The sequence below is a fragment of the Akebia trifoliata genome, chromosome 3 (assembly GCF_017979445.1).
Source record: "Akebia trifoliata isolate Shusen 1 chromosome 3, ASM1797944v1, whole genome shotgun sequence".
NCBI lineage: Eukaryota > Viridiplantae > Streptophyta > Magnoliopsida > Ranunculales > Lardizabalaceae > Akebia > Akebia trifoliata.
In genome coordinates, this window is record NC_141377.1 from 56093613 (window position 1) to 56165054 (window position 71442).

Here is a 71442-nt window from a genome sequence, read left to right on the forward strand (position 1 = left end):
CCTTACCAAGATCTTTGAAAGAATAATGAGAAGATATGATTTGTAAAATTATTTCAATTTCAAAATTAAGGATTTGAGTTATGCATTATATTGCAAAAAATAGGTTCAAATATTAGGTAAGAGTAACAGTCAAACCAAATCTAACTCAATGAAAGCGTAGCTGCTTAGTTAGATCAAATCCATTCATTGCTATAAAACTATGCATTCATTTTAAATGGATTCTATATCTGTCAATGGGTTTAATAAATGGATTTGAAGATAATTCCAGCTTAAAATCCATTATGGACCTAGATTTAGGTCAAACTCATTTTACATGATAGACGATGAGGTGTGAACTAACTAGCTACTTGAGCCCTATTTTTTTTATACGTTTAGATGTCCAACTTGCTTCAACCATTTGTGTCACAGACGAATTTGTCATAACCCATCTCAACCCTTTATGATCTGAATCAATCAAGCCATAGACATATCTAGACTTCATACACCTCCTATTCGATGCGAAACGTGTTGGCTCAATTAAAAAAGAGAGATACTATTGGCACCCCAAGTCTTGTTTATTATACCCCAATTTAAAAAAAAAAGTTTTTTTTTCAAAACGTGCACAACCTATGTTCAAATTACAGTTTTGGTATACTGTTCATTTTAATTTCCAAAACACGTCTCTCCGGTGAATTCATAGACTATAAAAGAGAAGAATTCACTATATAAACATGTATTGGGAATTAAAATGAACAGTTGAAATCAAAATTTCTTCATATTTAATGAATGAAATACAAATCCACCCTAAAAACTGTACAACTTTGAATAAGTAAATGGTGGGGTTTCCATAATGGGAGGCGTTCGGATGCATGTGTTTTATCAGTTGTTTTAACAAAAGAAACCCGTCCGTTAGATATTATTGAATCGGACGGTCGAGATTGTTGATTTCGTTTAAGTTAAAAGTTATGGGCTTTTTACAGTGCCATCCCTCATCTTTGGCGTTATTAGTGCCACCTCCCTGAATGAAAAACAGCAATCAACTCGTCTTTTCTCTCCAAACGCTCGAACTATTCTCTCCAAACCCTCGAACACAGAGAGCTCTCGTCTGTCTCTCTAAACCTTCGAACCCCTCTCTCTCGCTCTCACTCTCGCTCCGCTGAAACCTCGAAACCATCCTCTCTCTCGCTGCAACTCCATCGACGATAACCTCTCTCTCTCTCTCTCTCTCTCTCTCTCGCTCTGCTGAAACCCTCGAACCTCCTCACTCTCGCTCCGACGAAGCACAAACACGAACGGCTTCTACTAAGTTGCACTCTCTCGCTCTCACTGCAACTTCATCTCACGAACACGAACGATCTCGATAGAACTGTAAGTTTGTTTTTATTTTATTTTATTTTTTATTTTGAAATCTCAAACACTGTGGTAAAATTATTTGTATAATTTGATTTCCGATTTTATGAAGACAAAAAAATCTGAAATTATTTAGATTTTTTTTTCGAATTTTTTTTTTTTGGGTTATTTATCACGAACTGCTCCTGCTAAGGTTTGATTTTGATATTCACTTTGATGCATCTATGATCCATGTCTTTTGTTAATGCATTTGATATATATTGATTTCTTTATCAATTTGGGGATCTATATTTTCTTGATTCATTTTATTGATTTACATGTATTATGGTGTTTATTTTACGATTTTAATGATTTTTTTGCCCTTAATGGAGCAAAATTATTTTTTTTCCTTTACAAAATTATGGTGTTTAATTTTATTTTTTTTAATATATACTTGATTTTGAAAAGTTGGATTACTTTTCCTATTTCAAGCTTTGTTAGAAATGGCTGAAGCAAAGCCATTTTTGGGATTCGTGTATCTTTATTGACCAAAAACTATTTTGTGACCTTGCCAATGCCCCCTACCTCTATGTTACAGTTCCAAATTTTACACCCTCGTTTTAAAATATATTGAACATCGATGTGGTCTTACTCAAAAGAAACCATTCCATTGTATTCTTTACGAACGTGAGGGAGGGCATGTTTTGGAACATCGATATGATAAAGTATCTGATCAAACCCTTTTTGGGTTGGCTCTCTATCGGATATCAAGTATCTGAATCCATTTATTTTTCTTTGATGGTGGTGGTAAGCCATCAACTCAAAGTTGCTTTGCAATGTGTTTAACAAACTAAGCCTCAGATCAAATAAATTTGATATACATAATAAAAATAAAGGGAATTTGCTTCCAAATTCAAAAAGAATTATTATGCTTGCAAAGCATAAATGATTTCATTGAATTTGCAAGAACATGGAATTCCTCCCAATTGTTCACTCTATAAACCAATCCACTGTAATACAATCACTAAGGCCCACTTAACTTAACTTTATAGGTTAAAAAAATAAAGTAAATTCTATTGATGGATCAAAAGCCACTGGGGATAACGAACTCTCGATAGAACTGTAAGTTTGTTTTTATTTATTTATTTTGAAATCTCAAACACTGTGGTAAAAGTATTCTGCGAAATAATTGTATAATTTGATTTTCGATTTTATGAAGACAAAAAAATCCTGAATTATTTAGGTTTTTTTTTCGATTTTTTTTTTTTGGTTATTTATTTTTTGATTCTGGTCATGTTATTTTAATTAATATACATGCATTTGTTTCAAATCTAGATACCTATTTCAGAAAATTCTGATTTTTGATTTTTTGATAGTTAAAAAATCCTATTTTTCTGACAAATTGAATCGAAATCGAAACCCCCATTTTAGGAATAACTGAATTTTGTTTGTTGGGTAGTTAAGAAATTTCCATTTTTGAGGAATTTCAATTAGAAATCGAGATACCCACTTCGAAAATAGTGAATCGAAATCGAGACAACTTCAGGTATAACTGAATTTTTTTGTTTGTTGGGTAGTTCAGAAATTATCTCTCTTCTGTACGTATGGGGTGTATTACGCATCGTTATGTATAGTGATTGGCACTGTCAAGGCTGTTGAATATATCCTGAACTAAAAATTTTGCAACTTTGAACTCTCTTTATGTACTATGATTTTCTTTTCTCTATTTGAATTTACTTTATTCCCAAGATTTTGCCCTCAGCTGGAAAAAAAATGCTAGCAAATATGCTCTGAATAAACCATATTTTGTAAGCATCGGACCAACGACATTCTGTGAATTTTCCTAGTTAGATCAAGCATATCCAATTCAGTCTATCGTGAAAATCTAACTCATTTTCTTTTCATTTTTTTTTCTGATATGTGTGTTGCCTTGTGCAGGTTGAGGATATTGTCCGTGCAGCCAAGAGGGCATGCTACAGATCGGTTCCAATGGCAGCTGCTGCTTTAGCTTAAAGCATCAGAATCATCATGCCCTATTTTATCTTATTTTTTTGTATGTGATCACGTTCACAACCCAACGGAGAATGTGTAGTTTGGCACATTGTTGAGGTTGGAAAACATTTAAACCAAAGTGTACATCATTTGATTGCTCGGAGATTTTGTCAAGCTGTTAAATAATTCTACAATCACCTGTATAGCTTTCACATATTTTGCACTTTAAAAATGCTAGACAGTGTGTGGAAGAAGCCATGTAACTACAAAAAGTTGGGAAGGAATGAATGGGCCAAGCCTTTAAGGCAAAATAGTTGCCAAATCCTAGTCTTTATTGAGAATTTGAGTTAAACTAGTTTATTTTTGTGGACAGGTAGAGGTTTTACATTTGGTCCAAGACTAAGTTCATGTTTAGAGTTGGTCTAAACTTGTGATTGCAATTTATTTATTTATTTTTTATTTTTGGGATGGGTAGGCTGGAGTTGAACCAACGACTTCGAAGTTGCTTTGCAATGTGTGTATTTCTTCTATAAGGTCCATGAATCTCATGTGGGAGACAATCCAACCATAAAATGGGTCATCCTCACTAAGACATCTTCATTGTCCAAAAATTGTTTGTCAAATCATTAATCTCATGTTGCACAAGGCTTGACAGGCAATTTAACCAATAATTTTGACTAACCATGTGGAAATCACTAACCATGGAATATTTCGTTTAACAATAATTTTGACTGAATAATCAAATTTTAAGTACACAAATAACATTCTTTGTAGCCATGCCAATATCATGATGCATGAACTTACCATGTATGTCTCTTCCAGAAGTTTCACTTATGTATCTTTCAAACCCATTTCTTAATGTCTCGTGAATACCTTCAACCACATCATAACCTGTTCTTCCAAACATTTTTAGTGCGTTTCCGAAATACCCATTAAATATCCTACAACATTCATCTGTAATCCTGATATTTGGTAATGAAACCACATGACTCAACGTGTTGGAATGCATATTAGTAATGAAATCTGCTAGAGGATAGCTGGTCTCAAACAAACAAGGGGTGGTGATGAGGTTGGGCTAAAGGCAATAAATAATTACATGCAAGATAGACTAAAGGCAATAAATAATTAAAGCCAATATACAATATACATTCACTCATTAAGATCCAAAATCAATTATTCTTTTGAAATCTATTAAGTTTAAAGAAAATACATACCCATGACTAAAGACAATATGAAAATAATTATACAAATTACATGTAATCTCTTAAATACATATGATTTTTTCTTGAATTCCACATGCTCCACTTCATAGAATTCTTGCTTCAAATCATGGAATTGATCATCTACTTCATGGAATTTCTCTTCAACTATATCACGATTACGCATATCTTCGATAAAGTGTCTTGTGGCTTCCTCATACGATGAAAATGATTTGTAACAAGCTGACGGATATCTATCCACGTACTGGTGACATTCTTCCCAGGTGGAAAATATCCCGGTCTTTCTCCCTACAAAGACAACATAAAACTTGCCCATCTTGATAACAAACCTGACAAAACCAATTGTGAGTGATTTCACAAAATGTGCATCAGAGATATATATCAATGCGAGAATTATAATTTTCTGTGAAGTAATAATAAATTCAAATCAGATCAAGTAAACCAATAACAAGAAAATTATCAAAATCACAAGTATATTCGTCCAAAACAGCTGGAACTATAAAACAACCTTGTGCTTGAAGAATCCCATAACATTTGTAAAAAAGTTGATCTTATAAGTATTTTGATATGCCATTTTGGAATACTAGGATAGGGTACTTATAAAAAAAAAAAGGATAGGGAAGTCATCGAAATTTCCACACTAAACAAACCTCCTTTTCAAACCAAACCATCATCTGGGTAATTCTTGACCGTGATCGGACATGTGGTTGCATACTTGCATTTGATAGACTAAGCATAGGATCTCGAGCTACTCAAATCTAATCTCTAGGATTTACTTCAAACCACTGTGGACTGAGTTTTGGTAACATATCTGATCTGATGGTAGTAAAATTGGGCAATAAGGAATCACGTATAATATATAATAATGGCCTATACTAGATTTGGTATATTAGAATGGGGGATTCCCTAGGTGCTATGTGTGTATGCTTAGTGAATTGATCCAAGTCTTGAAAGTTACATTCCAAAATCCACTTATAATACCTTGATGTATGTAACAATACAGAGAAATACACAAGTCAGCTAACATTACAAGGAGTTGCAATAGTTCAATGGAATCAGAGGCAAGGGCTTACTGTTTCTAGAGGGAAGACATTTCAACCCTAAGAATGCGTTCAATTTTAGGAGGCAAAGACTTCTCCACATCCTTTATAACTCTTCGGAGATTGTGAGGCCTCAATTCCATATGAAGATTAGCAAGCTAAAAAATCCACTCCAGATTTTAGTGTAAGTAGAAGAATAAAAAATTAACAGATGGATCCAACTTCTCTCACAAAAGGCCATGCCATGGAAGTTTGAACGCAAGATAAGTGAGGATTGTACTTCATTTTCATTGAAAGAACTTAGATTCTTGTATTTGTTGACAAAATCATCTTTATTCTTAAACTTATCAGGATCAAGGAAATGAAGCAAAGCCCTGCCAATAACAGAAAACAAAAAATAAAAACCAATATCTAGTGCATTTATGATGGAAACAGGATATCTGTCGTATCATCAATTGCATCAGAACAAAGCAATAACTAAATGATTTCAAATCAAGGGGGAGTTGTTAACTTATCTGCCAAATAATCAAACAAAACAAAACCACTTACAATCTGCTCCCATTATTCGATAGTGAAATAGATGAAGACCATATCTCATTTTTTGTGAACCAGGCCCAGGATGAAATCTGTAAATATGTGCTCATATTTCACAAAAGATCTTTTCTATTTCACAAAAGCTGAGTTATAAGTGTTTGATTATTAATATTTTATTTTTTTAGGCATTCAGCTGTGCGGTTGGTTTGAATTCACTACTCTCCCCTTAGTAGGAGCCGTTCGTGATAAATAACCCAAAAAAAAAAAAAAATCGAAAAAAAAACCTAAATAATTTCGGATTTTTTTGTCTTCATAAAATCGGAAATCAAATTATACAAATAATTTTACCACAGTGTTTGAGATTTCAAAATAAAAAATAAAACAAAATAAAAACAAACTTACAGTTCTATCGAGATCGTTCGTGTTCGTGAGACAAAGTTGCAGTGAGAGCGAGAGAGTGCAACTTAGTAGAAGCCGTTCGTGTTCGTGCTTCGTCGGAGCGAGAGTGAGGAGGTTCGAGGGTTTCAGCGGAGCGAGAGAGAGAGAGAGAGAGAGAGGGAGAGAGAGAGGTTATCGTCGATGGAGTTGCAGCGAGAGAGATGATGGTTTCGAGGTTTCAGCGGAGCGAGAGCGAGAGTGAGAGAGAGAGAGAGGGGTTCGAAGGTTTAGAGAGACAGACGAGAGAGAACATACGAGAGCTCTCTGTGTTCGAGGGTTGGGAGAGAAAAGACGAGTTGATTGCTGTTTTTCATTCAGGGAGGTGGCACTAATAACGCCAAAGATGAGGGATGGCGCTGTAAAAAGCCCATAACTTTTAACTTAAACGAAATCAACAATCTCGACCGTCCGATTCAATAATATCTAACGGACGGGTTTCTTTTGTTAAAACAACTGATAAAACACATGCATCCGAACGCCTCCCTTCCATAATATCTCTCACTATTTTTGGTAAAATTTATACTTTTAGGTTTAGGATTTTATATGAGTCCAATATTTTTTTATTATTTTACACATGATATACCCGTTGGTAGAGGGTTAGGACCTGGTCCATCAGGTAGTCCATAAGACAAGTCCAACCTGGGCCGACGCACACAACACATGTGGCATTTTAATCAATAAATAGTCAAGTTATTGGTCTTACCATTGAGGCACACCACCTTAATGTGAACAACCACTTAAATTGTTTGAATTAGTGCCATAATGTTCATTGAATGGTGTGTTGTGTAATCTTCAATTTGTGTGACAAATAATTTAAGAATCTAGGATGTAATAAGTAAAAGTTTGGGAGCCAACACCAACTTTCTTAAAAAAGTCGATACCCCTTAACAGATAACAACCGATCTACTTTTGTCCTCCTTCGTCTTAAAGAGTTCAAGAACTAAAACCCTAGCGCGGGTTCCTGAATTTTGATGCTCGGACCAGCCCAGCAACCATCAGGTATGAATTTTTCGACTCTCTCTCTCTCCTAGATAAAAAAATAAGATTTTTATATTTCTAGGGTTAGGGTTTAAGTTTAGTGTGGTACCCGTTTTTTATTATATTCTGCGATCGATCGATAGAAGTAGGGGATGAGCTCTGATTCGATCCATTCGAGCTCACTTTGCTGCATAGATATAGCTAAATCGCATACGATGCAGTGGAATCCCACAAGTAATGCAAGGCTTGAACTTGGTTTCGTTTAACACTTAAAAAATTTATCTCTCTCCCTCTCTCTCTATGTTAACTTTTTTTGTTTGTAAGTCTCCATGTTCGTTTGTTGTTCATCTGAGTATATAATTTGACATATTTTAGACATACCCTATATGATCAAGTATATAGATATACCCTATATGATCAAGTATATAGACATATCATATGGGAGCACTTTTTAATGGTATTTTTGCTTGTCACAGTGTGTTTTGAATGCGTGCATATATTTATGGGTATACATATACTTTTTTTTGATAGATACTATGAACGCGTGCATATACGATGAATGTGTATGCTTAGATTCCACCTTAGATGTTAAGGAGTGGTTTGTATTTTTATTTATTTATAAAGATGGTTAGTGGGGTGAAAAAACATATTTGTGATTGAAAGGTGTTACTCAGGCGTTGTTGAAGTAGTTGTTTGCATGACAAGGGTCTCAATATGTAGTTTTCACTTTGTTTAGTTGGTGGAACAACTCAAATATATAGGGTGGCCTCTTGAAATATAGATGTGCAAGGGATTAGATGAGTAGAATGATAGGAACTATCATGAGATGGTCTGAATGAATGGGTTGACATTCCGTTGGCTATGTGCATGTTTAGAATGATTGTTGGAGGAAGCAATTTTAGATGAATCAGTAAATTAGTTTTCGGAAGGAATATAATTTTCACAAGGGATTTAATTTCTATGTTTATGTTGTTCTTGGGCTGTATATTAGAGTCATGAGTAATTGTTTTTCGAGTTAATGGAGCTTAGGGATTTTAAGAGTTTTTGGGGCTGTTTTGTAACCTTTCTAATTAGAATTGATTTTGGCAAAAACCATTCTGAAAGGAAAGTTACCAAGCAGTTAAAAATGATTCCTGTGAAAAATTGTTTATATGAGAAAACATGTGTGGTAATTTCTATAAAACATTTTTTGTTACCCTTTTTTCTTTCTTTTACAATATCACATGATTTTGGATTAAATTTTATAGATAACTAGAGAGAGAAAAAGATTTTGATAATCTAGTAAACTCTAATTTCCTTGAAAATAAAATAGATCACTAACTAATCAATTTTATAACATCAATTCATACTCTAGTTTTCTTCACAAAGATTCAAAAACAACATTCTAGCTCATAGTGGTACCACCTACATTGGGTTCAATTGGATTATAAAACTTATGTAGTGCATCTGCAATTCTATAATTGTCCCCATTTGATCATCAATCTATTGTTATTTTTTGTTCTACTACCACAGTCTCTATGTCCATAAACAAAAAATAAATTGTTGCCTCAACTGAGATTTATGGTACATTTTTTTACTACTTATTATGAGTTTTATTTATTTATTCTTAAGTAAATAAATAATGTCAATTTAATTACTAAATATTTCAGTGCCTAATTTTTTTATTATATTTTCTTGACCTCACCAACTTTTCTGAGATTTATGGTAAATTGTTAATATTTTTAGTTAAATTTGTTATTATGACTAATTTTAATAATTAAATATTCTGATTTTTGATTGATATATAATTTTTTTCATTTTCTTGGCCACTCACCAAATTTTCTTGTTAAATAGACCATTTTATGAAACCTTTTTTCCCGCATATATCTACAGTGATTTACATGGCCCACTTTACGATGTTACAACCAAGCATCCGCAAATAGCAAACTGCCAATTTTTTTATGTAATTACAATGTTTTATGATGATTTGTAGGTGTACCGAACAACGCTTAAGAGTTACTTTTTCTTTATTTGAACAATTTTTTTGTTTCTAAAATAATCTATTTGTTGTTTTTCATTTAAAGATAATTGATTATGAAAGAATTTACGAAATTCCATTATCTCAATTTACCGAATTCCATTATGAAACAATTATGAGGTTGATAATTGATTATCCTCCTCCTAATCCATTACGAGGATGGTTACTTACCAAGCAAGCCCCTCCCTAGTAGGATTTGCATCGAGTTTCTTAACCTTAACAAATGGAGGAGTTGCAATTTGCATTAAGATCATGAGTAATTGATTTATTATATATATGGGAAGCGTTCGTTCGGAGGCCCTAAAGAGAGCCAAACATTTTTCAAAATAGGGGTTCGACGTTTCAGAATGAGCTGATTTTTTGTGAGGATGATCTCTACGCTGAAGAGATTGTCCTCACCAAAACCCAGCTTATTCCGAAACTTCTAACCCTAGTTTATAAGTTGAAGAATCGTGGACCTTCCGATTTTTGTAAATCACTTTTGATGGGGTTAGAAGTTTCGGAATGGGCTGATTTTTGGCGAGGATGATCTCCTCATCATAGAGATCATCCTCACAAAAAATCCGCTCATTCTAAAACTTCTAACCCATACATTGAAAAAATGTTTGGCTCTCTTTAGGGCCTCCGAACGCCACCCTATATATATATTGAGATCTGTTGAGAAGAATGTGAGGAACAAAAAGAGAGCTTGTTCTAAATTTGTGCAAACCTTAGGTCTGAACCAAGAATGCTTTCCCATAACTTGTGGAGTAGTTCTTATAGAGGGTTTGTATCTTCACCTTTGTCTAGTGAGTGCATGCATAAGATAACTTATTTTTAATGATTGTATCTTTATTATTTTTTGAATTATATATGTATCCAATGGTCAATAAACAATTTCTTGTCTAATATTTTTTTCTTTTTCTACAGAATCTATTTGCAAGGGCAGAGATATGCTCGAGACTTGTATTTGTGTTTTATAGAATAAGATAAAAGTATTGGGGAGCACTTTACAAAACGAGTGCTGGTGTTATCAAGTAATGTGGACGAATGTCTTCAAAATTGTATTCTTCTTAACTCTTTCCTTGCTTTAAATGCTTTTTTAATCTTAAAAGATCTTTTGTAACTTAAATTCAAAAAATAATTCTTATTTCATGCCAGTGTAAGTGTTTTAAAAGGATCTTTTTAAATCTAAGAGGGAAAACTATGACCTGAGAGACCTTTTCCAATCTTCATTTGCTAACCAAAAGAAAAATAGGATGCATCCTAGATAAAAATAAAAATAAAATGGCCATATCATCTTTGTGGGAAGGGAATCGAGTGCGGTTGGAGCTGTTGTTACTTGTAAGTGATCTCTGATCAAATTGTCACATTTTTTTGAAGGGCATCACTCTTCTGGTTTGGTAACTGTTTGTAAAAGTTGCATTTGCCCATTGCCCATGTGCGTATGTGTTTGGGTATTTAGGTTTACTTGTAGGTCATCACCTTCAAGTGTCACATAGTTTTGCATCTCAACGAGTACGACCATGAAAAAGGGTATTAGAGCAAAGCTTCCAAGGTCTTATTTCAGCAGGAGCTATGCTGAGAGGGTCTTTTGCTGACCAATCGACACCGACAATAACACGTACACGAAAGGAATATATTGAGCTCAACGAAGCTTAGATGTCCCATCTCACTAGGATCATTGTTGGCATGACATACTTGTCAACTGCATGGACAATATGGATAGTGGCTGCACAACCCTGACCAAGCAGGAGGATATTCTTGGGGGGAGGACATCTGCATAACCCTTACATCCTTGATTAAGTTAGCAAGCTCACTGTCCAAATGGATCTCCTACTTGAAGTTGTTGGTCAACAGGCCCTAGCTTGGGTGAGAGTAGCATGATGCACGTACCGAGCGTCGAGCAAATCGGGTGTTTGTGATGTGAAGGAGTTGGATAACTTATTTGATGTGGAATAATATTTCCGTGCCACAAGACAAAACCAGAGTAGGTGAAGTTTACTACTATGAGTGAGCACGTGCCTTGTATGAGTTGATGTTGCCAAGCATTTTCCCAAGTGCATATGAGTGAGCAGGTGCCTATCATGAATCGATGTTGCCTAGTACGTTCAAGCATGCGTGCCTATGATGCATCCGTGTAACGAGTCCTTTTAATTTGTCAAACCTGTGTCGTTTAAGTTGCCATCATAAAGTTGTATTTGGGGCATGTGCTCATCCGTGCACGTGTTTTTTTTTTCTTTTCTGTCTTACATGTAAGTCATCACCGACAAGTTTCAGCGTGATTTAGCATCTCAACGAGAACGCCCATGACACAAAGGCAGTTGAAAGATAAGCTTTCAATGTTTTTGCCATTGATTCGGAAGGGCATAAGATTTCTCACTTTTATAGTTTGTAGTTGGAATGTTCCTCTTTTTAGGAGTTTCTTATGTGAATTGAGATTTTGTAGATGGTTGTTATGTTGCTTTCCACGTGATTTAGCATCTCAATGAGAACAATCGTGACACAAGGGTAATTGATAGAGAAGCTTTCGATGTTTTTGCCATTGATTTGGAAGGACCTAAGATTTCTCACTTTTATAGTTTGTAGGTGGAACTTTCCTCTTTTTAGTGGTTTCTCATTTGAATTGAGATTTTGTTTTGCTGCTTTGAATCAATTATGGGTTTGGGACTTAATGTTGTTGAAAAGCAGAGTTTTTAGGTTGGGAAGTGAACATTGAGGGTAGGGCTGGTACCTAGGTTTGTTATATTGGGTTTTTTCCTTTTGACGTACTTGAGTCTTTTCCCCTAGTTTCTTAATGCCCATAAGCGACTTTGTTATTGAAAGATTTGATTCAAAAAATGGTGTACTAGTAATCTAAAATACCTTTCCAAATGGGGGAAGTCGATTTTGATTAAAAAGCACTGCAAACTTTCGGTTCCTTATGTCTTTATTCTCAAGTAAAATGGGCATCGTGAGAAGATTGGACAAGAATTTTTTATAAAACGGTAGGGAAGATATCCATAAGTATCATTTGGTTGAATGGAAGTTGGTGTGCAGTCCCTAAAGTCAAGGAGGATTGAGGATTAGAAATCTGGTAGTCATATTGCAGCTCTTTCGGGGTTGGATATAGAAATTTGGAGAGGAAGCCACTAGTTTTTGGAGGGATGTCATCTTTGCTAAGTATGGAACCTGAAATTTAGTTGTGATAGTGAAACACCCATTAATATTATGGTTGCAGTGTATGGAGAGACATTTCTGTTGTCTACGTCAACCTTGTCAAATGCCTGATATTTGAAGTGGGTGAGAAGGGGATATAATTTTATTTTGGGAAGACAAGTGTTGGGTTTGTATCAGGATGGCTCTAGTTGTGCAAGTATACATATGATTTATTGTATTTGTATTATTGTTTGAGGTCTCCTTGATCTCTTAGGTTCTTGTATTTTCTTTCTTTTTTTCATTAGTGTTATACTAAATCTTATATGAAAAAGAAACTGCTTCTCCAAGACCTGCCTTCTAAGGAGCCTACTTTCTCCCATCTAATTAGGGTGTCTGAGAAAAGTCTTCTGAGTGAGGTGAAATCTTGACAGTTATCTTTAGTGTCTAGCATGTGTTCTTTTTTTTTTAAAATAATTTTTTCCGAGGTGAAGTGTCCTTATTACTAGAAGATCCTTCCTGTCCTCGTGGTCTTTGCTTCCTTTACACAGGTTGCAATTTTCACCTTTATACGATTAATTTGTATCATGTATACTAATCTATAACTCTTACCTTATTGGGTATTTTTTGCAGGGAGGCCTACATCAAATATCTTGGTTTCAGTTTCTCCCTTCCGAGTCTGATCTGAATCCTTTGCCTGAGAAAAGGTCAAAACTCGATCACATTTTCTTAGTGTTCTATCCAAACTGGTGAAATATTACTCTTTTGTATAATTCTCAATATGTTTCTGAATTTCTATTACTCATGGGTTTTTTAGTGCAAAAGCTGAGCCGAAAGATGCTGCTACTTTTTTTGTACTTTCATCACATGTACAGTTACAGAAGGAAGGATTTCTCAGCACATGGACCAGCTCCTTTGTTGGGCCCTGGGATCCGTCTCAGGGCATACACAACCCCGGTAAGTATTTTAAGCAATCTCTTAAAACTTACTAATGCCGTGTTTAAATTGTATGTGGTTCTCTTACTTGAGCCTTTTATATGAAAAATGCATAGATGAGAAAATCAAACTCTGGCTTTTTCTTCCCGGACGTCATTCATCTGTTGTTGAAACCGCTCAGATTGCAGTATCTAGGTTAAGAGGTAATTTTTATTTATGATATTTTTCTTGCGTCATAAGATATATAACATATTTTGGATGTTGTATCTCTTGATACTGGTCTGCTGGTATTTCCATATTACATGGTTTTTGACAATTGTTATTATAAATGCTATCAAAAGAGAAAAAAAAAAGAGAGCTGCTATTGGCAACTCAACTTTTACTTATTACACCCCAATTAAAAATAAAGAAAATAAGTGAATGGTTGAGAATCAATGTTTTAAAAACCGGACCGGTAATCGAACCAAAATTTTGCTCAATTGGTCTGACTGATTTCTATTAATTTAATTAATTATATAATGATAAAATAAACATCAAAAGAGAACTCAAGAAAATACCTGATAATTTCCCCCCCAAATCTTTATTTTATTCAAAGCTTATTCAATATCCGTCAAAATTTCAAATTTTCACTTTATGTAAAAGTCCTAAAGAATTTTTTTAAACTTATATTTGATAACTAAAAAAGTTAAATCAAAATAAAAAATAATTGGAGATTTTTTATTTAGTTAAGATTATTATTATTTTTTTTTGTATTTATTTAAAGTTCCCTAAATAATACAAATAATTTAGTGAATTTACAGATTTTATTTATTAATTCAATCCAGAAATTCAGTTTTAGTACGTTTCTATATTTATTTGATAATAAAATATTCAATAAAAATATAAAATAATTAATTTCGAGATTTACTAAGATTTAACTAATTTTTAGCAATAGTCAGATTGTTTTAGTTAAAGATTTAAGAAATTTTTATATCCATTTAAAGAAGTGCCTAAACATAAAAATAATTTAGTAAATTCAAGAAATAAAATCTGAAAATTTTATTTTAGTAGGTTTAACATATTTTTTTGATAATAAAAAAATCAATACAAATAAAAAATAATTTACTTCCAGATTATTTAAGAATTAATGGATTTTTAGAATTTTTGTTTTAGTTTATTTCTATATTTATCTGATAATAAAAGATTCAATATAAATCTACAATAACTAATTTCCAGATTTTGTACGATTTAACTAAATTTTAGGAAGAGAATCTATGAATGAATCTTGAAAGCTTACAATTCAATCTCGTTTAACATAAAAAAATTCGAACTAATTAAAACCGGTCCTTAAGGAAGGACGGTTAAAACGGTTCAACCATCGGTTTTATGAAAAATCGGCAGTTCTTAACATTATGTCGGTTCTTATAGAACCGAACCGATACAATTAAAAATCCTGGTGACCCGGTCGAATCGTTGGTCTGGTCCGGTTTTTAAAACACTGTTGAGAATAAGTAAAATTGCGGGTGCCAATAGCAGCTCTCTTATTTTTTTTTTGCTATAGGTTTAGGATTTTATATGAGCCTAATCATAGTTGTAAACAACTACTGAAATTGTTTGAACGAGTTTTATAATTTTTTGTAATGTTGAGATTATAAGTTGGGCCAAACCTTTATAATGTTTGAACTGTGTGTTTTAATCTTTAATTGGCGTGCGATAAATAACTTAATAAATTGGGGTGTAATGGGTAAAAGTTGGGTTGCCAATAGCAGCTCTAAAAAAGGTTCGCGTTATCAGGATCTTTCTCTAATACTATTTGATTGCTTTATCCAAGTTGTTGGATCTGGGCTCTGGTTGGCTCCTGGGGATTCGGAAGAGGTTGCAGCTGCTTTATCTCAGGCTCTACGGAATTGCATAGAGAGGTTGACACTCTTACTTTGTTCTTTTTACAACTTCCATGATTGTAGCATGACATACATTTTTGTGGAATGACAGAGCTCTTCGAGGGATTTCTTATTTGAGATATGGAGATGTTTTTGCACGATGCCAACCATTTTCCCAAAGTGAAAAACTTTTCAGGTTTGGTAACGGACACCCGAAGTTGGAGTTTTCCTACTATTTTAGTGCCTTTAATTTTATTTTCTTCTCTCTGTTTTAAAATGGTTCAGTGCTAATTTTATGCTACTTTATTCTTGTGGTTCAGTGAGTGGTATCTTACGATGTTCATATTTGTGAATAATTATTCTTTTGGTGACCAAAGGAAATCTGCATGGAATTATTTGTTTGAGTTTGGTTGACTCACTGAAGCGTTTATATTTTTATATTTGTTTGTGGTTGAGGTTTAGTGCTAAGGTAGGATTGGAGTTACCTGACACTTAAATTATGCTGAAAATCCTTTTGGCTATTATTATTGCTCTCAGCTTTCTTGCCATGGATACTGACTTGCTTATTACCCCACCCCCATTTTTTATTTATTTATAAGAATGACATGTTTGTCTTTTCTCTTCATCTGTCTAGCTTTTGTTGATCGCTTGCCTTGAATACTTGGTCATAGTTCAAATTTTCTGACTTGAAGAGTGCTTTTTTTTTTTTACCCTAGAAAAAACGGAATGAAGATAGTGTGGTGATTGTTTTCTGTGATTTTATTACAATGTTCTCGTTAAGTGTTGTGTGGCTAATCCAACATTTCATGATGTTGATCAATCATATTTTCCATATGAAGTTTTATTTATGCTTTTTCTGGAATTGTAGTGCATTTCTTTTATAAGTAAAGATACTTTATTAGAAGGGGGTGGGGGGGTCGATATTTCATTAAAAAACCCGGAAGGAGAACAAACAATGTAACAAAGACAACAGCCCAACCTAGGGAGCCTGGCACAACAAACTACCCCATGTCGAGATTACACACCCTATCCCATCTTACAGAAATTCTTCAAAGAAAATTCCCCTAAATTCTTTAAATAATTTAAACCAAAAGAACAACAAAGCCATCAAAGAGATAATAAAATCCTGCATGGACAACTCCTTTCCTTTACAACACACCCATTCCTTTCCCTCCGGGAGGTTCTAACAGATGACAAAGGGAACCAAACCCAAAAAAGTGCATTTTGATTTTGAGAATGAGCTGCCCTAAAACAACCAAGACAAAAAAAGACCATGAACAGAAGAAGGCAAGCAGCTGCCCACACCAAATAACGACAAATAATGCGACGAAATCTGATGAGCAAAATCGCTGTGAATAAGAACATGAACGGTCAATTTCCTGCTTTCCTCGCAAAGTCTACAGAACTTGGGAGAGAGAAAACCCCTCCCAATGAGTTGGTCCAAAGTCTGGGTCTTGCCAAGAGCAGTAGACCAAACAAAGAAGGAGACCTTCAATGGAACCTTCCAACTTCAGAAGGAATGGGGAAAACCACTGTCATGATTCAACACGCTTGTATGATACAAGGATCTCACCATGAAGCATCCATATATATATATATATTTTTTGACCAGTTAAGTTGTTTTTACTAAGGATTGCATGTTGTGTTCAAAGAGGATGGTTATTAATCTTCCTATCACATGTTTATGACTTCTCCTTTATATTGATCGACTTATTATATACTGTATAATTGTAAGGTTGGAAGTCATCACATTCTAGTCCAGTAATTGTTAATGATTTAATTTATGCTGTATATATTCTGTTTTGATCAATGAATTGTCAAATCTATGTTGATAAGTCTGATTGTGTTTTAGCTACAATATGTTGGTGTGTATGATATATATTGGTCTTGATCTCGTTTGTTCTTGTTTGCCACTGGGTAGATAGTTCTGTTTCTTTTGATTTGTTCCATGGTACAGTTTTTTATTATTATTCCACCTCAACACCGGTTTACTGCAGCACATATTTTGGATTGTTATTCACAAGCAAGATCATTGCCCCAATGTCCCGCACCATGGGTTCATGTTTGTCCTTGTATATGCTTTTGTGAATGCATACTAACATACACAGAAACATACAAGCAAACACGCAAATGCACTCTCATATATCTTGTCAACCTTATTATTTTTTATTTTTTTAATTCATTAGAAGTAAGTTTCTTGTCTTTTATAGGTGACTTATTGTTAATTTGTTTCTTGCAAATTGGTTTAGCCTCTTCCCGATTCTTTTTTTCTTAAAACTAATTAAACCTCAAATTCTGTTTTTTTTATTTATTATAGGAGATTGCAACCTGCAATTGAGTTTATCTTTTCAGCGACTGAGGAGGCAATCTTCGTGCATGTCATAATATCTGCAAAGTTCGTTTGGTTTGGCATATTATTATTTTTAACTGTATAATCCATTCTATAACCAACAATTTGACATGCATATATTTTTCCCTTGTCTCTAGGCGTATCCGGGCTCTTTCTTCTGTTGACATGGAAAGGGTATTAAGACGTCGCTCTTCTAATAAGTTTGGAAGAAGGCTTCCTGGTAATCCTTTTTTTTTCTTTCAAGAGTTTTTATCTCAACGAAATTGGATTGTGAAGAGATATAATTCTCCAATTTCCTTTTATTCTCTATTTTATTTTTTGGGTGGGTCGGTTTGAACTTAGTGTCTATTTATGCTGTAGTTATTTTTGTATCAATTCTTAAAACATGAATGGATATCAAAAGAAGAAATTCTTAGCTGTTGAAGCTCAAAGATCTTAACATTGAGTGTTAATGCTAAGGCATTACTTTTATATGAAGTGAGGTGTAACTTGATCAAGTTATTTGCATAAGTGGCTCATAATGGTTGACGCTCAAACTGTTCATGATCTGTTTGAGTTGTTGTGGACCTAGTCTCTAGAGCATTCAAAACATCTGCTTGGTTCACCGTGAATTTGAATTGCTTAATGGAGCTCCAAAGATAATGTTGAAAATCACACTAGAATATTGGATATATCTGGACTTTATGATTCTCCAAAGAGCTTGCCTTGCCTAATTAACCTCCACGATAACATTGAAAAGTTCTTTGTTGATTTTATTATTTTTTCTTATTTCTTTTTCATTTGATAAATGACTACTCATTAGAGGAAAAGATACAAAAGTTAGGGAAGAGGATTACCATGTAGAAATCTTGTTTAAATGCCACTTTTAGTGAGTGAAACTATTACGTCATTGGCCTTCTTGAAAGTATGGTGGGAAAAAAGAAAATAAAAGACCAGCTATTCACAAATGTTGTCATTGTAATCAGCCATCCTCTACTGAAAACCCTCATCATCTTTTATTCAATTGGTGATATTCACGGCATTGCCTTCATCTGTCACATGCTCTGCCATTTTTTGACTACTGTTTTGGAATGGTATCATTTTGATCTTCTTTCACATCTTGAATTTCACTTTTATATCATCTCACTTCTTTCTTTTTTTACATGCTGGTATATTTGCGAATCATTGGCTCATTTGCTTCTGAATTTTGACACACACAACTTGGTCTACCTATGGGGGTGACTTACAAGAGTAAAGCTGTATGGGATCCAATGATAAAAAGAGTAGGTAAACACTTTAAGCTCTTGGAAGATGAGATACCTTTCTAGAGGGGAACGTGACTTCAATCGAAGTATCCTTCCCAGCATCCTAGTCTACTTGTCACTATTCACGATACCTAGAGGGTGGAAATGTATTTGAATATATTTTTTTGCATTTTTATGGAGTGACTAGGATGGTAAGTGGAAGTTTCACCTACTAAATTGGAAATTCATATGTTCGCCAAAAAGTATAGGGATTTAGATTTTTGAAGTATGGGGATCATAAATTCAACTCTTCGTGTAAGTGGCTGTGGAGGTTTTTTATCTAGGCAAAATGCAGGGAGAAATATTTTAGGTATGAAAGAAAGACAGTTGAAAATAGGAGAACAGTCAAAGTTCTTTATTACTAAGCCCTAATTAGGCTTTTAAAGGAGATTACATGGTCTAATAAGTGAAAAGACTAAAAAGGACAAATAATCTGTAAAATAATAAAAAAAGTTATTCAACATTCCCCCTCAAGTTGGTGCGTGGATATCAGCAACGCCCAACTTGGACAAGACACCTTCAAAGGCGGCTTTGTTGACACCTTTAGTAAGAATATCAGTAAGTTGCTGCGATGTAGGAACAAAGGGAGTACAAATCTGCCCAGAAACAATCTTCTCTCTAATGAAATGTCGATCAACTTCAATATGCTTCGTTCTATCGTGCTGAACCGGATTTGCCGTTATGTTAATAGCTGACTTATTATCACAATATAGTGAAAAAGGGGCTGTCACTGGAAGACACAAATCAGCTAGTAAGGTCTTGAGCCACAATAACTCACATACTCCAAGTGCCATAGCTCGGTATTCTGACTCAGCACTGGACCGAGAAACCATATCCTGCTTCTTACTACGCCAAGTGACCAAATTGCCACCAACCTTAGTACAATACCCAGAAGTAGAACGCCTATCAATCACTGAACCAGTATAATCTGCATCTGTCCATGCCTCAACACGAAAATGACCATGATTACTGAACTAAATACCTCGACCAGGACATCCCTCAAGATATCTAAGAATACGATAGACTGTAGTAAGATGAGATGTTCGAGGCGAGTGCATAAACTGATTTACAACACTAACAACATAAACAATGTCTGGACGAGTCATAGACAAATAGATCAATTTGCCCACAAGTCGCTGATACTGCCCAATATCCAACACATGCTCCCCCTCAGAATCAGTCAACCTGTGATTTTGCTCAATAGGAGTATCAGCGGGACGAGAACCACGCTGCCCAGAGTCACTGAGTAAATCAAAGATGTACTTTCGCTGAGAAATAAATATACCAGATTGAGACCGCGCAACCTCAATACCCAGAAAATAGCGAAGATGCCCAAGGTCCTTAATCTCAAATTGACGGCCTAAGTAATTTTTGACCTCAGAAATGCCATGATCATCATCTCCAGTAATAACAATATCATCAACATAAACAATCAGAACGACAGTTTTACCCTGGGAGTGACGTAAGAAGAGGGTGTGATCAACAGAACTCTGATGGAAACCAAACTGATGCATGGCCTTAGTAAAGCATTCAGACCATGCGCGAGGAGACTGCTTCAAGCCATAAAGAGAACGGCGAAGACGACAGACATGTGTAGGAGAAGCAGAGGTAAGAAACCTAGGAGGTTGGACCATATAAACCTCTTCCTGAAGATTACCATTGAGAAATGCATTCTTGACATCTAACTGGTAGAGAGGCCAGCCTCTGATAGCGGCAATAGAAAGAAGAACGCGAATGGTGTTCATTTTGGCAACCAGAGCAAAAGTCTCCTGATAATCAATCCCATAAGTCTGAGCATAACCTTTGGCCACCAAACGGGCCTTATACCGAGCAATTGAACCATCTGGATTATGCTTAAGTGTGAAAGCCCAGCGACATCCCACAGCTTTCCTTCCAGGCGGGAGAGGAACAATTTTCCAAGTCTGAGTCTTTTCAAGAGCATTCAACTCATCAATCATAGCTGTGTGCCACTCAGGATGGATAATAGCATCTGCAACAGTTGGAGGAAGAGAAACAACGGAAACAGAGGCAAGAAAACTCCAATAGGAGGGTGAGAGTGCAGAATCAGATACAAAATTAGAAATAGGATAAGTACAAGTACGCTTACCCTTACGAGTGGCAATAGGACGATCATCACAGGGAACAGAAGGAAGCGGATCTGAAGGCAAGGAGGCGAGATGGTCTGACAGAGAAGTGATGGTAGTATCGCGTGGACGCCGTAAGTAAACCTGCAGAGGAGGGGGTGACAAACTGAAAAAAGGTGGAGAGGGAAGAACTGGTAAAGGAAGAGGAAATGAATCAGGGAGGGGATCATCCCGGGAGTTTAGGGGAAACCATTCAGAGTGAGTGCCAACGGACCCATTATAATATGGGGTATGCTTAAAGAAGGAAACATCTCGAGAAATGAAACGCCATCGAGAGGGAGGATGATAACACCGGTAGCCTTTCTGGGTAGAGGAATAATCCAAAAAAATACATTTTATAGCTTTAGGATCAAGTTTAGTACGGGTTTGGTCAAGAATTTGAACAAAACATACGCACCCAAACACACGCGGAGAAAGGGGAAATAGGGGACGATCCTGACAGAGCTGAGAAAGGGGCGTGGCAAACTGAAGAACCCGGGAGGGAGTTCGATTAATAAGATAAACAACAGTAAGAACTGCATCGGCCCAATAAGACGGTGGCACGTTCATACCAATAGAGATAGCACGAGCTAACTCTAGAATATGACGATTTTTCCTTTCTGAATGACCATTCTGTTGAGGGGTTTTAACATTGGACATTTGATGCTCAATGTCAGAATCTAAACAAAGTTTTAAGACCTCACTATAGGTGTACTCAGTACCATGATCAGAACGGAAGGTCTTGATGGTATGACTAAACTGGGTATGAACCATAGCAAGAAACTGTTTAAAAATCCCAAAAACTTCACTCTTGTGTTTTATAAGATAGACTCAAGTGGTACGACTATGGTCATTAATGAATAAGACAAAATAACGAAAACCAAGAGTGGATGTGACCGGGGAAGGACCCCACACATCAGAATGAACTAGGTCAAATATATCAGGTGCAGTAGTAGTCATACTAACAGGATAAGAAGAACGCACATGTTTAGCTACTTGACAAGTTTCACAAGAAAAATCAAGTAAATTGTTATTATTAAATAAAATAGGGAACATGTGTTTCCAATATCCAAAAGAAATGTGGCCTAAGCGTAAGTGCCAACGCATTACAAGAGTCTTATTAGATTGACTACTACTACTACTAATCTGGGAAGCAGAATGGGTGCTAGGTAAATTGGGTACGTCCAAAAGATACAGTCCATTCACTTCACGTTCAGTGCCAATCGTCCTGCTCGACCCTAGATCCTGAAAGACATAATGAGAGGGATAAAAAATTACACTGCAATTCAAATTTTTGGTAATGCTACTAACAAATATAAGATTAGTAGTGAGTTGAGGAACATGCAGTGTATTAGTCAAGGATAAAGAAGATGTAACAGGAACATGACCTTGACCAGTTATAGAAGATAAAGAACCATCAGCATGACGAACCTTGCGATGACCAGAACTAACACTATAAGTATTAAATAGGGAGGACGTTCTGGTCATGTTATCGAAGGCACCAGAATCAATGATCCATGGTGAGGAAGTGGTGGAAACACTATATGCAGATGTAACAGTACTTAAGTGAGCGAATGTAGAGATCGGCTGAGATAGGTTTCCATCTGATTGAAGAATTTCCTGAACTTGTCAAGCTCAGCCTGGGAAAGAGATACCAAGTCGGATGAAGATGTACTAGCTGAGGGAGGTGCCATATCAGTAGTCGACTGAGAAACTGCATGAGCTGAAGGTCGTTGAAATTGTTGACGTTGCTGATTCGGACGACCATGAAGTACATAACATCGAGCCTTCACATGACCTAACTTTCCACAATGATCACACTTATGTCGCTGACGGGTAGGCATAGACCCACTGGAGGATTGCGGTGAAGATAGATGAGTAAGCATAGCGGAGTGATCCCCAGAAGAATGAGGTAGGACAGCAGCGTGATGACTCTCATCAGCCAAGACAGACGAATAGGCGGTTTGTAGGGACGGAAAGGGATCCATACCCAATAAATGAACTCTCGCATACTCAAACTCATCCTGGAGACTAGCTATAAATTGAAAAATCCGGTTCTTATCCAGAATCGACGAATATAATGTCTCATCAAGATGATCCTTCCAGGCATAGGACGAGGAATAGAAAGTCAGCTCTTCCCACTGAGCACGCAGCTGTGATATGTAGGTGGTAACTGAAGAGTCTTCTTGTGAAAGACGAGAAATCTCACGCTCCAAGTTAAAAATTCTGAAGTTGTTCTGACGTTGCGAATAAATGCTCTTTGCGGAATCCCATATCTGTTTTGCTGTCGAGGAAAACATAAAACCAGCCGCAATGTGTGGTTGCATAGAAGTGACCAGCCAAGAACGGATCATAGAATCATTAGCAAATCAATGTGAGTAAGAACTATCCGTTTGTGCAGGTTGTTTGTCCACTCCTGTGAAGTAACCAATTTTTCCTTTTCCACCAATGAACATTTCAACTGACCGTGCCCAAAGGAGATAATTCGGACCATCTAATTTTACTGTAGTAATTTGAATACCTGGAAAGTCGGTCGAGTGAGAAGGAGGACCACTCGATCCATTACTAGTACTAGTGATCGAGGAAGAGGAAGTCTCAGATGTCATTAAAGAGTCTGTGTACTTTGGTTTGAAGGGAGTTCGAAGAGGACAAGGGAACGACTTACAATTAAAAAAAAAAAATTGCAACCCCCCAAAAAATGCTGTGAATATAGGCTCCAAACAGCACCTGTGCTGTGAGTACAGTCTTCAAACAGCCCCTATACGACTGCAGCCTTCAAGCAAACTTGTGCTAGGATCACAACAGCCCCTGTGCTGTGAAACCAGGCTTCAAACAGCCTCTATGCTGGTCGTAGCTTGCGAACAAACACCCCTGTGGTGATCGTAGATACCAAACAACATCACTATGTTGGTCGCAGACTCTAAATAACACCCTTGTGGTGATCGCAGAGACCAAACAACAGCTCTATGCTGATCGCAGAGACCAAAACAACAACTCTATGCTAATCGCAGACCAAAACAACAACCCTATGCTGATCGTAGAGACCAAAACAACAACCCTATGCTGATTGCAGACCAAAAACAGCAACTCTATGCTGATCGCAGATACCAAACAACAGGCGTGGGTTCCAAATAAGACCCCTGCCCTGCTCCAAAAAAAAAAAAAAAAAAAAAAAAGTAGTCCTGCTGCAAGTTTCTGTTGCAAACGACCTAAAAAACTGTTGCCGCAAGTCTTTAGACCATCGATTGGTCTAAGAATAGCGACCTTGTTGTTGCTGTAAAGCTTCAATGAGGTTTAATGACCCTATCGCATGTTGCGATTAGGGATAGAGTAAAACAACCCCTGTAGGGGTGATGATTTAGACTAGACCGAGAGGTTGTGAGGTGGATTTAAGAGAGGGGTTGTGCGATGGGATTGTAACAAGAAGAAAGGAGAGGAGATGGAGGTAGGCTCTGATACCAAGTTGAAAATAAGAGAACAGTCAAAGTTCTTTATTACTAAGCCTTAATTAGGCTTTTAAAGGAGATTACATGGTCTAATAAGTGAAAAGATTAAAAAGGACAAATAATCTGTAAACTAATAAAATAAGAGTTATTCAACAGACATCTTAAAGTTATTTCAGAATTTCGAAGTAGGTTTGCCTTCAGGATAGGGAGATGAACTAGGGTATGCTTTTAGAAGGATCGTTGATGAGGTTCTTCGCCTCTTGAACAGTAATTTGCAAATTTGTGTTCTCTTTCTCATCAAAGAAGAGGTTGCCAATATATAATTTTAGGAATTGGGGCCGTGGGTGGCTTGTTTTGGGGTTTTAATTTCGGAAAAAGCTTTAATGATTGGGAGGTCGGATCAATATCCGACCTTACTAGCTAAATCTCTCTCATAATTGTCAATCATTTGGATCATGACTGACAAGTGGGTTAGAATTCGGGATGGATTCTTTCAGATTAAATCTTTTTACCATTCCCCAGTGCATGCCTTGCCTTTGGAATTTCTAGCTGTAGTTGTATGGGGCGTTAAAATAAGTATGTGGAATTAAATTAGTACTGGCCCCCTGGGAAGAGGAATGTCTAGTAAAAGTTTATGGTTTAAAAAATACCCCAGAGCAACTTCTTTTGTCATCTCGGGTCTATTATACATAAGGACGGAGAGATTGATGACAATGTTGCCTATAGAATCATAGCTAGGTGGTTAAAGTGGAGGTGCACTTCTGGAGTGTTATGTAATAAACACACACCAATTGCATTAAAAGGAAATTTTATGAGACAATAGTAAGACCAGTTACGCTCTGTGGAGATGAATGCTTGACAGTTCAAGAAGCTCATACTAATAAATTAAGCATAACAGAGTCGAGGATATTGAATAAAATTAGAAATGAATGTGTATGGAAAAATGCAGGAGCAACTCCAATAGGCGATAAATTAAGAGAAAGTTGATTGAGATGGTTTGGTGGGTTCGATGAAGGTCGATTACAACCCCAGTTAGAAGAAAAATTCAAGTTGAAGGTCCCAAAAGAGCAAGAAGATGACCCAAAATAACATGGGTGGAAACTGTGAAAGCAGATTTGAACTCACTTTCAATAACTAAAGACTCGGCTTTGGATAGAGTGGAATGAAGGAATAGATTCATTTAATTGACCCCAAATCTTTGGATATTTGGGTTCCAAGGTCCCATCCAAGGTAGCTCATTTGGTTGGCTGTTTTAGAGAGAATCCTAACTATGGATAACATCATTGTTCTGGGTATTACTTCTGAAAATTTCTGCACTTTTTCTGAAACTAGTGGCGAATTTATTAATCATTTGGTTCTCCCTTGCAATTTAATTTATGAAGTGGGGGCTCATTTCAGTTCCTATTCCACATGTTTTGGTGCTGTCCCAGTTAGATATCATCTCTAATTTCGAAGAAGGCACCCTTACCCTTTATTCCATAGAAGGATTTTATTGAGTTTGAACCTTTTTGCTGTGTTTTGGGGTATCTGGAAGGAAAGGAAAATCTATTTTTTAATTTTTATTTTATTGGGAAGGGTCAACTCTACAGGATGTCAGTACTCACTACTAGTGTTCTGGGTTGATGTTTTTTCAGTATAAAGTATTTAAGGAGTTTGATTGTGTCTTTGAAGATTTTTTGTTTAGGTAAGTAATTGGCTGGTCTGATCGACTTCCTGAATGTCGCTTTATTTTGGTTGTTAAGATTTTACACCTATCAATAAAATAAAATAAAAATCATTCTCCAACTTTACTGGGCGTGGCTGCCAATTCTATGCAAGGAGCATTAAGCAGAACACACTTTCATATATATATATTAGATGATAAAATAGGCCAAGACCTCTTTTTTAATGGATAAAGGAGATACCATTAGTATGAAAAAGGAAAAATACAGAATTCCTGGAGCTTTAGCAAACCAAGGGAAATAAGTGAGATTTTGGGAGGATCTTTGTTGTGGGGACCTTCCCCTGAAGGACCAATATCCAAATCTGTATGGGTTGTCTCTTAAGAAAGGTCAGGCTATCTCCAACTTCTTAAGACTTGAAGGAGATGAAAGGGCTTGGGACATTGGCTTCATAAGATCCTTCAATGACTGGGAATTGGAGAGTGAGCAACTTGGTTCAGGGGATTGGGGGTATCATGATGAATGCGGAAGAAGAAGATAAGCGTGTTTCGGAAGGCTCCAAAACCAGGAATTTTTCAGTTTCTTCTATGTGCAGTACATCATTCTGTGCTCTGGGGCGTGATTTTGATAACTCTTTTGTCTGGGGTAGTAAGATTCCTACCAAGATTTCGGTGTTCATTTGGGTGGTTTCTCTGGGGAGGATGACCACCTTGGATCAGCTTATTAAAGGGGGGTTCACTACTCCAAATTACTGTTGCTTGTGTAAGGAAGATGGGGAATCAGTCGATCACACTTTGCTGTATTGCTCTCTGGCTTGGTCTGTTTGGGCTCTCATTTTTTGTCTTTGTTTGGGCTGATTGGGTGCTTTCCTTCTTCAGTGAGGTGGTTGTTTTAGTCGTGGCTTTATTAGGGATGCCATTTTCCTAGATCCAAGTGTATTCTTTGGAGCATTTTACTCTTTGGAACGTGGTGGAGCATCTGGAAGGAAAGGAACTGTTGTGTTTTTGAAAACGAGGAGAGTTCCCTCCAAGACATAATAATCTCTGTTTTTGCCTTCTAACTTGTGGGGAAAGTTGTTCAAGGGTATTTTCTTCGAGGATTTCATTGTTTGGGGGGATTTAGTTTGTAACTTAGAGCCCCCTTAGGTTGTCGTGGGGCTGATTCTGTTTTCTGTTCTTTTTTTTTTTTGTTTTTTTGTTTTTTTTGTTTTTTTGTTTTTTTTGTTTTTTTGTATCTTATTCAGGTTGGTCACCTTGCCCCCTCCCCCTTTCGCTTCTTAATAAATTCTTTTATCCATCAAAAAATAAAATAAAAGAAAAGAACATTGAAACAACAAAATAAACAAATTGAACAAAAACAACAAACAGAAAGATCAACACAATTTTCTTGTCAGAAGTAACAATCAATTTCCACTGGAAAACTAGATCTTCAAAGAATCACAAAACTGTTGATAATAGTCCACTGTTCGATACATTATACCAAATCACATATGATCCATGCCAAAAGGATCCTTTCGATGATATAAATTCAGCGATTTGTACGTAGAAGATTGCTGTTGTTAAATCTTCCTTTAGCTGTATGTTAAATACTGAAAAGAGCTAGATATTCTGCAGATTTTAATGCTATAATATAAATATATTTTGATTGATACATTACCTCTGTTTATATGTAATATTTCCTATTGTTTCCATTAGTAATTGGTTATGGTGATGGAGTTTTTGGCAGTTATTATTGCTCCACATGGGTTGCGAGGTAGACTTACTGGATGCTGTCCAAGTGATCTTGTGAAGCAAGTGTATTTCAGGTAGATCTTTGATTTCGATTGCTTTCAGCATTTCTTCTTGTTTTTCGGGTTGTGATGAACTGGATGGAAATTCTCTTCTCTGACTTTGAATTTTCTCTACCAATGTGCAATATTACTATGGAATTTTGTTACATACCAAGAAAAAGAGGGAGTAAAAGCAAAATAAAAAGGATAAATGAAGCTGGAAGCAATTTCTAATTCATATTAATTTTCTTCTGGCATGGTTTAACAGTTCCAGCAAGGTTAAGTCTTCAAATGGGTCCACTGTTCTCAGTATACCTTTTAACGTTGCTCAAGCTTCGGGTTGCCAGCTGAGGGGACAAAGTTGTTATGTTGAAGTTACAATTGGCTGCCCTGACACTGGGGACGACAAGTCAGTGCAGTCCGACTCTAATTTCAACAAGAATTTCCCGAAGCATTATCTTGCCGAATCACCCACTGTAGCCCTTGAAAGAGGTGATCAGAAGCACGGGTCAGCCGATTATTTTCGAGTTCTTGAAAGAACCTTCATTTATCCGGCTGAGGCAGTTGTGGTACCTGTCATGCATACTGAGTATGCTAGATCTTCTCTAAAAAGGCATGTTTTCAATTTTGGTGTCAACTACTAGTACAATTTGCATTTTACTTAAATTAATACCAATGTCGAGAACTTGCAGATTCTGGCTACAAAATTGGGTGGGGGCGTCACTATTCAGCTCTTGTTTCTTTATGAATTGGTTAGTTCTGATAATATTAGTTCTCATTTCTAATGATAGCTTTATTAAAAGAACCTATAGTGAGCTCAATTTTTGTTCTATGATTCAATTTATATCCACCATTAATTAACATTTTTCATCTTTCTTTGGTTTATACATTTATGCATGTTGATTACCACATTTTGAAACCAACTTTTCAGTTAATAAGGCCTGTCAAAGCTGTTTGTAGTGTAATTCTCCTGGGACAGTTTCTTGAGCTTCTACTGATATTCCTTGATACGTTAAGAATTAGTTCTACAAATTCAAAGTAACACAGCCTATATCTCACAAGATTAAAACAGATGGATGGTATTGGGACATTTTTAAAGGTTTAGCGAAGAAATATAGAATTTGTTTTGATAGATAAACAAAATATTATTAACATACCGAGGAGCTCAAACAAGGAAACCAAAAAACAACATCCAGACAAATTAAATCCGGTCCACTCTGAAACAGATCGAATCCTATCTGAACAACAGATCCTCAAAGAAAACAGAGAACTCCTTAAAAACTTTACACCAGTAGAACTACAAACCAAAATAACCATCTCAATGGTGTGATTCTTCCCTTTGAAAACCTGAAAAATCCTCTCTTTCCAAAATACCTCAACACACTCCCAAATTCACCCCATCACCATTATCCACACTTGCAACAACTGATCATTATTCTTGTTGGTGTTTGTCCTTCCAGTTACAAGATATAGTACTTTGAGTTATCAGCATACTTTTGTGATACCAATTTAGGGTTTGGACAGTTATGGATCTTTATGGTGTTGGGTTTTATACTTGTTACCAAAATTTTATTAATAATGGTTTTATTGTGTCTTCTGTTGGAGCTGTTCTCTGAAGGTTTCTTTTTTATGTGGCTTTCTAGTTCGAGTTTTGGAAGTTCTAGCAGCGCTGACTCTGTAGATGGACCATGGATGGAGTCTAATGGGACACGTGTGCAACACAGTAATAACAGCAGTAGCAATAGTAATAGTAGTAGCATCAGTAGTATTAGCAGCACATCTAGTGACAGTGATAACAAGATGACCTCTGGAGCTGGCGACCTTGAGGCAGATGCTGATTCTTTAACATGCAGACAATCTGGTTTATCTTCGAATGATCATTTTGAGAATATTGACAACAAACTGGTACTGCAACTTACTGTCCTTCATGGTCGTCTGTTCAATATTTCTCACTTTGTTTCACTTTTACATCTTGCTATTTGTATTCACTTTAACAGTTTCAAGTTATTTGTGATTCATTTGAGTTTTCTTGCACAATTTGTGTGTATGACGATGGGGATGGGGGGTTTATAATTTTTATTCTTTGGATAGGTAAAGGGTTAGTGGTTAGCAAAGTGAATGAGGGTTCAAGGTGGGTAAATATTTGATGTATTCATATTTTGTGGACGATGTATTGTTTCGTAGTGTTGTGACATATTTCCAGGAAATAGGTTGAAAATATTTCCATTTTCCACAAATTTTCGGGTGGTCATCTCGAGCATCATTTTTTTTTAAACTTCACATATAGTTTTCCTTATTTATTTTACTTAACAACATCTGATTTAACCACATCGGAAATATAGTATCATTATTTGTTTATTGATTTTTTTGCATTTCAGATTCTCAAAGAAGGTGCCATGTTAGTCACCTGATTAGTGATATCTGTGTGAGGCATTTATCCATCCACTGTTAGCCTTTCAAGCTCATTAGGCATTTTGGGCCATAGGATTCATATGGTCATCATCTTCAAAGCCATACCCAAAAATTTAGGCTTGGCTGAACGAGTTCCAATGCCATGGTTTTTGTTAATTCAAGTGTGTTCATACCCGCTCTCACTACCTCAGTCCACTTACTCTTTTTGAACCTTGAAGTTGTACATTCTAACTGGGGTGGTAATCATTTTGAAGTAATTGAGTAAAATATAGAACAAATGCTTTGCTGCAAATAGTCTTTTATTTATTTATTTATATTTATTTGTCATCTCATATGGCCTTCTTTATGTTTCTTAGTAGTCAACGGAGTAATGACCACATTTATATACTGAAGGCAGATAAAGAATTATTGTTAGTTCTGCATGGATGGATGAATATTACTATCGCTTTTCTACCCATCTGCAACTATTGTATTCTGTTCATTTCTACTATTTTTTTTTATTTGCTATAAATATTAGGTGAATCTGCAAGTGAGTGAACCATGTCTCAATACAGGTGTCTAAGCGTCCCTGCACTGGAACAACAGAATCATTTGGTGGGGCTGGCACAGTAATAAATACAAATACGGAGTATAATTCCATGGAAGTTAACAACTCAGGCACCGGGGGAATTGCAAATGATGTTGGATCTCTTTGGGATTGGGATGATGAAGATAGAGGTGTTGGCATGGACATTCAAATACTTCTTTCTGAGTTCGGGGATTTTGGTGACTTCTTTGAAAATGAAGTTCTTCCTTTTGGGGAGGTATTCTTCTTTTTTTATTATTTTATATTATAGATTTGATCATGATATGATTTATACTCTCTGAAGTATCCTTCTGTTGATTAATTGTTCTACTGTTACTTCCTGAATTTTTTTTTCTTGAAATAGTAGTATAAATTAGGGGTGCAAGTTGGTCCGGTTCAAACCAAGAACTGAACTGAACTGATGGTTTGGGCTGGTTTGGAACAAGTTGTGGTTCAGTTCTGGTTTAAGAAAATGGGGAACTGATCAATTCGGTTTGGTTACAGAGAACCAAATTCTTAATGAATTACCACTTTTTAGCAGTTAGGACATAAATTAGTGACTTTTTTTATTTTTATGGATAGATTAATGACTTATCATATAAAATTTCATGTTCATTATTTATTTATTTTGATTGAAAATATGTTGCTTCCAAGCAGATTTATAGGATATTGACAACCTATAGACCTGAACTGAACCGACCATAGTTCGGTTTGGTTCTATGGGCAATTTGGTTTGGTTCTGGTTCTTATTTTGTGGAACAGACATGTTGGTTCGGATCTGATTTGGCTCCAAACTGAACCATGTTGCACCCCTAGCATAAATGCCTTGGCAAACTCGAAAACTTCCTGCAGTTTCATTAAGTTTCCGCATAAGACATCAAATGGTGTCATCACTAATCAATTTATGTCAAAATTATCACATTTGTTCTTTCCTTTTATTCTTTTCTTAACTATTTCTACTCTGAAGTGCTTGATCAGCCTATCATTTGTTGAAACTAATTAGATCTCACAATTTCGTGAAGCCTCCAGGAACTGCTGAATCTCAGGCTCTTATCTTTTCTGTTCCGGATTGTGGTGATGTCAGCAGTCCTTGTACAGTACCGATGGATATGACAGATCAGATGCTTTTGCCTGTTTTAGAATTTCCTCCGTTTGAAAAACTTAATCCAACTCCTCAAGCAGTCACTGATGAGCCTCATAGTAAAAAACAAGATTTTACCAAAGAGACTTGGTCATCAGGTCAAGGGAGCTATTCTTCGGCAGTCACCACAGGTGAATTCGACCATTTGTCGAAATCTGAAGCCATGTTGACATTTGCTTCAGAATATAGAGCAGTTGAAACGCCTGCAAGTGAGTTACCTTCCTCCATTTTCAGAAGCCCATACCTACCGAGGTCTAGAAAGGTAGAGAGTTCGGATTCAAGCTCAAATACTTATGTTTATGGTGCAACACCACCTTCTTCTTGCTTGAATGTGACAGACGAGAAGCTAGGCATGCCTGTAAATGCAAAAGTTGGTTCTACAAGGCATGATACAAGTCCCACTCTGCAGTGTAAGAACTACTATACCCATATGAAGAGTGGGAAAGATCGTTGTGACACAAAATTGTTACCTTGTAATAATAATATTCCTTCATTTGAGGGGGTGACACCATCTTCTTCTTTATCGGGTTTTAATTCGGCGAATGCTGTCAAATCTGTCAAGAGGAAAAAGGCTGAAAGTGCTATGGAAGCTGGGAATTTACTGCTGTCTCCGAAAACTGTGCTTGCTACTGACGTCGAATGTATGATGTTCCAAGCTGCTATGTGCAGGATACGGCATATGTTGCTATCCTCCTCTAAGTTAACTGGAGGTACTTTTTTGGATCAGCTTCCAGGTGACCCAATCACCATCCCGGACAAGATTTTTGAGGTGAAAAAGAAAGAGAGTATACCAGTTAGAATAGCGGGTGATATTGATGGAAGAGTGCTTGATGGGCCCCTCAATGCACCTAAGGGTGTTTGGCGTTCTGTTGGAGTTCCCAAAGGGACTAAATCTTCAAGTTCACCAAGCATTGAAAACACTCCATCATTTCACCATAATTCATTCAATGAGGAAAATTGGTGATGTATGGGCAAAGACAACCTCTTCAGGAGCTTCTTGATGCTATGGCCTTGCTTGTCCAACAAGCTACTTCATTTGTTGATGTGGCATTAGATGCCGACTGTGGTGATGGTCCATATGGTTGGCTTGCATTACAAGAGCAGTGTAGGCGTGGATTTTCTTGCGGGCCTTCTATGGTCCATGCAGGTTGCGGTGGGCTTTTAGCTGCTTGTCATTCTCTGGACATTGCTGGCGTGGAGTTACTTGATCCACTTTCTGCCAATGTAAGTTATATCGGAATGAAAGTCAATGTTGTAGTTTTATGTTAATGTATCATATGGTTGTATTTGTTATAGCAGATAATACTATAAAACTTTCTGCTTATGTTATTTTTACCATACCATAACATGTAATAAATATGTCAGGTTTTGTGTTTCTAATCTCAAATAGTTGGGATAAGGCCCTGACTATTGTGATGACATTGTCTCATTGTCCATATTATATGCTCCACTTTCATAATATTTTGCCATGCTGCTAACACTGTTTTGATTTGATTGCATTTTTGTTATGATACACATATTTTGTAGTTCGTATGTTACAAAATGTGAAGTTCTTTCTATTCAAGATTTCTGTATACAGTAGAAAATAAACATTATGACATGTTATTTTTTTACTAGAAAAATAAAAATAAAATTATTAAAGAAAAGGGTAGAGGTCAAGAGAACCAAAAGAAGTAAAGATAACACTCAAGAGCCACCAGCCCCAATAAAAACTGAATCCCATCGACCTAAGAGATCCTCAAAAAATTGTCCCTCCCCGAACTCCTTAAATGCTTTACACCAAAAAAGAAGAAAGCAAAGATACTAAGGAATTGTGTGATTACTTATCCACTTCCTGGGTGGAAAGGTGTAGCCATTGCAGCTAAAGGTCTTATTGATTCCTTTTGCAGTTTGTGTCATAAGGAGAGGATTATCACGTAACGTTTGGGTAACTTCTTGATATTTCAAGATGTCACTGTTTCATTTGGTTGCTGTTAGAATATTATGATATGATGCATTGTAATAAGGTGTACTATAATACATCATATGATCTCCAGAAGATTAGGATTAGGATGAGAAAAATTACTTTCTAGATTAGGATTGATTTGCTCTTATCCTTTATTATTTTCCTCTATTTATACCCTATTAGGGTTCTGTAATCTTTATCATGAATAAATCATATCTCTAACATTTCACAGTTTCCTACCTTAAAGAGGTTTAAGGGATTGAATGGTGATTTGTTACATAGTTGGGTATTAGATTAGATGGTTGTTGAAGGAAAACCATTTTTTATGGTCTATACATATGTTGCTAGTGATGATCTTTCTCTTAAGTGTAGTTTTTGTTGTTAAAGGAAAACCATTTTTTATGGCCTATACATATGTTGCTAGTGATGATCTTTCTCACAAGTGTAGTTTTTGTATAGTTTTTCCCTGTCCGTCCCCCTATGATAATTACCTCCACGTAATCTGGTATGTAACAGTGATGACCAAAATAGTTAATGAGCTTTGGGATATAGAACTCGCCACATGATAAAATTAGAGTGCTGCTATTGGCACCCAACTTTTACTTATTACACCCCAATTAAAAGTAATTAAGTAAATGATTGAGAATAAGTACAAGTTGGGGTGCCAATGGAAAAGTTCTCTCAGTTTTTTTTGTTGTTGCTAGATTTCTAATTTTTTGGGTTTAATATTTTATACGAGACTAATCATAATTGTAAAAAACTACTGAATTTGTTTGAACGAGTGTTATTATGTTTTGTAATGTTGAGAGAATAATTTGAGCGAAATCTTTGTAATGTTTGAAGTGTGTATTTTAATCTTTAATTGGGGGTGATAAATAATTTAAGAAATTGGGGTGTAATAAGTAAATTTGGGGTGCCAATAGCAGCTCTCTAGAATTAATAGTGAAAATTTCCTGCAACAGGTTCATGCGTCATCTGTGATTAGTTTGCTGCACTCAGACGTAAAAGTAGCTTTAAAATCTGCTTTTGGAAATTTGGATGGTCCATTGTCTGTCACTGATTGGTGCAAAGGTCGCAATCAATCAGGTGACACTGGAGCCATAAACGATGGATATTCTGTTGAATCCACAGTAGGTGAAGCTAAAGATTCTTTAAGTGGTGTTACTCTTGCTGTTGGAGAACCGATAAGCCCAGCCCAAGCCTCTGGGAGTTCATCTTGCCTAAAGGGTATACTTCTGCTGTATTCATGTGTATAAATACTTGATTTTTGATTTACCATTACTAGTTGTTACAGTGTCTATTACTACAGATGGAATTCGAGTTGATGAGACAAGCCAAAGAAGATCGAATCAAGAAATGGGTACTTCAGAGTTAGATCAGCAAATGGGCTTCTCCCGTCTAAGACCAACACTTTTTGTTCTTCCTTTGCCTGCTATACTTGTTGGGTATGTGCCATTGGTACATGTTAGCTTTCATTCTCACTTGTAGTCTTCAAGCTACTATGCAAAAAACCATGATCTAGGGTGCCTTTAACAGACCATAAAGATGGTATGATAACGGCGTACTGGTATGTGGTGCACAAGTTAGGGATGAAATCTACTGATTGATGGGTCCCAACTAGGAGATCCAACATGTCACAGCTCAACCTGATTGGATGATTATGGCATCCAATTTACCATTCTTTGTGATGGTGTGGGAAAATAGCACAAATGATTTACGTTGGTGTTGGTATTGCAAATAACCCAGAAAAAGGTTTGTAAAATGTATGGTTAAAATTATTTGGTTAAGTGGAAATTTGGTGTAGGATGTTCCTAGGTGGGAGTGGGACCCATTTGAGGAATTTCATACTCTTGCTTGTGCTCCATGTGTACTGTGGTGGTGTTGGGAGATTTCATATGGTCTGTCTACTTGGGTACCTTAGAGATGCTATAATTACGTATAAAGATAAGCGCAGATGACGATTTATGTTATAGGTATCAGGACGATTGGCTCAAGACATCGGCCAACTCTTTGCAACTATGGGAAAAGGCTCCACTTGAACCATATGCTTTATCAAAGCCTGTAAGGTTCTCAAAGGCTCTTTTTTTTTCTATTTGGCTGTGTTGCAAGTCTTCGATTTTTATTGCAAATGGATTATCAAAAAGGTTTCTCATTTACACAAAGGTCTAGCCATAGATTGTTTCTTCTAGTACTTATTGTTTATCAACTATGCAGATGCAATATTATGTTGTATGTCCCGACATTGATCCCCTTACATCTGCCGCTGCCGATTTTTTTCAACAGTTAGGGACTGGTAAGTATGATTGTACATTTAATTCAGATACTCTTTGATTTCTTTCAACAGTTACTTTTGATACCTGCTCTAAACTTTTCAAGAAAGAGAAGTTTCATGCTTCGAGGATGTCTAGGAATGCCATTTTGGTTTTCTCATAACCAAAACATTACCTTGAAACGGGATTTTAAACCTTAACTCTAGTAGCTTGGGTTGCTATCTGATTCAAAACTTTTTTTATGCTCCACAAAAATATACACTTAATACAAACAAAAATTATATGGTTGTGCCGTATAATTGAAGTTTTTGGAGGTTGCCGTGCAAGGTACCTTTGGTAACGAGTATTCCTATCTGAAGCACTAGCTTTATAGATTCTCTCACTATATTTGAAATGCCGTCTTCTTTGAGGGTTTTTTTTTTTTGCTTATCGTGGGTATCCCCACCCTTTGGGTGAGACTAATCTCATGGTCACATGCACCACCCCCTCGGAAATTCCTACATGCAACTGGTTGAGTCGAGGGTCAACCAGACCCTGGAGGTTGGCTCCAAGGTATTCATTGCTTTGTGGGGTTTCGAACACTTGACCTACCCTTCCTGAGGAGCTTATCAAGGCTCGGCTTGCCACTAGGCCTACCCCTTGGGGATGTCTTCTTTGAGTATTTAATTTCACCATGAACTTTTCTTCTATAATCTCTTTGGAGAAATTCAGTCTTTAACTTTTACTTCTTTATAACTTTGGAGATGGCACACTTTCAGTTCTACAATACTATCACTTTGATGTTTTGGAAAATGAAATTCCTTCGATTTTTTCAGTCTTACTATTAACTGTTTTGACAGTATATGAAACTTGCAAATTGGGAACTCATACACCCCAAAATACGGGAGGACAGATGGATCAATCACCCGGGAAATGGACTACTTCTGGTTTTGTTCTTATAGATTGCCCACAATCAATGAAGATAGAAAGTGGTAATGCTTCTATCATGGGATCAATTAGTGATTATCTTTTAGCTCTATCTAATGGTTGGGATTTGAGGAGCTTCCTTAAGTCTCTCTCAAACGTTATCAAGGCACTTAGAATTGGTTCAAATTCGACAATAAATCAAAAGGAAGGCAGTAGTGTTCCTGGCACGGTAAGTAACAAATTTTGGCCCATCTTTTACTCTCGTCTGATATTTTAGATTGATATTAAACTACATATTGATAATTAATTGGAATGAAACGGACTTTAGCCTCATTTATCTTCTTGGTTTTATGAATCAGGTAATCTACGTGGTGTGTCCCTTCCCTGAGCCTGCTGCAGTTTTGCAGACCATGATTGAGTCCTCCACTGCTCTGGGATCAACCATTCTCTCATCAGATAAAGAGAAGAGATCCTTATTGCACACTCAAGTTGCGAAGGCTCTAAGTTACTCCGCAGCTGTGGATGAAGCATCGATATCAAATGTTCTAACACTGTCTGGGTTCAGTATTCCTAAATTGGTCCTGCAGATTGTGACTGTAGAAACCATTCTTAGGGTTACTAGCCCAGCTCTTAGTGAGCTTATCCTTCTTAAGGAGATATCGTTCACTGTTTACAATAAGGCTCGTCGCATTGCGCGGGCATCTTCTAATGAGGCAATTCAATCTTCGGGAATCTCAGGTAGACCTCAATCCACTATGATGCATATGACTTCTCCAATTTCGGGAACATGGAGGGACTGTTTCACAAATCGGATTACAGGACCCCTTACAAGAGAGGGTGAACTTGATGCCAGTTTGAGACCATACGGTTGGGATAATTCTTGGCAGGTATCAAGGACTGGAGGATTAAGCTGTGATCCTAACAGATTGGGTGATAATTACTTTCAAGATGATGTCCGTTACTTGTTCGAACCACTTTTTATACTGGCGGAACCTGGGTCCATTGATCAAGGAGTTTCACCCGCAATGCTTGGTAATGCAACATCAGAAACATCGAGACCATCTGTGGATGATAATGTGACCTTTATGCAGAGTTCAACACCGGGAAATGCGGATATTGGAGCCAATTCTCTTCTTGATGGGTCAGAGTCTGATGGCTTTGGATCTAGCAATCAGAAGGCTGCAAGCCTTCATTGTTGCTATGGGTGGACTGAGGATTGGCGTTGGTTAGTCTGCGTTTGGACTGATTCGAGAGGAGAAGTGCTTGACAGCCACGTATTCCCTTTCGGTGGCATCAGTAGTCGTCAAGACACAAAAGGTCTCCAATGCCTTTTCGTACAAGTTCTTCACCAAGGTTGCCAGATACTATCATGTTCTTCTCCTAATGTTGGTGCTATCAAACCTAGGGATATCGTGATTACACGCATTGGATGCTTCTATGAACTTGAACGCCAAGGTATTTGGAATTGTTACCATCTTATGCCTTCCTTCGCCATTTAAGAAGATCTTGTATGTCTAACCCCACTATCGTTTGCTGTTGTGAACAGAGTGGCAGAAAGCCATTTACTTGGTTGGTGGAAATGAAGTAAAAAAGTGGCCTTTGCAACTACGGCAATCTTTACCGGATGGAATATCTGCGAGTAGTAACGGGACTTCCTTGCATCAACAGGACATGGGTTTGATTCAAGAGAGAACCCTACCTTCCTCACCGAGCCCTTCTTTGTACAGCCCCCAAGCAAAAGCTTCCGGCTTTATGAAAAGTGGTTTAGGACAAACAAATACAAGGAAGCAGCTTTTGGGTGGACAGGCAGCAATTGACAGCTCTAGGGGGCTGTTTCAATGGGTACAGAGCATCAGTTTGATTGGAGTTTCTGTTGATCATTCCCTGCATCTTATCTTCCAGGCTGATGCATCTATCCCAGGTACTTTAGCCCAACACCTTTTGGAGTAAAATATCAATGGCTTAATTTAGAGGGACAGTCAGGATCCTGGTTTGAAAACTCGGTTTGTTGACTCATCTCGTCCATGGACAAGACCGAGTGTCTTGGACTAGTCAATTCATATTGGGTCAGATAAACCATTCAACTCGGTTTACAATGATTTCTTCATATATATATATATATATGGCAACTGCACATATTTATGGGGATGTGCAGAAGTGTATCCCGATGCAAAAAAAGATCTATGGTTCTAGCACATGCCACGTCAGGAGAGTACTTTGAGTATGCCACGTGGGGGAGTCAGATTATCATGACTCTTTGAAATTTAACAGTGTCTGTGAAAGGGGAGGTAAGTGTAATTGTCAAAATATTAGGGGTCAACATGAAATTTTGCCAAACCACAAGGAGTCTAGTGTAAATTGCCCTTATTTGTTCTTCTTTTCCAATGTAATTGTCCTTATTAAAAATGAAGCATTTTGCAGGTGGAGGAACTCAAGGTGGCAATAACCTAGGTCCATCAAGCTACTTGGAAGGTTTCAGCCCTGTAAAATCTCTTGGTTCTACATCTGCGTCCTACGTTCTAATCCCTTCACCTAGTATGCGTTTCCTCTCTCCGGCTCCATTACAACTCCCCACGTGCCTAACGTCCGAGTCCCCACCTCTCGCCCATCTCTTACACAGCAAAGGCTCTGCGATTCCTCTATCAACTGGTTTCGTCGTATCAAAAGCAGTCCCTTCAATCAGGAAGACCGGCATGAAAGAAGAATGGCCATCGATCCTCTCTGTAAGTCTTGTTGATTACTATGGAGGTAGCAACATTCTTCAAGAAAAGATTGTTAGAGGAAGTATTAAACAAGGCAGGGGTGGTTTAAATTTGGATGTTAGAGACCATGAAATAGAGATCCATTTGATTCTCGAGTCTGTGGCGGCAGAACTTCATGCTTTGTCATGGATGACAGTTAGCCCGGCTTACTTGGAAAGACGTACTGCACTGCCCTTCCATTGTGACATGATTTTGAGACTCAGAAGGCTTCTTCACTTTGCCGATAAAGAGCTCACACAACAAACGGATAAAGCACCAGTGTAGACAAAATTGGACTTAAAAGTAGTTTTGCAAACTCACACGGCTCTTATTTTACAATCTTCTTATCGATGCAAGATCGTCCATGATATTTTGATCCAAATTTCCAGTTGAAATTGCAAACTTTGAAGATGAAAACAAAGAGTGCTTGAGCGGTACCTTTATGATTTGTAAGTCCAATGTGTGTACACTAGTAATTGTAAGATATAATATATGTGTATAATTCAATTACAAACTTTTCTCTGGGATAGGGTAATGTGTTAAAATCTGTTTTTTTTTTTTCTCCATTTGTTCCTCTTAACATCATTGTGTAATTTTCTTTTTTACCTGATAAGTTATGCTTGACAAACAAGTAATTTCTTCAGATAAGTTCAGTCGACTCTGCTGACACCAAATTTTTGGTATAAGACTTTGATAGCGATGATGATTAGTTTGCCTAGATGTATAATTTAACTATGGGTCATCCAGCCTGCCCTTGTTGTCACCATCACATTTGGACCTCTCAACAATTTTTTTTTAAAGATCATTATAATCTATATAATGAAATCAGCCATATTAGTAATCTTGATTATATATTTGATACAGGTCAGCTATTCAATTTGAGACAGAATAGAATGGAGGAACAAGATATGTTGGGTCAAATCATAATTTTTTTTGTAATTTTCCAAATAGAATTTAGTAGGCTGCCCATGAAAATGAGTATTTTTTGATGCATGAGATGTACCAATTTTTTTTTTTGTAAATTTTTTATTGTGGCATAGAAGCAATGCAATAGAGCAATTCCCTTTAAAATGGTAATAGATAAAAGGAGCTTCTATTGACACTAATACGTCCATCGAAGAAATTACACATCGTTCCCAAATATGGTTAGGCCTCTTCTTCTAAGGAGTTCTTAGAAAAATCCTAGAAGAAAACTGAGAGAGAGAGAGAGAGGTTGCAATATGTCAAACAACTGAGCTATGGGTATAAGCCCAATCTTCAAATCCTTGAAAACCATTTAATTTAATTTTGAGTTGCATAAGATAAAGTTGGTGTGGTAATAGAGGTTCTACGGAAATAGTGAACCTGATTAATCATACAGCAAAGATCTTATCCTAAAAGCCCAACCCAACTTTTTTTTGGGTTACCATTCTCAAGCCAATGAACTCAGTTGTGCAGTCCAATCTGAACGATAATCAAACCTGTAATCTGACAAGAAAGCCAATTAGCCCAAACCCAAAATCATTATCTTCGATATTTCTGATGAGCTGCAATCGATCTCCCCCTAAAATTATATTAAACAACAACCAGCTTCACTAGATCACAATATTTAAAGAAGAACTCTGGTTTTAATTTAATTTTTAAGTAGTTATAAGATTATAAGATAAAGTCTTTGTGGTAATAGAGGTTCTTTACAGAAATAGTGAACCTGGAATAATCAAATAGCCAGAGATCTTATCCTAGAAGCCCAACCCAACTTTTTTTGGGTTAGAATTCTTAACCCAATGGGTTTAGTTGGGCCGTCTAGCATTATATTAAACAACAACCAACTTCACTAGATCACAATAGTGTCGTGCTGGGGCGACACAAACGAGACACAAAGGTGACAAAATGACGTGGTGTCGCGCACATTACCGTAGATTTTTTTCCCGAGATACGAGTAAAAATCATCTATGGTTATGTGTGCGCCACCACATCATTTTTGTCACCTTTGTGTCTCCATTTGTGTCATTCCAGCATTTTCCATCACAATATTCAAACAAGAACTCTGGTTTCGGAGTCTGTTGTAAATAGCGGTTTAAACGGAACATATTTAAACCTCCCAACACGAAAAATATAAATCTGGAAACCTCTGCAAATCACGAGAACCGTTTCGTTATCTACATTTTCCTTTTTCAGAGAAGATCAGGAGACGCACGAAAACTGATAAAACCCGATATTTCGGTTTTCTCGATCGATCTGACCTTAATGTCAGACTTTCATTCAATCAGACATGAAAATGCGGTTTCTTTCGATTCGGTTTCAATTGATGCATTCCGGTCATTCAAACCAGTTTTCTTGCAAATTTAATCGTTTCGGAGGGGCTTCTCCGTATTTCGGATCTACAAGCTTCGATTCGTGAATTTTTGGATCAAAGGAGTCAAATATGTTTCTATAACGTTTTTTTAAATTGTTGTTTGAGTATTTTATAGTTTATGAAGATCAATGGAGGATTATGAGCGTGTCTTAGTATTCGATCGTGTTTCAATGAGGTTTTGTTTGTTTTGATCTGAAACATTTCGTTTTTTTAAAAGCGTAGCTGTGAATTTGGAAGGAAATTGTTGTGATATGGCTCCCTTATCTTCAATCAGCGAGGAGCTAGCAGATATCGATGGACAAATCAGCGACATTTTCCGTGCTCTATCGTAAGGGTTTTGAATCTCTATATTTCAAGGCTTATCAGATATTGATATGTATTTGTTGTTTATTTTGATCATGAAAGTTCTAAAAGATATTATTTGATCTGCAATTTTTTGGTAGATTTGTTTTATATATTCGATTCATTTGTTTGTTTTAAATACAATGTGACAACTGACAAGCCACAAAGTTCAATTGTGTCATTAAGATATTTTTTTTTTTGTCTACATAAACTTATATAATTTTCAAATAAATATTCTATATATATATATATATATATAGGATCAGGTTCAAACGACAACCATTTCAACACACATATAGACAACGTGTTTTGTCTTATATGGGCAAAAATGTTTGGAATGGGCTGATTTTTTGTGAGGATGATCTCTGTGGTGAGGAGATCATCCTTGCCAAAAATCAGCTCATTCCAAAACTTCTAGACCGTCCAATTTTTATTGAAAAATTATAGACCGTCCAATTTTTGTAAATCAATTTTGATGGGGTTACAAGTTTTGGAATGGGATGATTTTTTGCCAGGATGATCCCCTCATCACAGAGATCATCCTCACAAAAAATCAGCTCATTCCAAACATTTTTGCCCATATAAGACAAACACGTTGTCTATATGTGTGTCGTAATGTGTGTTGCAGGAACCCGACCCATATATATATATATATATATATATATTTACTACACATCCCATTATAATTACTTGAAAACACATTCCTAAGCCTTCTTGGTAGAAGAAATTCAAATTGAAGGTCCTAAAAGACTGAGAGGAAGACCCAGAAGAACGTGGAAGCAGATGTGGACTCACTCTCGGTAATAAAAGATTTGGCTTTGGATAGAGTGGAATAGAGGAGCAAGATTTGTTTAGCCGACCCAAAGTCCTTGGGATTAGGCTTCGTTATTGCCTTTTGGATTGTCATGAATTTCATATATTGTGTAAGGATTTCTGAAATAGCCATGATGTTTATTTCCTCACAGAAATGGATTCCAGAAGCTGGAGAAGGTTAAGGATTCAAATCGGCAAAGTCGACAATTGGAAGAACTTACGGAAAAGATGCGTGAGTGTAAGAGGTAAATGATCCATCTGTGTCTCTCTCTTTATTCTCTAGTTAGTTGTTACTAACTCTCTTCTTTGACGTTTCTATGCCTAATAGAAACATGCATCTAGGGTGCTTAAAATATGTGATTAGGGAACATTGTGTTGATAAACCAACATGTGCATATCAAATTGATTGTAATTTGTTGGTATGGAAAGAAGAAAAAAATTTGGATGAATATGAGTATTTATTTGGTTTTGATCATAGTGGCCAGGTTGGGGAGGGGAAATTTCAGAAAAATAGGAAAAAATAAAGAAATGTCGGGCTATGGTTAGTGTTATATAAATTTTCATCCTACGTGGTTCTAATATTATATCGTCAACTGATATTAAACTATAATAATAAATCACCAAACCCCATATTGATATCATCCATACATCTACAAGAGCAACCACAAGTCCGAAAAACATTCAAGGTTTCTACTTTTTAAAGTTTACAAAAAATTATGATAATGTATCAAAGTTAGGATTCGTCAAACTGATCAAAATATCAAATTTAATGTCATCTTCATTTGCATCCTCATTCGCTGACGCTTCGTTGGTATAATAGTCACCATCATCTTCATCAATGCCATCTCTTCTTACTAGTGTATCATCTGGACTGGATCTGAAAAGGATAAAATTGTATCCAGGTTATCTATCCCCTTTTTCATTTTTCCTGATTTAATTGCGAAGTTTGCAATTAAATTGCTAAAATTTTCAAGAAGTCACCGAATTTTGTGACTATGGTTGTGATACGGGTACGTGTTAAAAAACAGGTTGGATAACTAAATGTTGCATTCAGATATTTTTTTTCCCTTTTAGTTATTTAAGGCATATTTTTAAGGAAAATTTTTATAAGCCTCTATACCCCACATGGTTTAACAATAACAATTAAGAGAGTGGAAGCCTTCTCATGGGAAAATTGGCAAAATTTAGATAATATTTTGCTCTTTAGTATTTCCTTTATAATACACACACATACACATTCGAAGGTGCCATCTTCTGTGCATAGCATCCCTACCACTATCACAAAATCTCCCAATAAAGAGTTGCCCGATTAATTTGCTGAATTAGTTGATAATTCACGGAATTAATCAGTGATTCTCTAAACTAATTGGCTAATACATGATTGATATATATATATATCTGTATGTGTGTGTTTTCTGAACGACTGAATCAGCCCTGACCTCTGCCGCTCTCGACCTATTGAAATCCTAACAATCTGCTCCACCTTTTTATTGCTTAAAACATCATTTCTATTGTCCAGAGTTTTTTGCTTAATTTTTTTTTTCCAAATTGAACCTAACTGACCCCCTTGCCGAATCTGAATTTGGTTGCTATGATCCCTACAAAGAGATAAGTGTCTTATAGTTTTCTTGTTTCTCCAGGCTTATTAAGGAGTTTGACAGAGAAGTGAAGTATGGGGAGAGTAGAAACAGTCCAGACACCAACAGGATGCTCAATGAGAAAAAGCAGTCAATGGTGCTGTTTCACTCCTTAAGTTCTATATAGGATGACTTGTTATATAATATTGTAATTAGTTAATTCCATATTTTTTAGTATACATCCAAAATCGATCTGAATACTGGTGTCTTTTCTGTGCAGATCAAAGAATTAAATTCTTATGTTGCTCTCAAAAAGCAGTAAGTATCAACTATCCATAGAAGATACCATTTATTTTTTTGTATATTGCACCTAGGCAAGCCATCACATCTTTCTGTTGGGTTGATGAACCTCGTTGATAATTAGGAAACCAATTTCTCGGCCTGGGTAAAGTAAAATCTGTGCTTGTTATTTACTCTATTACCTAAATCTCTCATTATTGGTTTGTTCTTTCAAAATTTAAAGGCCTTTTTGTTAGAAAATACATAGACTGGAAAATGGCTGTAACGACTAACAGAGTATGATGGCAGGTGGCAAGGGCCACCTTTCTTTGTTGCAGAAAGAAACGTGCGATGGCTTGAATCAGTCTAATCATCAACTTACAAATGGGTACTTTATCATTCTCTGATAAGTTTCCTATCGGATTAGTCATGGAGGATCACCATTGATCTGATATGAACCCGATCTGTTAGCAACCCTGAGTACAATACATTGCATACACAATGTCAGGCCTAGATCTTGGCTCAATGGCAGAAATTATCCATATGACTAACCCAAAATGTAAATTTCATAGATCAAATCTGGAAAAGTGAAAAGTCAATTATGCCAGTTGTCTATTTACAGAATCGTCCTTCAACTAGTAATAATCCTATCAAACTAAAATTTCTTAAGAAATTCTATCTAATCCTAGCTATAATTGAAGTCTTAGTAAAATGAAAATCACTAATCCAATTAAAAGAACAACATACTAATGTAAATTTCACTGTAGCCCTATCCATCCTTATCTAGAACATGAACCTTCCCCTTTTGAAGAGGAGACAATTGGATAGGAGACTTTGACCTCTTTCTTGTGAGATGATGTGGAGGATCTGTTGTATCCTCTTGCATTAATCATCCTGGGTTCCAATAATTTTGCCTCTACTTTTGATCACTCTTTTCTTCATTTTGTTTCACAATTGACACTGTTGGGGCTTCCTCGACCTTCAAGTACTCTTTCAACATCAGTCTAAAACATAACTGAATTACCATTACTCAATATCATATGCATATTGTGTCGTTTATGATGGAAGTCATCAACATAGTAACATCTTACTGTTGATCATGGCATGAATAATGTCTTTGCTTAAAGATTTTTTGCAATGCAATACCAGTGGATGAAATAAACAATGCCTTATGTCAGACATTTCATTTTCCGCCAGGTTTTTTCCTATGACATCTTTTCCATTGTATTCTTTTATGAAAATTTAGGTTTACTCCTCTCTCTTTCTTATTTGCATAATAATTGGTATAATTTTTCCTCAATTTTATAACTTTTTCCCTAGGGGGATTCTTTTATACACTACAAATTCATAGCCAACTCCTTTTAGGACTTTTATGAGGGAGAATTTCAGTTTCACTGAGAGGAAGTAAGATCAAGAGATTGTAACCCTAGTTTTCATGAAAAAAGTGAAGGATCTCATCATTGACTGTGGACGTTGGCAATCTTTGCCAAACCATGTAAATTATCTGTCAAGCTCTCCATCTTTGATTTGCATTTTATTTTTTATTGTTATTGTTGCTTCTGACACCTATTTTTTCTACAATTAGGAATCTATTCATTGTTGTGCACTTATACCAATATTTTTTTTTTGATCGATACTTATACCAATATTATTATGCCATATAGATCTTTAATTTTTCTGTTAATACCATAGTTAACTATTTCAGTTAGTTCAAACCCTCATAACTTCTCTTTAAGTCTTTCACTAGATTTTAGTTCATATTTTTGTGGTTGCAAAACAGATATTCAAGCAGTCTTGAAAACAAGCGAGGTGATCTACTTGATGGGCCTAGTGGTGGAGAGGGATTTGCTGAAGACAATGTTTTACTGGCTTCATGTAAGCATATGATCTTCTGTTTAGGTGCTTTTTCAAAATTTTTTTTTTTCTTGATTCTTTGTCTACCATGGTGAGTGAAATTGCCAATATATGTGTCATCAAATACCTTTCTACCCATCTTAGTCTAGAAGTAGATGAACTTAAAATTTGTGAGGAGATAGGATGTTTGATAGAATAATATAAGGGAAGGAGAAGTAGAAGAGAAAAGATAGTGCAGGAGAATCTAGACCTTTGATCCCCTCACTCTTAGTTCATTCAGCCAACTTAATAATTAAATTACATATTTACCCACAAAGTCATGTCTGGACCCACTTCCCTTGCTAGAATTGCCCTGAAATTTAGTTTATTACTGTCAAACTGTGCTTATTTGTCAAATGAGTTGTAGCTTATACCAGTACCACTCACAGTAACCAAGTTTGGATATTGCAATTGTTCAGCACTGTTCAGTTCAATTTGATGATAAATCCTTGACAGTTTCAGAAAAATTGGGAAAATTATGGGGATTGTAAGTGATTTTTTTTTTTTGTTTCTTCCCAAATTTCTTGAGATATTTATGTTCTATTATGCTTGGTCATGGTAAAGTTTTGTAGTTTTATAGCATCAGTTTATATAGTTTATGGAAAATCTGGAACCTGATTTCAGGGATTGATTTCTTTTTTCTTCTTTCTTTTGAAGTTGTTTGGTCATTTATTATTATTATATATACCATTTCTGGCATTTCAATTATTCATTACGTTTTGATGTTATGGTTATACTCATCCCTGCTTATCCATTTAGGAAAAAACAATTAAAAGAACATTCTCATTTCCATTGTTTTCTGAGCAGAAACTATAAATTTTGCAGCTATGACCAATCAGCAGCTTATAGACAAAGGAAACCATATGATGGATGATACTGATCAAGCAATTGAGCGCTCCAAAAAGGTTAGCTTATCTCCAACTGAACACAATGATATGGCACATAAAGATGGATTGTTCATTTTTTTGATGTTCTAAAATTGTTTAAAAAGGTTCTCCACAGAAATATCTAAACCTAAGGTCATTGAAAGAATCTAATAATGGTTATAGAGAAATTTCATAGTTTAGGAGAACTCAGGATGGTTCCCTGAACTGTGGGTTGTAGGTCGTTGAGGACACCATAAATGTTGGAGCAGAGACTTCGGTGGCTCTCAAAGCACAGGTGTGTGTGGTCTAACAAGATTAAAGAATCCCAATATCATGATTTATTGCCACATTTTAGTCTTGATTTCATTTTCTTTTCGAGAAATGAGACGACATCTTTTTTTTATTGACTTGTATGTTTAGACAGAACAAATGAGTAAGATTGTTAATGAGTTGGACTCGGTCCACTTCTCAATAAAAAAGGCTTCCCAATTGGTCAAGGAAATTGGTAGGCAGGTCAATCTCTCAATGTATCTCCTTTTCATTATCTTGTTTAGTTCTTCTACTTGTCATTTTGTGTTACTGACTTTGTTTCTTTAGGTTGCAACTGATCGGTGTATTGTAGCCTTGCTTTTCGTGATTGTTCTTGGAATCGTAGCTATCATCATTGTGAAGGTTGGATACCCTTTCACATCTCTTTCATTTATTACTTGTGCTACCTCTCTAATCCATGTGTTATTGAATTCAAGTAACAGACATATACTATATGAACAATACATTCATAAACAACAGCACTTCTTTTGAATTTTTTTTTTCTTTATAGGTTTATAATTTATTAAAAAGAAAAATATAGACGAGGTTTCAATATTATAGTGACATGATGCAAAAACCAGCAAAACATAATATTTTTTACTACATACAACATCCCACTTAGACATGAAGTTTCTTTTGAGATTTGTTCCAATCTAGTCACCAAGTCGGAATACGGGTTTAAAATGGCAAGGGAAAACTTGGGAAAAAAACTGGAAAGAAACGGAAAAAAAAATGGGAAAATGATATATATTAAAAAATATGAAAAAAATGTATTCTTAATGTAATGTATAATACATTAAACATTTATTCGAAGTTCACAATTATTTTTTGAGAAAAAAATATATTATTGAATATCTGTGTATGATAACATGTTTCCACACATAATTATACATTTTGTGACGATAAAAAAAAGTCTGCCGATCAATGTATCTTTTGACCAAAATAGCATATTATTGGAAAAAAAACAATAACGTTAAGACATTATCATCAAATCTCACATTAAACAATGAACCGAAGAACAAAGAACCATAAGATCATAAAAATTAACCAGCCCACAAAAAATGGAGGTTTTTCTTTTAATTATTTTTATATTAAAAAAAACATGTTAAAACGTGTAAGTCGTGTTTAAAACATAAAAAGATGTTTTTTTTGTTATTGAAAAAATCGAGTTATATTTTTTTCTTTTAATATTTATTGTTTTAATCGTTAGAGGTCCAAAATGCGTTTCAAACGAGACTTTTTCAAAAAATGGCTTTGTTACCATGGTTCCAATGCATCAAACCTAAAATATTAGTGTTCCACCAGGAATAAAATTAAACTTTCCATTCCTTGGGCAACTAAATTTTGGAGTCATACTTTTGAATATGTATGCTCAATTATTAACTTTCCACCAGGAATATATATGCTCAATTATCTTAGGTTTTTGAATTTTCAGATCGTGGACCCAAATAACAAGGGCATTCGAGATATTCCGGGACTTGCTCCACCAGTTCTTTCTAGGAAACTTCTTTGGTATCCCTCTTAGAGTTAGACGATGAAATTTCAAAATTGTTCTGACATAATATGCTCGAGTCAGCCACTCTAATCATTAAAACAACAAAGGATGAAAGAAGGAAGCTCGTTCGTAAGGAGATTCACTCAACAGGAAACCGTAAAAAAAAATTGACAATTGTCCAGGAAGTATAATTATCATAGTTGAAGTACTGTTATCTATAGCTCGCTCAACACTTTATGTTAGAAGGAGTGGATTTATTCAACATTGAATTTTTTTTATTGCTAATGAAGCAGTTCCAACTGGACGGAAAACCTGTTTGATTGATTAAGTAAATATGATCGCGCCCAAGTGAGTGAAACGTACTCAGAAGTAAGATACCATGTAAGACCTTGTGTAATTATTCCTTTATATATATATTTTGATTTTATTTGACAACCCATGTTTATGAATTGTGAATTCTTTAGACTTCTGAGCATTGGTGGTGATTTAATCTCTGCTGAATCAAGTATTGGGCTTTCATAAATTATTGAAGGTTGGAAGGACTCTGATTCTTCTATTTCTTTATATGAACAAATTGTTTAATTCCTAAGAATTTCATTACAAATTGGTTCATTTTTTAATAATTTTTGGGTAAATTTGGCAAAACTCATATCAAATCGTATTAATATATATTTAAATGACTTTAAGAGTCGAAATGTTTCTTATTGATATGAAAATGAATTTTTTTTTTTTTGAATTATAAATATTATAATCTCTAAAGTCTAAAATAGTTTGTGAAAAAAAAAAAAAAAAAAAACTTCGCTTTTGCCTAAATGAATGTTTTAAAAATGGAACAGATGATTAGATCAAAAATTGGTTGGACTGCGAATAGTTCATGGATTCGTGATTCCATTTGGACCAATTTATGTAATATATGGAGTTTTGTTATCGTTTTAAGATGCATCAAATACACCTCCAAACTTATGTCCCATAAAAAATGCCCTCAATATATATATATATATCAAAAATACCCTCAATTGCTTATTTCCAAGGTGTATTTAGTGCATCTCAGGGCACATGTTAACAGAATCGTAATATATAAAATTGAAAAAAAAAATCATGGTGATAATATTCATAGAGAGATTCTATTGCCACACCTACTTTTGTTAATGTCACCCAATTCATATGTATATGGATGAATCTCCATTTTGTTGGTTGAATAAGATGAAATTCCAAGTTTGGTGCACTGTTCATTTTAATTCCCAAAGCATGCATTCGTAATTTCTATACTTACAAACTCGTGAGTTCGTCACTTTTAATATCTACAAATTCATAGATATACCAGTGAATTCATTGATTATAAAAATGACAAATTCATTCGAAATGCATGTATTGGGAATTAAAATGAACAGTGCACCAAAACTGGAATTTCTTGTTTTGGGAAAAATCCCTTTGTAAATCACCAAAGAATCTTGGGGTGACATTAGCAAAAGTTGGTGTGGCAATAAAAGCTCTATATTTATATCGCTCAAGTTCTAATTCATCCGATATTTTTATAAATTGACTCGTGATAATTTGATTCTCTTTTTTCATAAGTTCCTATCATAGAATCATAGATCCTTTGCTTTACAAAGGATCTATGATTCTTTAAAGGGAGGTACAAGAAGAGGAGTCAGATTATCATGACTCTTCAATGATTCATGACTTTCTGACGCCCCCTTTGACATATGTTCTTGGACGTGACATGGCTAGAACCATAGATTTTTTCGTCCTGATACACAATTGTACATCCCCATTAATAGGTGCAATTGTGTATCCCGAGGAAATCTATGATTCTACCACATGCCATGACAACAAGTGTATGTCAGAGGATGGCGTCAAAAAATCATCATTCCTCTTCAATACATGTCAATGAATTGATTTGAACCGACTTAAGAAGGATTGACTCAGTTGATCCAAACCGGATCTGGATGTTCCCACTAGGGGTACAATTTGGTCTGGTTCAACTTCAAATCGAGAATCGAATTCTTTATATATAATAATAATTATTATTATTATTATGAATTAATTTAAGAGTTTGGACATAGATTAATGATGAATGAATTAATGAATTTTTATAGATAAATTAGTGATTTATTGTATGAAATTTTATGTTTATTATAGTTTGTTTTTTTAAATATTACAATTTATAGAATATTGGCAACCCGTACAATCGAACCAAGTTGCACCCCTACTCCACACGATTAGTCGAAGCCATCGCAATATAAAATTTCCCGCCTACGACCTCTCTCTCCCAAGTCCCAACTCTCACTGGCTCTGTTTCGGTGATTAAAAGCTTTGAATTACTTGAGAGAGAGAGAGTTGGCATTTGATGGAGAAAACATTCACTCTCCTTCAAACAGTTGCAGCTGCTGGAGTTTTCTCTGCGGTTTCCTTCTGGTTAGCTTCTCATCCCTCTCAATTTCTAGGGTTAGGGTTTCTTTGTTATTTTTTGCTCCTCATCAATCCATATTAATTCTCATACTTCCTCGATCTCATCTTCCTTCAATTTCTTTTTTACCTTTTAATTTCTCAGGTATGGATTCATGTTTGGGAGAGAATCAGCTCGTAAAGAACTTGGCAATCTGATCGAAGACCTCCGTCACGGAAATTCAAACTCCAACTCACCTCATGATTCCTGATTCTCTCTGGTGATCTAATATCTGAGTCTTTTTTCGAGTGTGATCAAGTTCCCTTTGTAAAATTAGGGTTTTTTTTTGGGGTGCTATTCTGTGTTACTGAATTTTGACATGGAAGTTAAAAAAAGATGTGAAATTAATGGAGATTAGATTTCACTATCTGTTTTGTTGTTCTTAAATTTGTGGTTGTTTGAATTATCTGAAGTTCAAAGTGTAATTTTAGAATAGACAGTTTATATGAAATGGGATTCAATTAGAAATTCAATTAATATAAATTGAATTAATTAAGTGTATCTACATCAACCCACACCTCATGAGGATTGAATTCAATTAGGAATTTCTGTGAGAATATTTCTATTAACAATGTTATAAATTATGACCATTTGTTGAAAAAGCGAAAGAATATGTTGGAAGATTGAGTGCACTTTCAGGAGTGTAATAAGATGGATAATTTTGAATATTTTTGCATAAAATGTTGGTAGGGAACCTAACACCATCGGTCTTGCAAGTTTTAGGCATGTTTGAGAGTTCAAATTGATTCTACAAAGATGCTCTGTGTGAAACTATACTGATGGGTTTTATTATTTGGGAATGAAAATGGGTATTTGATCCAAGCTTGGGTGCAGAAACCTCCAAGTTTGCATTCTTTTTGTTGAACAATGATCGCATTTGGCAAAAACAATAAATCTAATGTAAAAGAAATGAAGAGAAAAACAACTAAAGAATAAGAATCAGCTGTGCAAAGTCATCCATTAAAAAACAACAACATAGTTTAGACCAGTGTTTTCAAATGCGACCACACATGCTATTTGCAATATATTGAATCTACACAGCTGATGCCAGCCTCTCAATGTACCATTAGTATGGATTCCACTCCTTTGTAATCATCTAAACTAACTTATCAAACAGCATATGCGACCATCATATGTTGTGCGCATATGTGAAATCGCATATGGCATAAAATATTTTTTATTTCAAAAAAATAAATAAAAACAGTAAAAAAAAAACAGAAAAAAAATGGGGAACATGTTTGAAAACCCAGAAAAATATAAGATAATAAAAACTAACATATAACAATATATTTGGATTTTGGATAGCACTCATTTTTCAAATAGAATAAAATTGATTGCATTTAGTCATTTAGTAACAAGAATAAAAGAACTCAAGAAGCTAAATAGTCAATAATATATAAACTATTCAAGATACGAAGGTGGCCTACTTTAATTATCAAGTTCTAGTTCTAGATAATTAAAGTGGATTTTGCTTTAATAGTTTAATCGTTGGATACTATGATCTTATGTTAGAATGCATAAACTCAATATTTAAAAATAAAATAAAATAAATAAAAATAAGATTTAAAGAGAATATTTGGGAGTGAAAGAATAAAAGAAATAACTTAGAATAATACATGAATAGGAGGTAAAAATAGGGTAGTTATAGGAAAAGATAGATTAAAAAAAAAACTTGAATTTAATGCTGCAATAGTCAAATCATTGCGTATTGGAGTAATATGCCATCGCATACTTTTGTATGCCATGGCATGATGATCCAGAAACCCTAAATCCCATATGCCATCATGGCATATGCCAAACCCACATTTTATGTTCCCCATTAAGTAGGTTCACCCTGAATAATGAGGCAAAATTGACTCCTTTAACAAGTAGAATGGTGCGTGTGATTGTAGCTGATACACTAAACAACTCTACTGAAAAGAAAGATTGATTAGTAGTTAAACAAGTTAGTATTGTTGAAGGCTTGAAGCTACGATCGCAGAGTGTGGTACAATTGGTTAGAGGTCTTTCTTAAATTCCCCAAATGTCAAATCACTTCCAGACAAACAGGCGAGACGATCTCAGTATAAAACTTCTTGCCTACGGCCCCTCTTTAATTTCGTTTTCTCTGTCATGTTGGTTCAAAGCTTCGATTCCTTGATAGTCGCATCACATTTGATGGAGAAAACATTTACTCTCCTTCAAACAATTGCCGTTGCAGGAGTATTCTCTGCGGTTTCCTTCTGGTTAGCTTCTCATTCATCTCTATTTTGAGGGTTAGGGTTTGGGAGAGAAGTATACTCATTTGATCTCACCGTCCTTTATTTATTTATTTTTTAATTTCTCAGGTATGGACATGTTTGGGAGAGAATCTGATTGTGAAGAACTCAGAAATCTGCTCGAAGACCCCCGTCACAGAAATTCAAACTGCAACTCACCTCATGATTCCTGATTCCCTCTGGTGATCTAATATCTGAGTCTTTTTCAAGTGTAATCAAATTCCCTTAATGGAATTAGGTTTTTTGTTGTTGTTGTTGTTCCGTGTTATGGCCTTTTGACATGGAAGTTAAAAAATGATGTAAAATTAATTGAGATTAGATTTCACTATTTGTTTCTTTATTCTTAAATTTGTGATTGTTTGAATTATCTGAAGTTCAAAGTGCAATTTTAGAATAGAGAGAGTTAATATGAAATTTCTGTGAGAATATTTTTATTACCAATGCGATCATTTGTTGAAAAAGCAAAAGAAAATGTTGGAAGATTGACTGCACTTTTAATGGATTGGAGTTCTTGTAGATGATCCTGTCTTCTTCAGGAGTTTAATAAGATGGTTAATTTTGAATAGTTTTGCATAAAATGTTAAACTTCAAACTAGCAATATTTTTGCATAAAATGTTGGTTGGGAACTTATCGCCATCAGTCTAGCAAGTTTTTGGCATGTTTGACAGTACAAATTGATTCTACAAAGGTGCTCTGCATGAAACCATACTGATGGGTTTTATCATTGGAAATGAAAATGGGTATTTGATGCAAGCTTGGGTATTTGATCCCCTAAGTTTACATTTTTTTGTCGAACAATGATCGTATATGGCAAAAAAAAAAAAATGTATAAGAAACGAAGAGGAAAACGATTAAAGAATAATAATCAGCTGTGCAAAGTCATCCATTAAAATATAAAATAAAATCTACATAGTTTAGATGATGACAAAGGAGTGGAAGCTATACTAATGGTACATTGAGAAGCTGCTGGCATCAGCTGTGCAGATGCTGTGTGGGGGTTATTTTCCCCACCAAGTGAAAATTTGTTTCCCTTCTCTCCTAAGCTTGAATTTGATCCAATTGATTGATCCGATCTATGAACTTTCTGTATAGTTTGCCTTGATTTCTGCGACTGTCGGAAAATAATTTGATATCATGCCAGTAGAATCATCTATTTGATCAGTGAATTGTAGATCCCACTATGATCATTTTATTATTCGTTGTTATGTTGTGCTCTGGTTCAATCCTTGTCTATCAAGTTATATGTTCCTTTAATCTGAGGAAGCTTCAAGATCTTGCAAATACCATTTTACAGATGTTTTGAAATGCTACCTGTAAAGATGATCGTTTGCTTCAGAACATGAAAAATGCACTCTGCCATGGACATAATTAACTTCAGTAAGTCTATGGGATGATACCATAAAACAATTTTGTTTTCTTCAGTTTACTATTGCTGCTATTATCCACTAAAGCTCATGTTTCGAGGTTAAGAAATGTCATAATCTTCAAATAAGGTTGATTTCATACCAGCATCATCAATATAATATTGTCTCCCACGTAGGTTGCAACTTGAGCCGGCCAAACCTGAACGCGATGGGTTCAATCCAACCTTGGCTCAGGTTTGGGCACAGTTAGCTAGGGTTCAGTTGGACAAATTTTTTTGACTGAATTGTGTTTGGGCATAAGACATTGGGTTGCCCGGTTTCACCTGTACCTGAACTTAATATGCTTATTATTTAAAAAATATTTTTAAATATCTTTGTTTGTTTCTCATTCACAAGTCACATTTCAAACTACTTAATCATCAACAACTTTTCTTAAGATTCACTTATAATTTCATGTATGAAAACTTTGAAATATATTTGTATGACATATAATTGTAAATTTAATTTTTATAAAATCATTATCATTACTAAATAATCTAATATTAATGAGGTATGAGCCAACCCGATCAACTCGACTTGGGTTGGGCTTAAGTTGAACATTTCATGCCTGAGGTCAGGTTGGGCGTGGGCACAGGTTGGTGTTTGTCAAGTATGGGTTGGGCACGGTTTGATCCCCAATCGAGCCACACCTGCCCAAGCTGTAGTCCTACTCCCACTCCCTTGCATGTGCTCTCTGCGTAAGGCTATGTTATAGGTAAGTTCTTATTGGTCTTCCTAATAGGTACCATAGATTTCCTCTTAATTATATTGTAATATATTACCCAAAAATTCTATATTTTTTTTTTCCACCATTGATTCTATTTCAAGTGCTTTTAACCTTGATTACGTCTTGGAACAAACTTAAGTTCCCTTTTCGGAAGAAAAGCTTTAGCAGAAAAGAGTTTATTGATAAGGTTTAAAATTTCCAAATGTGACCATCACTTGACCTTATCATGTGTAACCAAGATATCTGCATATGCTTATTATCATTGATATACCCATTACCCTTTTTTAGGTAAGCATTTGGTAGAGATTGTTGATCAAGTACTGAACCTAGTTTACCATATTTCATACAAGTGGCTTACCATCCAATTAGAGGTTTTATCATATCTTTACAGGTTGTTAGGCCTTGTTCCTCATTGTTCGCTTCACGGTGTCACACTTGGTGCCAATACGACCTGACTCGTTATTGAACAAATTTTACAAAATCTTGGCTGAAATTCTGTGAACTGGTTTTCAGAACATATTTTATACATCCATGTTCTGGTCATAAATATGGTTTTGTATTGATTTGTTGTTCCCATTTTGCAGTTTTTTATTTTTTATTTTGTATAAGGCTTGGGGAATACAGAGTCAGAACAACCAGCAACAATAATGTCGAATTCTTGGTCTATAGTTTGGTATTTTAAATCCTGATAAATTAGGTATCCATGGGCCCATCCAATAGTTGATCTTGTCACTATTGCCACCAATCCAGTTCCAAAATCCTTGAGGCTAATTGAACATTGAGTCCTTGAGGAAAATGTTTGGGAGGAAAAATTATAATTATTAAAAAAACAAAAAAAACTGAGAGGCCCAAAGAGATGTTTAGTCAGTTTTGGTCATCCTTGAAGTCAGGGTTAGGCTATCGTAAGTCCCAGTCCCCCATGTTTACGCTATCGAGCAAGGATGAAACTTCTGTCAGGTTAGGATTCTAACCCAAGCCCAATCCCAAGATACTAAATCCAAACCCGTATAGTCTTGAATCATTTTAATTTGGTTGGTCAGGTTGCAGGCTCACATCATATCATAAATATTATTTATTTTTATAAAACTTAATATTACTCTTGTAATCTTCCCTGAACCATTTTTTTAAAATATTTTCCCTATATTTACTTATGGCTACCATGAAAAATATTGTTATATAGAAAAACTGAAGAGAGCTAGGACTTGGAAAAAAAAAAAAAAAGGGGGGTTTTGTAACATAGTGATTTGGCTGCATCTGGGATGGGTGCAAACCCATCAAGAGTTTTGGTGAGAAACCCAAAGATTTATGGTCGGCTAAATGAATCTTGTTCCTTTATTTTATTCTCTCCAGATCTATATGTCTACATCATTGGAAGTTCTTTTGTGTCTTGACTCTTGATCTTGCATTTAATAATAAACATACATGAAACTGATGTATTGCAATTCCTTAAGAGTCCTCGTTATAAAGGGGTCTACTTGGGAGTGGAGGCGCATCTGTTATCTTTTAAAGCCCACCCCACCTCACCCAATGAGGGCTTTTAAGAATTCCACTATGTTTATTTGTACAACGAGTCTCCCAATCCAGCCCTGAACCTCACAACTTACACAACACTATTATATTCTTACCCCAATGTGCGACTGGTCCAATACTTAATATATAACAATGATATTCTTTACCCATAATTTGATAAAGAATAATGCTCAAGTTACCTCATATCGCACTTCTTGACGTCAAAATGTGTATGGGAACCATTATATGCTTTTCATTGAGAGATGTGAGAGTGAAAAAAGCAATTATGGTTCCTGTCCACTTTCATGTCTAGAAGTGCGATACGAGGTTCCAGCTGCTTGAGGTCACTCCAGTATGACTCTTTGATAATAAAAAAAAAAAGCATTGATTCATAATTTTGGCCCACACCTTCATTACTCAATAACAACAAAAGAGTTTATTTATGATTTAAAATATTGATTGAAGGGTTTTCTAGATTAGATAGTTAAAAAAAAAGAAGATATTTTTGTAATTTTAAAAGTCAAGCAATGTGAGATTGCCTATTCTTGATTTTGATATTAAAATGACCTTTGATTATATTAAATTTAAATATAAAAGTGGGTGCATGTACGACCACACAAATTTTGTTTCCAAACCTCTTCTACTCCTTTTCTCATTATAATAGTAAAGATAAATGAAAATAATTCGCATAACTCGACCGTGATGGGTGCAGGTTAGAGTGCTCGAAAAGGATGCCATATGGTATTTGGGTTTTGATTCTAAAATCTATGATATTACCAATCACAGACTTCAGCGACTTACCAAGTTGTTGATGATGAAGGGTTCCTAAACTTGAAAACTAGCAAGTCAGGTCAAAAACTCATGAGTCAAATTAAAAATTAAATGAGTTAAAAGGTCCTCATAATCAATCTTTGATAATAAAAAAATTAGGAATTTTTTTTTCTAATTTTATTTTACGGAGAAGAAATGTCTTCGAGATGTTGACATGATGGATTGAAACAAGATTGAATAGGTTTAAGAACTTCCAGATGATTTTGCTCTGGCTCGTTTCTATATTGGATTGTCCGCGATTTAAACTCGACTAGACAAGTTGGTTCCAACTAATTTAATGAGGGAGTCACCTCAAGATCTAATCTAATTGGGTTGACTCAAAGCATCTTCAAACCATGATAAGTACTAGTACCCACACAAAAAAAGATATATAACCAAATAAAAGAATTTATAATTAATTAAAATTCTTTTAAAAAGATAGAAAATTAGTTAGAAAATATCATCACCCACCCCATGTACATACATTGTCACTAGTCTTCCAAGTTCCAACAAAAAAAAAAAATTCTCCAGTCAAGAAAAAAATAAAATTTCTGAATATATATTTTTTTCTTTTTTTATTATTAAAATTACCCATTTTGTTGTTTTTGTCCTTTACCCTTTCACCTCAATTCTTCAAAGACGGGCTTTAGTCTATGGGCTCTAGTATAGGATAATAAGCCTGGGCCCGCATATTTCCTATATGGGCCTAGGCCCTCATGAGAAATAAACTTCAATGCTGTTGCTTCTGAAAGAAAGGCACAGAGGACAAGCTTCGACGGCAGCGTCGCAGTCTGTACAGAGGCAAAGATGCCGACACGGCAATAGCATTACCGACGCGGCACGTATCCGACACGCTTTACATATTGGCCCAGCAAACGATGACGAAGATAAAGACACGACTCGCTCCGGGTCGATGTGAGCCGACTCGGCGTCCTCCGCGTGTCCCTCTCCTCCTTCTCCTCCACCCCCGGTGCACCCTAGTCCCTCCCTCTTATCCTGCGCACACATCATCGCTTGCTGTAACTGTGCCTGTAGAGACGCTGCTGTCGCCTCTTGTGCTCTTACCTTCGCTTGCCAAACCTGCGCCTCCGCGCTAAGTTGCGCCACTCGCGCTTCCAGCTCAGCGTTTCGACGTGCAGCTTTCACCACCTCTGCTTCTTTCTCTCTTAATCTACGTGTTGCAGATTCTTCAGCTACGCTCAGTAGCGTACGATAGTGCCTCTGCCTTTTATCTGCTAACGTGCGCCTCAACTGATCTCCCTGTAAAACATCAACGACAAAACGTCAAAACCACAAATTGATGATCAGATGAAAATGATGAATTCACCTAAAATAACAAGAACCCATTATAATTGAAAAGAAATTAGAACCTGGGCTTGAATGAATCGATCGATTTCGTCTCTCTGTTTTTTGATTTGGGTGGCCAAGTCTTCTTTCAAGAAAGATGATATTTCTGAGGATGGAAGGATGAGATTCTGTTGTTGTTGTTGTTGTTGGTCCTCGAAAGCCAATCGAAGGCCAGTAGAGACGATGTTGGGTTGTTGGATATGAAGTTGAGCGAGATTTACGAGGGTTGGTGGAGAATTCTGAGGTTGCAGAGTGAACAAATTGGCCTCTCTTCCTCTCTTTCGCGGGTTAGCACCCACTGTGAGGGAAAAAAAAACACCACCACCACGGCGCATTTTAGAATCTTACCCATATTAGTTCCAGAAGCCTAAAAGCCTCCCATACTTAAAGAGAAAAAACCCAATAATCGATTTCATTCTCACCTCCATTAAAGAACGTGTTTGATTGATCGATAAATCCTCCCAGTTGTGGTTGCAAAGAATAATCACTCCCAAATGGATTCTTTCCATCTTGCCCAGTTCTGCCATAAACAATTACAACAACAAAAACCCATTAAAATTAAGATCCAAATTTATAATAAAAACAGGGAATAACAGAAATGTTGAGATAGAGAGAGAGATTGCAAACCTATTTAGGAGAAAAACGTTAGATGGGTGTTGAGCTTGAACGGCCATTAAAGCTAGATAGAGAGATGGAGAGAGCCAGAGATATTTAAAAAAGGAGAAACAATGAGAATAAGATGAATGGAGCGATGTGGGCACAACTTAATTAACATGTATCGGCCATGAGAATGAGAGAAGTCGATGCCTAGAAGCAAGGCGGATTATTCAAAGAAGAGAAAATGAGAGAGAACGAATCCTAAAAAACGAATATAAACCTCTAGGTCTTGCTCTGTTTCTCTTTGTTTTCACCAACACGTAGAGAGAGAGAGAGAGATGCGATGGGCGACGAATCGGTCCAAGAGAGACACCTTATTCTTCTCCACCTCCTTTGCTTCTTTTCTTTCTCCTATCGTCGGTTAGCTTTCCTTTCTTTCGTTTTTATTTGAAAAAAACAGAGTATAAGTATTGGAGAAAGTTATTGTGTTTGTTGTGTTATTTGTTTGTTGTTTTATAAGATTAAACAAATATAATAATTTTTGATTAACTTAAGTTTTATCTTAATTAGTTAACTTTATCGATCTTCTTGTTGGATGTGGAAAGCCTGCCGTTTGGGGTTGTGTGTTTTAAAAATTCCATAATGGACTAGATTCGAAGTCCATTGCATTGAGTTAACTCGATTACCCATGAGTTGACTCTACGAGTCATAAATCCCCCCCCTTACTATTTTTTTAATATAAAAATATAAAATTATTTTTAATATACATAAATAATTAATGAAATGGGAGAAATTGGTTCAATAACATTTGTGTGGATGATCATATTGATGAGGCGAGTCACAAACAATTGATTGATCTTATTTACAAACGATAAAACCTCCAGTAAATAGATCATTATAATTCGTAATCTCTTTGGTGTTACATATTATAACGACCATCTATTTGATTTAGGCAAAAGCTAAACAATTACTATCTAAATCATCTTATCATGTGGGTAAGACCATAATCATCCCATCACCCGAACTACCGTTCTTAATATAATTTAAACAACTGGAAAGATAGTATTTAAACTTATCTTAAATAATCTACTAATCAGACATTAAGATATGTTTGCTTAAGAATTTATCGATCAGAAAGAAATTTAGTATCACATAGGTTGATTCTACTTGGCCGAAATTGTTGGTAAATCGAGTTTATCCAAAATCACATAGAGTTTTGAGTTGATTTGTCAAGTAGCCTATCTTTAGACCCTTGAGGAGAGATAAGAGAGAAAAATAGATTTTTAAAAAATCTATTTTGTTTTTTGTTCTAATTTAATAAGAATAAATATTTTTTCTAGAATTTTTTTTTCCTACTTTTTATTTATTTATTTAAATAATTAGAATTTACTTGGTTTTCAAGGTTCAAACTTTCAAGGTTCAACAGCTCTCTTTTCTTGTTCTCCCATTCCTTATCTTAGAAAATAAAAAAATGACCATCAGTTAGTCTGCGACCTAATTGCTTGGTTGTTAGCTAAGTGCTTTCTTTCTTCTTCCCATAAAATCTGTAGACCTTATCAAATGACGAAATGTGGCCTAATCCTTCATTTAGGGGATTTAGTTTGAGAAATTTTCCCTATTGTGAATTATTAGTGATTTAGTCCACATAAATTTGTGAAAGTTTGAATTATTAAATATTGGTCACAAAATTTTGTGGTTGTTTGCCGTGATTTTAGAATTTTTGGAGGTAATTTATTTATGATCGACAAAGGTCAATCAAATACCATAAAAAAAAAAAAAAAAAAAAAAAAAAAAATTGGAAGGATTTGTGGATGGGTAATGAAATACCCAAAGATTGTAAATTTTTGTTTTGGGTCAATTTATGATGCCTAAATTGTTCTTTATATTTTGGTACATGGGTGACATTGGAGGCTTGTTTTCGGATAAAATTTCTTTTTCGCATAGTTATGTAGGGTAAGCCCTCAAATGGGATTAGGTTAATCCACCTTTCACAAGAGTTGGAGTGGAAGAAGGAAATACATCACAAAATAGAGTAAAATAATAAAGTTGAGTGAGAACAAATCTAACCAGGATCCAAAGTTGCTCTTAAGTGATATTTTGGTGTAGAAACTAATGAAACTCACATGATGAAAATCCTAAATTTAAGGATAATTAATGTCCAACAACCAATAAACTTGTGCCATGTGTATATGACAAACCTAAAAACCTTGGAAACCATTTTCCTTCTCTTTTAATGGTAAACTGATTCCCATGATAGCTTGTATGACTCTTCTCTCATGTTATCTCATTGGTCGTTGGATACAAAAGCATCCAATGTGTTGTTGGACCTTAGAAGCATCCTAAAGTCAGTGTTTGGTCCATTCTTGATAAGGTTATTTTGGGTATAAAATTTATATTTATAGAAATGATGAAAAAAGGGTGATTTTTTTTTTTTTTTTTAAAGGCAAAGAAAGGTAACTTAGATATAACCTTTGATGTTTTGGTGAATATTTCGGATACCCTTAAGGTTTCAAAGTGGCATGTCCCCTTGACCTCGGTCTTCTTCAAATATGACTGAAATTTCTTTATCTTCAACCATTAGCCAAAAACCCTTACTCAAAAAGAAAAAATTCTTTGTCAAACTCTTAATCTTTTTGGTAAATTGTTTTTAATATAATCTTCAAATCTATCGTGTTTAATCTCGCCTTAATTCCTTGTAAATACCCTTTAATTTTTCTACTCAAAATTTTATAGTCTTCTATTTCTAAAAAAATGTCATCTTATTCTTTAGGCTTGAAGGTTGAAATAGATATAAAAAAAAATTAATGTTTAAGATGAGGGTAATTTTGAAGATGATTAGTTTTGACAAGAAAAATCAAATGTTTTTTACCATACAATGAAAATGAGGGTATTTTGATAATTTTTTGTTAGTTTATCAGTGAAGAGCAACATCAATGAGGCACGTCATAAATTAAAAAACATACTAATCATAATCTCTCTTTTGATCATCTATTTCATATCCTTCGGATCTTTGACGACTTAGTTGAATTCCGTTCCAAAGGTATTCAAATATTAATCAAAATATGGATTTTTAAAACACCGTAAAAAAGAAAAGAAGTAAAGACCCTCATTTTATATATGAAAAACAAGATATTAGTAAAGGGTTGTTAAAGATAATTTTCTTCTTAAAAATACAAGTAAGGGTGGGTGCTCATTTGTTGTCACATTCATTTCAGGTCCATTAATGAAAGTTGTGTTGGTATTGGTAATCTTCCCTAAGACCAAGAAGGATTTTATTATAATTGAGTGGTGGTGACAAAGAAAGAGAAAAAGCCTTAAGAGAGGGAAAAGAAAAAATATGATTTGAATTAGAGGGTGATGTGTTTGTGTTAAGTTTTGTTGTTGTGCAACTTTGCTAAAGTCGTATTATTATTAAAATCAACCGCCCTTGTGGGTCCTACCCTAAGACACATTGCTTTATGATCTTTCAAGTGATTCTCTCAAGGGTTGTCCATAGATCAGATCAAACTCTTCATATTTTTATATAATTGGAACTGATTTCGATCCAATCCGATAATGCCTCATTCCAATAAGACATAAGTTATCTTATCAGATCGACGTAACCACTGACTCCGCCTTTTTCAATTTTTGATTTTTATTTATTTATTTATTATTATTACAATTATTATGCAATTATTTGATTTGCTAGTAAATCATGAATAAAGTGCCCTACACTTATAATGGTTTTCTCTAGATTCCCTTTATTGTTACTTTGGTTTTCCCAAGTCACTCCGTGAAGCTTTCAACTTATGGATAGGGCTTTGGGTTGGTAGCCTTGGACAAAGGAAGTAATTTTGGTGAATCATCCCAAGTTTAGAAACTAAACTTACATCATAGTTCAAGTTTTTTTTTTTTTTTTTTTGTCAATCTCCATTGAATTGTTCGAGGCCTAGTGCTACTAAAATCATAATTGATCGGTAATTTGTTTGTTAAATTAAAGTTTTCTAAACCCGTAGGGTGCTTAGTTCAATCTGAAAAAAAACATACTCGATTTAAATAAATTGAATTCTTAGACATTATTGTACCATATTTTAGTATTCTAATTTATTTATTTTTCCTTCACTCTAAAACCAATAGTTAATTCACCAGACACAAAATCATTGGGAAAAGGCTTCGATGATGATGAGAATTTATATGGGATTAATATTGAACTATGTTGGATTGAACATATGTTAGCGTTGTGATCATCTGACTCCCCTCTTTAACATACTCTCTTGACTTAGTATGTGCATCGAACCATATTTTTTCTCGAGATACGCAATTGCACATAGAGAGTAGAGGAGTTAGAAAATCACTATTCTATGTGATATTCATAAACGTACTATAATTATTAAAATTTAATAAAAATGAAAATTATTTTACTTCATTTCTATGTTCCTTTTAATTGTATTTTAAGTTGCTACATACCTATTCTTTTTCTTTTTCTTTTTCTTGTTTCGACAAAAGAGACCAATTGTAGGTACCGATTATATATAGGTGATCGGACTAATATTTCGAAATTAGATTAAAATGAGGAAACCTATCCATCATATAGGATTAAATATTGAAACTCTTATTTGGATGGATACATACCAATCGTGTGAGCTAATCAGTTGGAAGGTGGGGTGTTGCCACACCTTTTTTAAATCTTGACTTGAACACATAAACAATCATCATTTCAAAGAAATGGTTCTTGAAACAAGGCACATTTCCTTGTTTGTGTAGACATACCAACTTTGCTTGTCATCTCTTTAATCCTAATCCACCCATTGACCCTACAAACTCTTTAATATTTTTATTTTATTCTTTTATTTTAATCTAGGTTTCATTCAAGTGTAATGATTTTCTAACGCCACCTCTGTCACCCCCTCCCCCCTATGCCCTCATCACAGAATCGTAGATCATTTGCCTCAGGATATGCATAATCATAAATCTTTTTCTTGTGTATCTCGAGACAAATGATTTACTATTTTGTGATGGGGGCGTAAGGGGGTGTGTGTCAGAGGGGGGGCTTCATATTATCACGACACATCCTTCAATTATTTATTAGGATATTTTTTTTATGAGAAGGCATTCCACACCTCCACCAATTTTTATTTATTTATTTATTTTAAGACAAAGATTACATTTCTCACCTCCACCACTCCTTTATACAGTTATACCCACTTCATATGGTTCTCTCACACCAAAAGCAGCCATAACCCAACCCATCCAAATAATCATAATAATGGCAACACAATTTTCTCCTTTTCTATTGATTTCCTTAAGCCCCACACCACTTTGATGATATTAAAGGTGATTTAGACACAACCCTTAGAATTTAACTCAATATTTGAGGTATCTTTATGTTTTCAAAGTGATAACATGCCCCTTGACCATAGCATTCTTTGAGAGACTAATGTAAAATGGTCTACATGATCGTCTTCAATCTCCTGCCAAAAAGAAAATGTTTTTCTTCTAAAATCCACGAAGATGAAGGTATTAAGGTCATTTTATGTTAATCTCTGAAATAACGAGGCATGGTGGTAGCTCAAATATTCACCAAATCCCAAAGAGTTATGCCATCCCTTGGCCCATAGATCCTGACATAATGTTAGAATTCTTAACTCTTCAGTATTAGTATCTTATTGGTTGTTCGATCCCCTCCCGAAAGGAGGCCTTCCTCACTTCCACCTAAGATTTAGAAAAGTCTAATTAACTACCCTAATAAAAATATGTAATATGGTTTTAGCATATAAGCTAAAGTCTTAAGGGTGGGATACACTTGTTTTATTGGTTGACCTAGTTCATGAAAAATAGAAACGAGTATAAATTAAGTTTGTTAGTTAAATATAATAATACATGGAATATTCTTTGAATTCTATATTCATTCATACCAAATGGATACAATGATTTTTTTTCTTTTTCTTTCTCGAAAGGCCCAATTTAGTTTTTTATTTTTTCTAAGAATTTTAGTGATCAGTATCGGGGAAAACAAGTTTTGAACCTAGATCATAGTATCAACGGTCGTATAATTTTAGCAACTTAGAAAGCTAGTACCTTCACAATTCAACCACATTTAGAGACTTACACCAGATGTGACTGGGCATCGTAGTTGCCCTATCGATGGGTCATACCCATTAATTCATTGAGCCAACCACCGCCACCGTTTGATAGGCAATACGATTAGACAACAAGGGACCCAATTTGATTGCACTCGAATCAATGGACAAGTCAGTCAAGTATATCTTGAAACTATTAATATAATTTTTTTTAAAATTTAAATTCATGTATATATGCTACTTTCAAACTAGAATATTAAATATATAACACACATAATTTGGCTTAATTATCGACCAAGTTTAGTAAATCAGTCTATTTCGAGTTTATATCTTGTGATACATCAAAATTCAATCAAGTCGGCTTAGTCTTTTAATAGTATTGACCTAGGCTACATACTTGATTAATATATTGCAATTCAACTTTTAGGTCGTAGATTCAAGTCTAGCTTAGATTACCAAAAATTAAAAAAAAAAAAAAAAAATTCTGTCAAAACAATTATTTAAGATAACGATGAAAAATACGACCAAGTCTTACGCTATATGGAGTGTTTGTATTTAAATTTACAATACTACCTAAAAAATCAACATAATTTAGGAGTGGCATATTATTTAACTTTCAAAACTATGATCTTATAATAATTTGATCGACAAAGGGACGTGCATCACAGGGAACAAGAAGTACAACAAACCTAAAATTTATTAGAATTTTTTTTTTTTTTTTTTTTTTTTTCGGATTGAAATGTCAAAAATACAAAAATTATAGAGCATGGGTAAAGTATGAAATTATTAATGATATTGTCAGTGGATGAAGGTGGGGTGATATGAACATGGATGTACTTTGTCTCCTCTATAATGCCTGTCACGAGAAGTTGCAAGAATTAAAGTCTCATGGGGTAGGATTTCTGAAAAAATGGATTTAAGAATTGTGAAAACCAGCATCAAAGTGTGGGGTTTTTTCCCCCAAAGAAATAAAATCCTCTGCAACACTCCCGACCTACTCATTGTGGTTACACTGTTTGGAGCAATATAGGGGTGGGCAGGGTCCTGTAAGTCATGTGTACCCCTATAAGAAATTATTATCTATGAAACATTTGTATATAAATTTCGTATTTAGTGATCATATGATGAACTTTGACTCAAATTGGTGTTATCGATGGATAGGATCTATCACAAAATTCTGATAACTTAGGGTTTGGATTTTGATAAGGATTGATCCAATTTTTAATTGGATCGGTTCTGGATCAGCCAGCCATGTTTCAATTTTTAATTGTATATAAATTATATTAATTTTCAAAAAAGGTGATGTAAATCCATATTTTATTTTATTAGGTTGGATTTTTTGGTGGATCTAATTGTTGTCCGATCAGATTTCGATTCACATGTTGAGATCTGATAAGTATCTAACGAATTAAGACTAGATCCAAATCTTATCAGATCCTGTCCAATTCAAAGTCCTAGTTCGAATCTTTACTTCATTGTAAAAAAAAATGATAAATTTTTTTTTATAACAGTAATTTTTTTGAGGTTATTTCAAAGATATTTAATAAAAAGTTGCAAGTTTGTGAAAATGGACTTTAATTTGTGAACAAAATACTTCATATTGGTGGTCCCTAATTAAATGAATTGGAGCCTTGGTACTAGAAAGTCACACCATGATGTACACATTTCGTTTTATTATTATATATAAATTATTTTGAACACAATTATAATAGTACTTATTTTAAGAGGTTATTTCAAAGATACGTAGTTTTTATGTATAAAAAGTTGTAAGCTTGTTTAAATGGACTTTAGTTTCAAAGACAATTTTGGTGTCAACGACTATTAACTTGGCCCTCTCTATTTGTAAAAGTTAAGATAAGTATTTTGATAAATTCAAAGAGCAATGATGAATGCACGTCGTAAATCGTACGCGGTTAACGTGGCAAGGACACAGATCACATATCTTTTTCCTTGTGTATCCCGAAGAAAAAGATCTATGAATCTGTGCCCTTTCCATGTCAATCGTGTATGATTTATTGTATGTCTTCATCACAACTCGAATACAAAACATACGGAAAAAAAATGCATGATATACAATTCATGGAATTGGAATTCAAAAAGTGGATGTATCACAATATCTATACTTTAGTTTATGTCCCCATCTTAAATATGTGCACTTCACATACATATGGTAGTGTAGGCAATTTTAAAATGTAATTGAAGAAATGAAATGTTGTATTCTTACTCTCCTAACCGTCATGTTTATAATAACAAATAGATGTTTTACCAAATCATGCCCAAACAATAAGCTAATCATCGTAACAATGCATTTTGAAAGTATTTCTCAAAATAAAAATTTAAGGGAGCAACTACATGCACACCACCTATAATTGATTGCATGTCATCACTTAAAAAACCTCCCTTGTACTGTGTGTGAGTGAGAGAGAGAGAGAGAGAGAGAGAGTATTTAAAGTAGATTTTTGAGAAATAATATTTTTCGAAATCAACAAATCTTTTATAGATATTCTTACAAATTATCTGTTTTTTTTTTTTTTTTTTCCAATCAAGAGTAAAGGAGATTTTATTGATTTACATTCCTAGAGTAAACATCAATAACATCAGATACGTCTGAATTAGCAGCATTAATGACATTGAAATGGTTTGATAAGCTCCTGGTAGCTAGATAGTGAGCATCATGATTTAAATCTCTTTCCACGTGTAGCTCTTGAAGACACTCGAATCTCGAAAGATTATCTTTGATGTTATGAATTGTAATAAAAATTTCTTAAGGACAATTTATAAAATTAAATTAAATGCCCTCACCCTGACCTATAACCAAAATCCCTTGATTGAAGACTCTAGCGGTAAACATTTTTAATCTATTAAACTTCATGTTACATCCATCATTTTAAAATGTCGCTTTAATCCATCTTAGAGATCCTTGATTGTTCTATTCAAACTATAGGATATTGTATTTAACGATTGGGACCACCCTTATATGATTCCACGAATCCAACCTTTTTCATAATAGTGAAGAACTCAAATGACTAACATTGATTATCTTGCCTTGTTGATTTGGAGTCACCTCAGTTTTCAACGACTTACCATGTCAGTAGTACTAGTGTTGTCAATGGACAGGTTCAAATCGAGCTTTGTTGATCCTTAACCTGACCCTAAAGAGGTGGGTCATACCTTAGACCAAGCCCTATACTCCTATCGGGCCTTAGTTGGCTATGCTCGAGCTTGGCCATCTTGGATTCTATAAAAAATAAAGATTCATGCGATAGTGACCTCAAGATTGTATCTCATTTCACACGTCCTAACATGAATGTGTGTAAGCGCCATAGATGCTTTTTACTCACACATCCTAACATGAATGTGTAAGGGAAAGGGCCATAGATGCTTTTTACTCGTATCTCGATGAAAAGCATTATGATCCCTACCATTTTGAAGTCTAGATGTGCGATATGAGGTACCGTCATGAAGTCACTTAAGCATTACTCAAAAATAAATTCATGTATCTTTTGAAATCATTTGAAATTATTTAATTTTTATATTATTTTTATCAAAATAGGAGTCCCATAAGTGTCATAATTGAAATATATTTAGAGATGAAAGTAAACTTATTGCTTATTATATGTTTTTGTTGATGGGTTGAACAAAGCAAGCAATGTAATCAATAATAACCTACTCCCAGTAGCATCCTATAAACTTTCACAAGTCCGTGACCTCAGTGCCCCGCTCCATACGTTGTAACCATTAGACACGTGGCATACAAGCCATGCCTCCGAACAATATGACAGGACGTAAGAGTGAGGACCCAAAAAATTGACCATATATGTCTATCTCGAATCTCACACTACAGCTTAGTTTTCACACCATTGGTAGGGAATTCGTTTCGAGAAGAATTGAGATAAAATGACTCGTCAAGTGGCATATTCAATCGACTCATTGACATGGCAAGCTTGGAATTGTAGATTTGTACGTCTTGGTATACACAATTGCATTTTCTCATAAAAATGTATATCTTGAGGGAGCCGTGTATCCCAAGACCGAAAGATCTACGACTTCCAAACTTATCCACGTCATTGAGTTGATTGAGTATGCCACCCGACGAGTCATTTTATCAAGACTCTTTTTGGAAAGAGTGCTGATTTTTTAATTCAACTTGACAAATAAACTCAAAAACTCACTGATGTGGCATGGGCAAAGAACTATAGATTCTCTCCCTCGAGATACACAACATAACTATCATCTGTAGTTGTGTATCTCAAGAGTACAATTGTGTATCTCAAGTGAAAGAATCTACGATTCTCTACACATGACACGTCTGTGAGTTTTGAGTTA

At 35.2% G+C, this 71442-nt stretch overlaps 4 protein-coding genes across 10 annotated transcripts; 3 read left to right on the forward strand and 1 right to left on the reverse strand.

The window, feature by feature from the left end:
* Positions 1–7358: 7358 nt before the first annotated feature.
* Positions 7359–40569, forward strand: GCT (RNA polymerase II transcription mediator). Of its 3 annotated transcripts, none has more exons than XM_086437072.1 (23): positions 7359–7531; positions 10437–10570; positions 13275–13348; positions 13459–13598; positions 13694–13780; positions 15388–15475; positions 15549–15632; positions 17754–17831; positions 17924–18006; positions 28025–28103; positions 28336–28680; positions 28760–28819; positions 29711–29972; positions 31034–31282; positions 32067–33409; positions 35093–35357; positions 35425–35575; positions 36104–36191; positions 36345–36423; positions 37240–37535; positions 37666–38761; positions 38853–39227; positions 39728–40569. In XM_086437072.1, the coding sequence occupies exons 15-23, from the start codon at positions 33149–33151 to the stop codon at positions 40330–40332; spliced, it is 3216 nt and encodes a 1071-aa protein (XP_086293198.1). In that variant the 5' UTR covers positions 7359–7531; positions 10437–10570; positions 13275–13348; positions 13459–13598; positions 13694–13780; positions 15388–15475; positions 15549–15632; positions 17754–17831; positions 17924–18006; positions 28025–28103; positions 28336–28680; positions 28760–28819; positions 29711–29972; positions 31034–31282; positions 32067–33148; the 3' UTR covers positions 40333–40569. The 3 variants fall into 3 exon arrangements, with proteins under 3 accessions (XP_086293198.1, XP_086293200.1, XP_086293199.1); XM_086437074.1 differs by having other exon boundaries at positions 35440–35575; XM_086437073.1 differs by lacking the exon at positions 7359–7531 and adding an exon at positions 7723–7744.
* A 1525-nt stretch (positions 40570–42094) lies between these two features.
* On the forward strand, positions 42095–50391 carry LOC147408188 (putative plant SNARE 11). 3 transcript variants are annotated; one of them, XR_015177004.1, is made up of 11 exons: positions 42095–42557; positions 42657–42710; positions 43690–43782; positions 45178–45271; positions 45395–45432; positions 47174–47268; positions 48112–48191; positions 48391–48447; positions 48573–48657; positions 48750–48824; positions 49897–49970. XR_015177004.1 is itself a non-coding variant. In XM_086437075.1 (11 exons), exons 1-11 carry the CDS (start codon positions 42511–42513, stop codon positions 49984–49986), a joined length of 816 nt encoding a protein of 271 aa, XP_086293201.1. In that variant the 5' UTR covers positions 42100–42510; the 3' UTR covers positions 49987–50391. The 3 variants fall into 3 exon arrangements, 2 of the variants coding, with proteins under 2 accessions (XP_086293202.1, XP_086293201.1); XM_086437075.1 differs by having other exon boundaries at positions 42100–42557; positions 48573–48665; positions 49897–50391; XM_086437076.1 differs by having other exon boundaries at positions 42099–42710; positions 48573–48665; positions 49897–50391.
* A 4-nt stretch (positions 50392–50395) lies between these two features.
* LOC147408189 (Putative membrane lipoprotein) lies at positions 50396–55003 on the forward strand. Of its 3 annotated transcripts, none has more exons than XR_015177006.1 (5): positions 50396–50488; positions 52128–52374; positions 52511–52625; positions 54387–54630; positions 54733–55003. XR_015177006.1 is itself a non-coding variant. In XM_086437077.1 (4 exons), exons 2-3 carry the CDS (start codon positions 52307–52309, stop codon positions 52614–52616), a joined length of 174 nt encoding a protein of 57 aa, XP_086293203.1. In that variant the 5' UTR covers positions 50396–50488; positions 52128–52306; the 3' UTR covers positions 52617–52625; positions 54733–55003. The 3 variants fall into 3 exon arrangements, 1 of the variants encoding a protein (XP_086293203.1); XR_015177005.1 differs by having other exon boundaries at positions 54447–54630; XM_086437077.1 differs by lacking the exon at positions 54387–54630.
* Positions 55004–59503: 4500 nt separating this feature from the next.
* On the reverse strand, positions 59504–61524 carry LOC147408190 (BOI-related E3 ubiquitin-protein ligase 1-like). Its single transcript, XM_086437079.1, has 4 exons — positions 61088–61524; positions 60883–60980; positions 60484–60758; positions 59504–60373 (listed from the first exon to the last, which is right to left on the reverse strand). Exons 1-4 carry the CDS (start codon positions 61132–61134, stop codon positions 59828–59830), a joined length of 966 nt encoding a protein of 321 aa, XP_086293205.1. The 5' UTR covers positions 61135–61524; the 3' UTR covers positions 59504–59827.
* Between the last annotated feature and the right edge of the window lie 9918 nt (positions 61525–71442).

Excerpts from the sequence above, each read along its gene's own strand:
- LOC147408189 (XM_086437077.1), top strand. The coding sequence starts at position 52,307 with ATGGAGAAAACATTCACTCTCCTTCAAACAGTTGCAGCTGCTGGAGTT. Across the intron at positions 52,375-52,510 it reads TTCTCTGCGGTTTCCTTCTG|GTATGGATTCATGTTTGGGA; the intron begins GTTAGCTTCTCA and ends TTAATTTCTCAG.
- LOC147408188 (XM_086437075.1), top strand. The coding sequence starts at position 42,511 with ATGGAGGATTATGAGCGTGTCTTAGTATTCGATCGTGTTTCAATGAG. Across the intron at positions 42,711-43,689 it reads GACATTTTCCGTGCTCTATC|AAATGGATTCCAGAAGCTGG; the intron begins GTAAGGGTTTTG and ends ATTTCCTCACAG. Across the intron at positions 48,448-48,572 it reads CGGTGGCTCTCAAAGCACAG|ACAGAACAAATGAGTAAGAT; the intron begins GTGTGTGTGGTC and ends TTGTATGTTTAG.
- LOC147408190 (XM_086437079.1), bottom strand. The coding sequence starts at position 61,134 with ATGGCCGTTCAAGCTCAACACCCATCTAACGTTTTTCTCCTAAATAG. Across the intron at positions 60,981-61,087 it reads AACGTTTTTCTCCTAAATAG|AACTGGGCAAGATGGAAAGA; the intron begins GTTTGCAATCTC and ends TGTTTATGGCAG. Across the intron at positions 60,374-60,483 it reads ATCGATTCATTCAAGCCCAG|GGAGATCAGTTGAGGCGCAC; the intron begins GTTCTAATTTCT and ends GATGTTTTACAG.
- GCT (XM_086437072.1), top strand. The coding sequence starts at position 33,149 with ATGTATGGGCAAAGACAACCTCTTCAGGAGCTTCTTGATGCTATGGCC. Across the intron at positions 36,424-37,239 it reads TTTTCAACAGTTAGGGACTG|TATATGAAACTTGCAAATTG; the intron begins GTAAGTATGATT and ends CTGTTTTGACAG. Across the intron at positions 39,228-39,727 it reads GGCTGATGCATCTATCCCAG|GTGGAGGAACTCAAGGTGGC; the intron begins GTACTTTAGCCC and ends AGCATTTTGCAG.